The following is a 72089-nucleotide window of genomic DNA, read 5'->3' as shown; positions in this document are numbered from 1 at the left end:
CCACTTACAATTCTTATTCAGCGCTGCTCAAACTGTGCGCTGGGGTACGAAATACGTTGCACAGTACGGGCGGAGGCATCGTTGACACTCACACTTGGTGAAGTGGGCTCCTATCAAATCTTGTGTGTGGCAAATAATTGTGAGCGCAAGAGCACAATGAACTAGCATTGTTGAGAAATATCTGGTGGTTCCGAGGTTTTTGTGCATTTATTACTTGGTTCTGCACGGAGTTCCGTAAGTTGAACGTTTCTTCTTTTTTTTTTTTTGGAAGCAACAACTCTTCCTTGAGTGTGGCACTTGCTTATTCTAAGTTTTCACGTGAGAGGCGTTGCTTCAGCGCATTTAGAAAAAGTGAACTCAGCCGCTTTTTCCTTTTCACAACACGTCGTGGTCTTATCTCATTTCATTTTGTCCAAGAAATACATGTCATGCAACGTATTTTCAGAAGAAAATTATGCACTGCTGTTCCGGCTCAGGGGTTGACCTGTTTTCTGCTGTTGTAAAGCATGTTCCAAAACACGAACTGTTATTTTCAAGTGCATGACTCGGCATGGCAGCCACCTCAAAAGAGGGTTTGTTTGTTATTATCGTTATTTATGAGGACAGCAATACAATAACGTTTTGTCAACAGTGCCCCTGCTGCAGATAATCTGAAAGTACACTAACTAGCCTGCTAGATATGCGCGTGTCGCGAAGCGTGTCACAGGGGCAGGAGCGGCCATCGAGCGAAGATGGATAAAAACGCGACTGGCATACGCAAGTAGGCGTAGTGCAGTCCACTCTCAACGGCAAGGCGATCGCGAAGCCGTGGGACGAATGGCGATCGGGTCTCACGTTAAACTATCCACCGGCGCTCTCGGTTCTCGCTCGCTGCAGGAAAAAAAGAAAACGATAACGCAAACAGCGGCCCAACTCTTGTTTTGTTTTGCCCTGCCGGCATCGCGCTGACCGCGTGCCCTTCTTGTACCCTGTCGCTGGTTCATGGAAATCAGGAGAGAGGGCGTGGCGAACGCCCGAGGGAAGAGGATAAGGGGAAGTGGACACCACGGCGTGTCCGTTTCCCGAAAATCACGCCTCACGCAACACGCCCTCTCGCGTCCGTCGGGCCCATTAAATTTGCGAGCCGCTTCCAAAGCACGTATCGCGCCCCCCTAGACGACGCCGTAGCGGCGTGATTGATGTCGGCGCTAGATCCCGGCCGAGTGGTGCTGCCATCGCTGTGCGAAAGACAAATGGCGAACATAATCGTCTGCTGCGGCCCTTGTCCCAGAGAGACTCACCAACAAGCCTTCTCGCGACTGCTCCTTCTCCTGGACATAATACCACCACCCTTTTTCTCTTGCCCTTCGTTTTTTTACTGTATCTTCTCTCTTTCCGAGTCTCTTGCTGTTCGTCCTCCACACTTCTGCGCCGTCCGATTCTCATCACCCGGTACCTTTCGGCGGCTCCGCGAGTGCCGTGGAGCTCGTCTCTCCTTTTGCTTTTGTTTTTCCTCGGGTGTCAGCTTTTGTTGAGCAAGCAAGTTCGGAGAGCGGGAATGCGCGCCGCACTTTGCTGGCGGCGGCGGGAAGCGCGCAGCAGAAGTCGGCGACCAAGACATATGAGTCCCATAGATCTGAAACGTCGCTGTCTTGCAACAGTGCAGTAGTCACTTCATTGTTATTATCGCTTTCTGCGGGACTTGTGTTGGCCCCGTTACCTCGTCGGGGTGTGTTGTTCGATGGTCGAAACACGAGTGGCTCCTGTTCGGTGCTGATCGAACCGTGGCTCAGTGTCTCTTTATTTTTTTTTTCTCGTCGACGTTTTCTAAAATAAACAAACGTTGTACTGGTGGGTATTAACGCCACAGCATTAGAAGCCTCATCAGCCATAAAATTCGCCCATTGGCTGGAGAGAAGTGGCATGACGTCAGTTCAAGTAAAGGCTTCAACAGCTTCTAAGGCTACAGCATTCCCAACACATAATTTAATTAGGTGTCCCTGTGATTTTGTTTGTTGTTTCCGCGCCCAATGGGTTCTTTTTAATTGGAGGTCTGAGAACAACATAGAGCTGCTGTGCCCACGGCATGATGGGCTCCTGCACCAGGGACAAATAGCAAGAGACAACGCTAGTGACAACTCTTTCTTTTGTTTTTCATACGAGTGGACTAATAAAAAAAATCCAAAGCTTTTCTAGGAAGTAGCGTCTAGGTACAACGCTTCTCTACCCCTCTTTCATGAGAGTTTCCACCTCGAAGGCCATGTAGCCCGAGCTCGTTTGGAGCATCAGGTTAAAGCTGCAGTTTTTGTCTACGAAATACCAGACTGTGACAACATTTCGCCTGAGAGGGCCCCGTTTGCAGTAAGCATTGCAAACCATCCACAATGCACTAGATTTGGAAGCTGGATACATGACACAATGCCTAACGCTGTCTGCTCTACCCCTTCCCCGTTTATCACAGAGGAAGTTGCTGTCATCTCTATGTTTTCGTTTAGTTGAAAGCACTGATTAATGCTAGCAGAATAGTATATAGCTGGTGACACCACGAATTATGAGAGAATATATGCTTTCATATTCAAAGACACTAGAGAGTGCCGAGCTCAACAGCCCCATTGCAGGTGTTCAGAGAAAATCGGATCCTTGAGGATCCTCGAGCATAGTATTGCGAAGGGGAGGTAACCGATGGTCTTTAAGAGTAACACAGCGGATTCCAAGAGAAGGTAAACGTAGGAAGTGGTGGCAGAGAGTCAGGTGAACAGGCGAGATTAGAAAGTTTGCGGGAATAAGGTGGCCGCAGCTGGCAAAGAGCAGGGCTGAATGGAGATTCATGGAAGAGTCCTTGGTCCTCCGGAAGACGTAACAGAACTGTGCTGGTGACGACGATGATATCCATCGCTTTGTTCAGCATCCTAAGAGAAGATACATTGCTCGTTTATTTTCTTAGTTCGCTCGAATGAATGCTTGGTTGACTGTCATTCACCAGAGGTAAAAAAAAAATCACTGTTAGTGCTGACGTTGTTTACGACTGCCTCCAATTTATCCACCTCGTGTCCTTTCCCAGCGTTAAATAGAGATGACAGAAAACCAACTCTCCCTGACCTTTGAGTCATTCTCTTCGTCAGTCCCGGTTCAAGAAGCTTCAGCTCCGAGAAACCACTCCGGACACGACATCCAGAAAACGCTTCTCGTAGAGAGACAATCGAAATCATATTGCGCACCCTTTTCGATCTGACTCGAAGACCTGTTCAGTTTCCCTTTCAGTTCGCTTCGTAACAAACAGGGGCAAAGGGCGCTTCTTCTTTTTTATCTTTTTTTTGCAACCTGAAACCCATGGGAAGGACCTGAAGCGTGCTGAGGCTCTCAATTCGGAAACTTGAGTCTGAGGACATACAATACGCGTGAATTTTCGAAATATACGACCGAAGGCCACCCGATATGTTTTTCGCTAAAACATGGAGGGCGGTATGGCTTGGATTAAACGGTTGGGTGCAAAGCGAAAAGAAGAAGAAAGGAGAGTCAAGAGGGGGGGGGGGGGGTAATGCCGAAAGAACGGGGCTGAAACGAAAGCCGGTGTTTTTCAATTTTGCCGTTACGAACTCCGGTCGAGCCGAAGAGAACGCAGACTCGCATAAATAATGCGTTATCGGATCCAACGAACTGTGCGGGGTTCTCCTTGTCTTTTTTTTTGTTATCGCTTGGCGTTTGCGTCACACTCGCTCCTCACTTTTCACCACGGTGGAATGACCACGTGAGCTTTTGTCTAAAACAGCAGCAAGCTCATTCCTTGCAAAAGAGCAACGGCACTTGCACCAGCTTCCGTACGCCAGCTGTCTCATTTTTGATGTACCCGATGCGTACTGCTCGCTGTATCTGGACATCGTGAGCTCCCTTACAACGCTTTTTTTTTTAGTTAGCAGCGATTTCTCTCAATATATATTCAATATAAGAGAACCGTCGTATACTCAGCTATGCAGACGTGTTAATAATAATAATAATTGGTTTTTTGGGGAAAGGAAATGGCGCAGTATCTGTCTCATATATCTTTGGACACCTGAACCGCGCCGTAAGGGAAGGGATAAAGGAGGGAGTCAAAGAAGAAAGGAAGAATGAGGTGCTCTAGTGGAGGGCTCCGGAATAATTTCGACCACCTGGGGATCTTTAACGTGCACTGACATCGCACAGCACACGGGCGCCTTAGCGTTTTTCCTCCATAAAAACGCAGCCGCCGCGGTCGGGTTCCAGCTGTTGCTTCTGATGACATATATCAGGCAGCAGGCTGATTTGCACCGCTGTATTGATGCGACTACAAATTTTCAAAAACGCTTAATTTGGCACTCGTTCACAAGTGAAAAAAAAAAAGGGAGGCTTGAGAATTTTTTTAATTGCACAATTAAAAACATAAAACTGAAAAAAATTAATTCGAAGCGATTTTGTTTTATAACAGGCATGGCTGAGACGTGTAGCTTAAAGTGTGGCAGTGACGACGTTAACACCCGCAAGGAACAGTGGTACAGTACTAAATCCTCCACTGCCTGCCTCCAAGAAAAAAAAAAAGAAGCCCACACATTTCTTCGTTAAGACTTCTTTTCAATGACGTGATAGCCAGATAGACCCAATAATTGAGTCATGAGAACGTACTAACAGGGAAAAAAGTACCCAGGAAGCGTGGAAAGCGATATAAACGCAAAGGGGCCACGTCTGCCAACGCTCGATCGCCTCGTTTTGCTGCCGCTACCGCACATTAGAGCATGTGAGCGCGGCTATCAGCTTCAAAAGTGTCGCCCCCAACCACAGGCTAATAACAGAGCTGTCCGCTTCGGTTCTTCCTCATGTTCTCGAGGTCTTTGTCTCCTGTCGATGGTGATATAGCGCGAATATGCGCGTCAACTACTCGGGAAACAGAATCATTCCGATAGATTCAAAATAATTCCATGTCTCGAGAACACAGCTCCAGCCACAGCCCGATGCGATCCCTGCGGGTTTCTATAAGAAAAACAGCCTTCTTAGCGGGCAGTAAAATGCGCGCCGAAGTTCCTACGTTTTTTTTTTCTTGCAGTTCTAAAGCTGTGAGCACACATTCGTTGCTCTGCCACGTATCGTTCTCATAAACCACGTTGGATGGTTTTTTCTTCAGAAACCATTGGAACAATCCTTCCTTTCTTGTCTTGCACGAACTTGCTTTCTCTCAACCAAGGGCAGCCGATCGAAGGTGCATTTCGATGGAGGCGAAACGCAAAAGGCGCCCGTGTGCTGTGCGATGTCGGTGCACGTTAAAGATCCTCAGGCGGTAGAAATTATTCCGGAGCCCTTGACTGCGGCACCTCCTCCTTCTCTTTCCTTTTTCACCCCCACCTTCCTCTTTTTCCTTACGGTGAGTTTGAGGTGTCCTCCAGCCAGTTACCCAGAAGCACGGCGACGTACTGAAGCACTTTAGGGGACTAAAGAGTGTCTATCCTCCACTACATAGCCAACCCACCAAAGAGCAGACTGCAAGGTTGAGACAGCTCCAAAAAGCACGTATCCATGCTCATTTGTTCTAAACCAGATACATCCCACTACATACAAACACACATGTCTATGGCGTGTAGAGACAGCCACACCATACCACACCACATGGGGATACCAAAACAACCTTGCAGTCCAGGCCGTACACAATGCTACGCCGGAGCAGTGAGTAACGGTTTCCAGCTGGGAACCCAGAGATCAGCTTTCACTGGTCGAACGGGACCAAGCTGCCGCAGCCGCCGCAGGAGTCCTGGACTGGGGACTCCTCCTATGAAGACTTCCAATACCGTACGGGCAGTCAATAAACGTTGTCTCTCTTTATAATAACCAATCAATGTTTGCAAAACGAAAAAGCTACGAACTTGTTTGCGTTGCACACTAGGTGTGCTCGAGCAGGAAGGACGCCAACGGCACGATACCACTCGGGAATTCAAGGTGCCTATGAGTGGAGTGTGTGTTCTTGAGTGTTTATTCGCACTCAGCCGGAAGATTTGACAAATGACAAATGCGTATGGGAGAGAAGCATTGAAAATCCTCTTGGTGTCTAACATCGCTTGGACGTTAGACGTGCGACAGAGCAGTATCGTAGTTAGGTCGCCTTGAGGCCCAAACTATCTGTGAAACCAAGAACTTGAGGAATTAGCCCTAACGATAAACGGCGTATTAAGCTAATAGAGGGCTTGTGCAATAGCGGAAGTCGGCGGGTTTATGTCCGCTCATGCTGCATGCTTACAAGGACTTGTTTGTAGGCCAGTTGGTAGCCTCAGTCCCGTCCTCTTTTGCGGTTTTGCTCCTTAAGATGCTGTATGCGCGCGTACCCTTTTACGTTGCGCTCTGTATTTTCTGCTTTCTCTTCTATCTATTAGCTATGGTCTCTCTTTCACTTTTGTAGGTTAGTAACTGCATATTTCTTCAGAAACATTGCACGATAAAGCACAGACGATACCTGGAACAGGATTAGCTCAGTTCACTTCCTTACTGTGTTCATGCACAGCGTTTCTGAAAAGAAAAAGCTATGCTGCGCCAGCTTGCCCTCCACCCTAAGGTAAATATCTGTTTTTCCTATGTCTGCCGCTCCGCTGCGCCCTGCAAACAGGATGCCCCTCCCTATAACATACCACCTCCTATGGAGATGAGAGGCATGCGGAAATGCGCGAACGAGAGTATAACACGCTGGCGAAGAAGGAAAGAGAAATTTAGCATCGCGTACCACCGAAATAGAGAGATTTACTCTCCGGACGACGGAGATATAGGTCTGCAGAAGAGAGGCGCTCTTGAAACAAAAAGCGGCGGAAAGGTCATAGCCGCGAGGGTGCACAAGGGAGTCTCCTCGACGGAGCGCACGCAGCGCGCACGAGGTGAACGCACGATTTCCCGGTGCGCTGCTATTGGGGGGGGGGGGGGGGGGGGGGGGGGGGGGTTAAGACATAGGATGGGGAAGGGGGGGGAATAACCTTCTGTCGGGAGCGAGTCGAAATATCACGACGCGCGGGAATAACGCGCGCGCCGACTTCAAGCTGCATTCCCTCTGTTCTTTCCTGCTGCATCCGTTTCTATGGAGAGGGACTGTCTCCCTCGCCTCGGCAGTTGGTGCACCTCTCTCAGTAGCTCCCACTTTGATGCTACGACTTGGTCGTTCTCTTTTCGCTTTCTTTTTGTAAGGAGAATCGTGTTCTGAACTCAGTACATGTTTCTCTCTTTCTTGTTGCGTCTATCTCGTGTTGGTTCGAAGGAGGATTGCGTGGCGGCGATGTTCAGCGCAGTGCTCTACAGCCATTCTGGCGCTTTTCTTCGCAGGAGCCTTTGTTTTTCCATCTGCTCCTGAATCACGCGCGATTTATTCGAGCTTCGAATTCCTCTTTCTCATATAGAAGTACGGCATTGAGACAAGAAGCCCCTGCGTGGCGCGTTCCCGAATAACGCGTGCTTCGATAGCTGCAGCGTTCTTCCCACGGCGTTGCCGTATAGTTTTGCTTTCTTCCATTTAGATCGTTCAGTTCGCAGCTGTTCGGGTTTCGTTTGTTCGTTGCATCCTTCAGGTTCTGAACTGCAGCATTGCCTAGGACGAGAAACCTGCCGGAAAGCGTAGCATTTTTTTTATTCTCATTGTATGTCCGCTTTTATATTTCCGGAAATATATTGCCATCCCCATTTCGTTTGCTATCAGTCCGGATACCCTGGACGCGGATTTGTGCGACTTCTTTTTTCTAAGTATGTGCCTGTGTGCATTAAAATGCGCGGTGCTCCACGGCAACGACTTAAGCAAATGACAAGCGACATTGCTAGCGTACGGTTTACAGTCCTCGCGAAGCCTCCTATCCAGCTACAAAACGCTTCCGTATGACTGCAAAACGATGTTTACAAAAAAGTTTTTTTCCTTTAAGTCTGCACTTTACGCCAGCTTAGGTTTCAAAATTGAGCTGAACAGAAAGCTAGAAAAAGCATTTGAAAATGTTTTCGAGAAGAGTGCGAAGAATTTTCGTATTCTGCCTCTTTGGTGCGCTTATATTTCGAACCCTCCTCTACCAGCTCAAGTTTTATTCTTAATTTTTCTCGTTATACCCGGACCAATCGGCTTTCGTTTCGGTGCTTGGAATCAGTGCTTCTTTTTCTTTTTTCAGCTATGGATTTCAAAACTGATCACGCAAGCAAGTTTTACGACTCGAGCGTTTGCTTGTACGTGTGCGCGCAGCTGCTTCCAACTCCTCACGTTCCATTTCCAGCGCAGCTTGTATACTTTCTGTACCATCCTTTAGCTTCTCATCATTTTTTTTAAGCGCTGATGCTTCCGTCTGCGAAGAGCTCTTTCTCATCTTAAAGACGCGCTAGAGGATGCACCTACTTGAGTGCGCAAAAGATCGGCAGGGAGTGGCTTGGCTGTTTTATTCTCTGCTTTATCGGTGTTCAAACACGACCGAAAAGGCACTCGTGGAGACGCGGCCGCAGCTGAGGCAGGTGCCATGGAAAGCAGCTCCGCGAAGTAGAGAGCCGGGACTCCCGGGTTCCTCTTCGGGGAGGAAAGGCTCCGCGGGGTGGCGGGGAACGCAGTCCCGGGAGGCTTCGACGATCGCTCTCCGAAGGCCCCGGTGCGCGCGCCGTGTAACGATAACAGATGAACGCGACGAGGCCACGAGAATTCTGATGGATATCGTGATATGTCTGGCCGGTTCACTCTTTCGAGGCTTGATGTCACGGTTCCTGGCCGAGGATGAGTCGCACTGTTCGCCAAGAAGGAAACCAGAGTTTCAAGTGGAACAAAAAAATACAGCACAGGTTTTTCGTACGAAATAAGTATATTACATTTGCGTGACCCTTTCTCTTGCCCGTTGCTGTGAGACATAATCGGTTTATCTCTAAATCAGATGTTATTATACGGCGGCTTTACTGTCAATGCAAAATCGGAGGGTCAAAGAAAAGTAAATTGAAGGCCTTATAAATTTGTTTAGCCAAAAACTTTTTCTTCGTCTTTTGCTGTGGTGTTAGTCAGCTTAGAAATGCGCGTGCCGTTATATCCCGTCCATGACTTCAGATTAACGCTAGAAAGACAAAAAGTGATGATGACCCGCTGATGAGGACAGAGTCAGCTAAAATCGCACTAAACACATGAGTTGAACTATGGGCTTTTTGGTTTCAAGGGTGAAAAATGTCAGTGCTCGCCGCATTCTTCATGGTATGCACCGAAGTCTGTCTCGGTACTCATGCGTCTCAGGTAAGGCGTATGAGCAGCCACACTCATAAAGAAGGAGAGATGGCGACATAGAGAAACATAACAAACATTATTACGAGCACTGAATTCTTACAGGTATTTGAACTGGTTTCCAAAGCAAGCCCCAGTTTTGAAGCAAACTTCATGAGGGTTTTCATGCTCTCAGTGTCGCAGCCGGGGCAGCACGAACTTGGAATCTCTTCTGCCAGTGGCATGTTTCAGTAATGGGCGTAGGGTCGAGATGCTGTGCGTATTATCTGCTGTCTTGCATTACAAAAATGCGTATTAGGGAAGGAGGAAAGGCGGGATAAGTGTTAGTAAGAACATTTTCTTGGTAAACAGCGCAAGTAACCACATGGGCCAACCTGGTGTTTTTAGTAAATATCATGCACGTTATTGTGTTTGCTGAGAGGGAGGCAGAAATACAAGGCGCAGGCTGCGGAGGCTCAGTGGATAGGGCGCTCGGCGACTGAGCCGGAGTACCAGGTTCGGACTTGACCGCGGCGGCCGCGTTTCGATGGAGGCGAAACGCAAAAAGGAAGGGCGCCCATGTGCTGTGCATTGTCAGTGAACGTTAAAGGTCCCCAGGTGGTCGAAATTATTCCGGATCCCTCCATTACGGCACCTCTTTCGTCCTTTCTTCTTACCCTCCCTCCTTTATTCTTTCCCTTACGGCGCCGTTCCCGAGGCCACCGAGATATATGACACATTTACTGCGCCATTTCCTTTCATAAAAACCAATTTTCAACTTTATTTTTTAAGGCATTCTTTACAACATGGATAGCTCTGTTTCCGTCATTTGAGAGAATATTGTTCTATAGTAGAGCTGAAAATTCTTCCCTGGTTTTATGCGATTCACCTCCAGGAACATTCCTTAATACACGTGCGCGACTGCATATGCATGATTCATTCCTAAGAGGCAATTCCTATTTTGGAACAGCCGAACTTCTACAAGCAAAACACAGCTCACCATAAGAGACGGTGTCGACGATCGCACATACCTTATAGCTTTTCTTAGGTGCCGTGTAACAAAACGCTTTCATGCAACATGAGCAAGCAGCCTACTGACCCTGGCTGACAACCACTTGATATTTCACTGTGCGCACCTTGTGAGGCACAAGCAATAAGCCTGAAGTCAGATAGCTGTATCGGATCTGACAACATGGTCCTCAAGATTAGCCACCACGCTGTGCAAGCCGGCCAGCCCGGTTGCTGATATACGAGCGCAAGCGCCCAATAAACGCCACTGTTACTCTGCACCTCGAGCTCAGCGGCTGTCTGCGTCGCATGCTGTCTTGAATGACACAATAGCCTTTCGGCTTTGTCAAACTTCTAGATTAATCTTTTAGCTAGGTTACCTCGAAATCAAGCGCGTCCTCGTATACAAAACAGTACATCAATCTCTTGTTTTCCCTTCGCTACGGCTGTCTCGTCCAAGCTGCGTGAATCTAACCGCTATGTCCTGCGCAAATGTGAAAGCACGCAGCGATACTCCACAAACATTTACCTTCCCGCCAATGTCCCGATTTCAGTAACTCGTACAGAAGATTTCCAATGATACTTAAGCTACTTACTTTGCGACGAATTGCAATAGCAGAAGGCAAAGAAGGTCACGTTAGGCGGTGTAAATCAGTTATGTTCTGTCCGACGGAAAATACCAGGCTGCTGGAACAGACGAGTGGCGTGGGTGCCTATTACTGCGGGAAGGAGGTCGGTTGCGCACGTCAATTTACCCTCGTGGCTCTCCATCATCTGGCCTGGAATAAAGGTAAAAGCCAGGAAAATAAAAAAAAGAACAGTCAAACATGAAAAGAGAACAAAATAAGCAAGCACTCGTGCGAGTGCCACAGCTCTAACTACAGTAACCTCATTAGTGTTCGTCAGCAGTGAACGATGCCCTTGCGACACCAGGGCACAAAATAGAGAAAATAGCGCCTATACCGCTCGATACCAAACCGCAATGGAACTTTCAATGCAGCAGGTCGGGACTGTAGGCAGTAACAGCTTGAAACGGTATCGGTGCAGACGTGAGTTGACTGAGATCGAAACAACGACCATTTGCGAGTTCACCGACGGCTGCTGCTCCATCTGTTTTACAGCTTCGAGGAGAAAAAACTGAGTTTTGGTGATCTTGTTTGACCTTACTACCGTCAGGCGGCGTTTGACGTTGCGGTACATTACGCGAGAACTGTTACGCCGCACTTTGGCCAAGTATAGCGACCCCTACTGGAATATGCGGGGCTTTGGCGAATGAAGCTGATGTCCCTGCAGAGCAGGAAAAAAGAAATTGGCGGTGGTTTAGCTTTGGTTAAACCTGGAGTTACGCGATAGCTACAGCTGGCCGAGTGGAACTTGGTCACGTGACCAACACGTCACCAGCCACGTGATCAGTCATGGCGCCGCGCGCCGGCAGCTGCTCCGCACCACGTGACCAATCACGTGACAGCATGACGGCGCAGCCACCGCCACGGCGCCGCCACGCTGAAGGCTCGAAATACTACCGTTATGTAGCTATCGCTACAAAAAAAACTGGAACGGTGTGTGCAGCTTCAGATGCAAACAAACAACTTGTCGTGTGTATCATGTGCAGCACTGCGTGAAATGATCGAGTGGCAGATCCGCCATAAGACATGAGGTTTTCGACTGCTGCCTCTTATGCTAACTATGTTTTAAAGAGCGTATTGTTATGCTGTTAGGTTCAATATTTCCTATAGTTGATCCGCACCCCATTTCCCGCTCCTGAATGGAGCACCCCCTGATAAAAAGGTCTGTCTGGACCACATCGTCTTCCGTGTCGCACTCTCCGAAGCGCCAACCCCGTGTGCTTTGCGATGTCAGTGCACGTTACAGAGCTCCAGGTAGACGAAACTAATCCGGAGTCCTCTGCTACAGCTTCCCTCGAAGCCTATGTGGAGTTTCGGGACCTCAAATGCCATATGCCACCAGTGTATACTCCGGCGTCTTCTGTAAACTATTAACAAACAAAAAATGAAGCGTGAGCAATGTACAATCACTGCTGGGACGTCTTGAAGCGCAGGTTGATGGCCAACAGCAGTGGTCTGGAGAGAAAGACTTTGTTGAACCGATTACAATAACACGATAAGGTACAGCTCAAGTGTTGCTACAACTGAAATATTCACTATTTTAAAATTAGGTATGCTGAAATACTTTGTTCGTGACGGGTAAAAAAAGCTACAGGCATTGTTGAAATTTTCATCATTCCAAAATATTCGTAGAACTAAAAGTACATGAAGGGCACACATATGCTTCGCACTCCTTCTTTTGGATCTATTCTGAGCTTTTTCTCCATCAGCTAATGATCGTCGCTGGGAGAAAATCATCGCAACAGGCATTACCTGTCAGTCCCACCGCTCCTTCGTTTCTGAGATTGCCGCATCAGTTTGCGACTTGGCCAATCTAACCGCCGAAAATGCACCGAAATGTGGGAATTTAGGAATCTGATTTGATAGACTCAGTCTCACTCGTTTTCCTGGCAGCCGGAGCATGAAATGAAGAAACGCAGCAGACAAGCCAACCTCGATGATGGCATCATTCAGACGCAATACATCCTGCTTATTGTAATCTTTTCGCGAAAACCTATGCACAAGCCGGACTCATCAAAAAGCGCTCGAGGAGTTTTATATGCGCTGTTTACCTGTCTCAGTTCCAGCGGAATTTCTCTTTTCTCACCGCTAAGCGTGGCATCCTAATGTTCACTGCCTCAGGACGACCCACGCGACCTTTCCTTTCGGTGAAGACACCCAGGAACTTTTTGCCTTTTGTCGTGTGAAAGTAACAACACTCTGCGAAAAATAAAAAAGCGCATAGGAGTAAGAGCGTGTTCCTGAGGAACCTGCCACGGCAAACAACGTTGTTTGATGAGAGGACTGTGTACATAGAGCCTTTTGGCCAGTCAGACAAATAATGCTCTCGGCGTCAGGTGCTGTGAGTCCCGATTTTTAATTTTATATAAGCAGCTTGCTCTAGATGATTCGCTGAAAGGGAAGGCTGATGTTATTGGACGGTACTCAGTATATATGTCATTAGTTTTATCTCTCGTGCCGATGATGCGTAAAACGAAAACAAGCTAGGATCGAGGGCAACTACAACCATTAGGCGCATATTTGTTTGTGTTGAGCTGTTCCCATGTTCGCAGTTCAAAGAGTGCGTTATTTAGGAGTAAATAGAAGGAAAACCAGGACAGAGGTGGGCCCGCTGTTGTAAACGCATGAGCCTTTAAAGCTAATCTTGCTCCCGGGTGTGCTGCCGTGAACAATGAAATTTTGTCATCAAGCGGCCGCTAATAATCGGAACAAAATACGATGAAAACTAGATGCCAATAAATCCAAAGGGTTCGTGCCTGCCTAGTGCTCCACTGATGTCACTGCACCGCCCTCAGGCTATAGGGCGCCGACATGTTTGTGTAGCGTGGGCACATATCGTGGGCACATTCAAGGTGCATTAGGTATCACACTTCTTCCTCGGGGCGAATACTGATCACCGCTGGGCACTTTCGAGATATCAGCTCACAGCGTCTTTTTGTCTTAGTTTTTTAATCTGGTGCACTAGGTGTCAGAAAGCGCAGAATAAGCCGTGCCTTTTCTTATTAACCCCAGCTGCAGCTGTCTTCTCAAGAAACTGGAGCGGCGGTCGACAAGAATGAGTGCGCTGGCCAATAAACTTTGTTTTTGTTCTTTTTTCTCCTTGAGCTTTGCTTTTCTATCAGAAAATTAGCAGAGCCTTCAAGTTATTTCGCAACAGAACGGGTGCCCCGAGATTTATTTCAAACAAGAGGGTGAATAATAAAAAAAAAGGTGCGTTTATACATAACCAAGAACTACACAAGAAAAGTAGGCCTGAAGCTGTGGCACCGTCTACGTGCCACTAATTAACACTCGTTAGAGAATGGTAATCTTTGCGATATATTTTTTCGTCCTGCAAGGTTAAAGAATTGTATTTGTTTATTTATCTACCTTGCCCGGGTGCAGATACAGAACAAAAAACAAACCGCAATCCTTTGAATACATGGTTGCCTTTATATGGCAGGCTCAGACTTAATAATGTGTTGATAATTACCGAGCACTTAACGTCATCAGCATCACCAGCAACTGCGTCATGATCGGCACCTCAGCGGACACTCTATAGTGCTTGATAAAGTTGCATGCGCGTAGAAAACGTGCTTCATTTCAGGAAGGAATTTCGTTGGAATTGGTTTTCTCGTTTAAAGTATAATAGCAATAAACGCACACATCCGCTATTTTATTCACTGCTTGTTTTTTTTTTTTCTCCACCGTTTCTATACGACACGTTGTTATCGTCATTTACCCCAGTTTCTCTTTGTTTTTTATCGCGAAACAAATGCTTTGCGCTGCGCTTACCCTCCTGCCCTTCCTCCACGCCCCTCTCTGTTCCCTTCCTCCAGTCACGCTATAAAAACCCGCTTCATTCATTATATGTGAAATATAGACAGAAAGAAATAGGTGCGCAAAGACGGCTCAATGTCCACTTCATACAGTGCGTACATTGTAATGCCGGTTTGTCTTTTACGGGATTATTAAAATGCGTGCCAGTTCTGCAGACCAAGTACAGAGTTGAAGAGTAATCACTGTGCTCCAGCGCAATAGAATCTTCTAAGATTGTGCAGCAACAAAGGTGCTTTGAGCTGCCTTCAATGTAAGTTGTTTTTTTCTTAATCAGTTTCTGAACCGATCAGTGAAGAAAGTGAAAAGTTACTCCGAATTTTTTTTTTTTTGCTTCACTATGTCAACGTTCGTAATATTGATTTAAAAGTGTACTCTGGCGCGTATGCAGAGAAAAAAAAGACCTAGACCTGCGGCTGAATTTGTGACGCGTTGTAAGAAACTTGACGTTAGAGTCGATGTCTAATCTTTCCAGCCTGGCCACGCGCAATAGGTAGAGCATTTGCCTAGTGTCCTATACATTGTAGGGTGACTCAAAAGTTAGTGGTAAGAAAAATCTTTCTATCAAAAGAGCGATTGTGAATTCTTAAGTGAAATTTGTTTGAGTTTGCTTCATTTCTACCACACATGTACAGTCACAATATCTTGCGAAGTGCGAGGAACATTTTATATAAAAAATATTTTATTCTTTTTATTTCCTGAAGTTTATGGATATATGGGTTAACGGTGACAAACCGAACTTTTTCTCAGGACTGACGAAGATATACTACCTGCAGTCTTGCTGTTCTTCCCACGAACAATGCATAAACATCCTGGATTCCCTCAGGGGTGTTTTTTTTTCGGCTGTTCAAGACTCCTCTCGTCGAGTTGCAATGCCAGATCCACTAAAATACAAAAAAAACTCATTTTGTTTTTTTCTCGAACTGCATTATTTAAAAAAAAACAATATTAAGTAGTCAGCGCCAGTGCTTTCACGGGGCTGGGAACTCTCCGGGTAGTGGGGAAAAAAGCCAGGGCAGAGATTTTCACGGCCGCCGCACGATATCGAAGTGACAGCCATTCAATCAATATATAACTGCCCCCCTTCGGAAGAGCCAACTCTCTCCCGTCGTCAGGCGAACTGGACTAAGAGGACGAGGGTACACAAGGCTGGGAGAATTGGAGGAGAGAGAGAGAGTAGCACAGCGCAGTCTCACCCGCGACTGTTTCGCGCCGCGCATGTTTGGTGTCGCTGGGCTCGTCGTCGGCGCTCCCTCGGCGGGAGGTCGGCCGGAGTTCAAATTGGGCTCCGCGCGGCTCGTCGATCGCAGATGGCGCCTGGCCGACGGTCGCGACGGGCCCTGACAGCGACCGAGTGATCGACCACGCCGCATGGCCACGCCGCTTCGAATCGACCCCGTTTATTGGCGCGCCGCTGTCGACTCGACGCGCTCATCTGGCTAATTGCGCGCGCTGACTTAGCGCAGATCGCCTTCCGCTGGCGACGGTCCAGCTGAAGTCGTTTGCGTGAAATCGCTTCCGGCGGAAGAGGAGCACGCTGTCATTTCCTGCTTATACTTTTCTCGCCTTGACCTGGTCGGGGAACAACTCACTACGACACCGGTTCGTTTACATGCCGTTTACGGGGCGCCGCCTGCTACCAGGATGCAGACGACAGTGATGAAGACTGTGCTTCGTACCGGCGGCGGGGCGGCTTCGGTGAATGTGGTGTTACAGATTTTGCTCCTTACTTCGCTTGTGTCGTTCGGCGCCCAGAAAGGTAAGCTATATTGAAATTAGCCAGTCTTTATGAAAATTACCCGCATTCTAAAGCAGTGTCAGTTGCCTTCAATTGGCCAACTGGATTTAATATGTATGCAAACTATTCGATTATGTGGGGGCGTCCGTTTCATTTTGCTAAGCAGTAGCAGTGAGAAAGCTAAAAAAATGACGTGAATATCGCCAATTTGAAGGTTAAATAAAACGCGAGGAGGCGATACTATCAAATCTTTAAACGAAGTTCTCATGACGTTTTTGTGATAAACTGCTTGATAACCCGCGATTTGGTGATACATAAAAATAATAAAGAGTCCGTCCGGGACTATCTTTTCTAATTTGTTGTTTGTGATTGACAGCTGCCGCCTCTGACCTCAGGGTTGACAGGCAGCGAGCGTTATCGTTGGTCGCAATCGCGAAGAGGAAAAAAAGAATGTCACGAAAAAAGAATTGCCCAAGATGTTGTCCCCGCACTCGATTTTATTCTTTTTGAGCCTTTGCAATCAATTACTTGCATGTTTCACGGATGGCGACGGAGAAGCAATCCCAACCGAAGGCGCCTGACACTCACCGAGGTGTTCACGGGCTGCTGCCTTCTGAGCAGAGATCCCAAAACCTAAGAGAGAGAGAGAGAAAATGACAGCAAGGGAATCCTGTCCGATCTCGATCTTCATGTATTTTCATTTTTTTTTATTAAATCACAAGCTTCAGTTTGAGAAAAAAAAGTGCAGAAACAAAGTGGGCGTTCAAGGAAGGCGTCAGTTTATCCGCTCCGTCAGACCCTCCAAGGACCCCTCTCCCTGACCCGTCGCAGCATTGGAAACGCTCGCCCGTCCACTCTTCTACGAGTCCGCTTTATCGACTAACAAGGAAGCTTTCGAGCATCCCTTCCCCACTTCACATCCAAACTCCTCGGTGCCAGAAGAGCAGCCTGAACACTTGTCAGCTTGCCATGCTCCGACGGCAGAACAGAAACACGTATCTGGTCTTTGGGCTTGTGCGAAACCTGCGGTTGTTTTTGTTGCCGCAAAGTTCAACGAAGGCACATTTGAATCACTCTGACGAACTAGCGCAGCTTATAACTGAGAAGTTTTTTGTAGGTTGGTCAGGAACGGTCATGTGCCGTGAATTTCCATTGGTGAGTCCTTGTATACTTTGTAGGTAGCTAGTTCAGGTGTAGACGGCTTAGGGAAGATGATGATGGTGACAATGATAATATTAGCCACAATAATAAAAAGGAAAGACGCAGTGTCTGACTCACTCAGTAAGGACACTGGAATCGCGCCAGCGTACATAGATGCTTGCATGCATGGTATTTTCTCCAGGAGGTGTGTGTATATTAACTAGAGAGGCAGGGTGCAGCACCACTTTAAGAAGGAATGAATACGTGAGAAAAAGGACAGGTAAAGAGAAGATCGCGGCACAGGCCGTTTTATAGGTAACTTTTTCACAACGAGCCAAACAGAAAGTTCGCTCCTATTTTTTAACTTGCTTCATTTCAGTGAAAGCTGGGCAACTGAAGGGCAGACTGATGGACGAGCTGGTGCATGTTTTCGTTTGACAGATCACTATGACGAATTTTTTTAAATACGACAGAGAGGCGAACGCCACCAGCTGCTTATTATACCCAGTAGAGCGCATATTTATATACACATCAGAAATACTTCGCAAGACTCATCCCCACAAAGCCAGAAACACAACAAGCCATATGAGAACACGCACATCCATAGGCTGAAAAAACAAGACACTGACAGAGGATATGCGTGGATACAACTTTCGCTTTTAAAAAATTGTACAAAAGCAGCGTCGCACGTTAGGGGCAAACGCAATGTGAGAGCGTAAGAAGTAAAAACCAATAAACCAACAAAGCCGTCAAGAACAAAATTCAGCGGACAACAAGATAAAAGGCTTCTAGGAACAGCCCGAATTTAACAATTTACGAACAGGCCTTGAACAAGAAGGGGTCAAGAAAAGATTTCATTTGTACGGTGAGCTAAAGAAGCATCACTTGACCTCGTTAGCATTTTCTGTTGATTCTATCGCAGCTAATGCTGGTATATGCGGCAGTGGCCATTCTTTGCTTTGCATCCATAGATCGCTAAGAGTCCTCGTACCACTCTTGGTGCAGTGGTTACGGTTAAGTGATGCGCCACTGCCCAGGCAGGTGGCTGTTTCAAACATAGCCACCTACCACGGTGGTTCACCTACCACGGTGAGCAGGTTGTGATGACGTCACAAGGTTTGAAACGTGTCACTCGTCACGCATCACAAGGGTTCGCTTGCACAGACCTTTCTAAAACTAATACGTTAATAACTGTCATGTCTTACCTATTGCCACTGGTTTTCAGTCAGTGCACCACCTGATACACATTTATGGAGCACCCGCTGGTCGATTCAGTCTGATTTCGGGATTGGCTCTTGTTTTTACTTTGATCTCTTGAAGCAGGGTTTCGGCTACACCGAACTGTAAAAAAGCAGCGGATGCTTGCCAACTGAAATCTTTCAACCTTATTGTTAAAAGCGGCCTGAACAGCGTCAGTGCACGACTCAAATAGGGCAGTTTCTAGGCAAAGAGAAGCGATCGCCTTTTTCACAGTTTTGGTATGCGCGGAGCCAAAAGGAAGGCGGGCTTTTTTTTTTTTTTGTCCGGAGGAAAGAACACCAGCATGCTTGTCTTTCTAAAACCTTGATATGAATATCCAAAATTGCATGCTGATATTGTTTGGTAGCTCGTGGGTAAGGGCGAGACTTTTCCCACGTTTTCGGAAAACGGCATCAATGTGTGGTTAGTTTTTAGTGTTACTAAGAGGTCATATGCATATAGAAAAGTTCGCAGAACTGGCCCATTGTCAAAAATAGTTGTTTAGTTAAGGTCAACACATGATAAAAATATATTACAAAACGCTGGGGCGACACGGCAGCGATTAAAAATCATTTGTTTTTGAATGTAACGGCCAGTTTCACAGGAAGCAACAATAAAGTTGAGATAAAACAAAAGCACCTTCAAAAAGTTATCTACATTGAGGACGGCCGAGTTCTAAAAGGCAACAACCCTCTTGGTTTCAGTTCACATACGTACATGTTTAAACAGGTCTGCATGTGGCACAGAATAGAATAAGACCTCAACAACGTTGCTGACTCCAAAGTTGTCGTCTCGGCGCTCTTTCAATCGAGAAAGGCCAGACTTACTGGCACGTTTACAAGCGCAAACTAGATTTATAGGCCATTATTCCTTGCGAACACACGCCTGTGATTAGGCTAAGTCAAAACAATTCTAAGCCACAAATGCACACGCAAGCGGCGCATTAATATGCTGGTCTTGTGAGAGAGGCACATTCCTACATCTCGCCGCCCTTGGAAAGCAATTACACACGGCTCGCCCGGAGAGACGCCGTACGCAGCGCATTCGCGCGTCTGCATGGCGCACACGCTGCACAGATGCGTTTCTCTGCGTGAGCACATCCTTGGTATTGTGTAAGCAAGCGTCCAGAAAGGGGGGGAGTGCTCGCAAATCCTCGGCGCGAATTCCGCGTGCTCGCTTTGCTCACAGCAGACCCCCAGCCAACTCGTAAGATAGTAAGCACGCCGCGTGAATTTCTCCACGCTCAGCGCCGGTAGGCAGAAGGCAGCGCCTCCTTCGTGGGTCTGCTTCGCCCGTTCCTCGCTCATCAGCGGCTTTAATGCTCCCTTCCTGATGAGCAAGGCTGCACTGGCTTCGTGATGCCGTGTCCTCGAATGTCAGAAACTGCCTCCATCTCGCGCCTAAAGAGTTTCCGCGAACTTTACCCGAGCATCGGAGAGCCGGTATGAAGTCTGTTGGCTGTGTATCCAGATGCAGCCTCTCAATGGGGGAAAGCACCGGCGCTCAGGTGCTATTAGCTAAATTTAGCCTAGAACTTTATCCGGCTGGAATATCCTTGCACGAAGCTGTTGCAAGAAGGCGCAGGTTACGAGTGCACTGACTGCTTAACGAGCGCATCTGGCAAGCACTTGTTACCACTTGACATTCGAGTAAAACCCTTTATTTTATTTTTACTTGTTCGGCTAGGAAATGGGTCTGATATTGTGCGCAAGAGGCTTGGCAGCATGTTCACTCCAAGAAGTAATGTTCCCACGACGAATGAACCCCCGGTTCACCTTCGTGGAATAACTTTTTTATATCTATATAGATGTGATGTGAGCAGATGTAGGAATCCTTGGATCGAGCCGGCAAGTCTGTCAATCGTAATACAATGAGAATATGAATATGCGTGCAAGAAACGCTAGCACAGCTCTGAAAGCATTAAAGCGGGCTCTATCGAGTCCAGTTTATACAAGACTAATTTCACCGCGCTTTATTTCAGTCCGGAAAAACTGTGTGTTTCAAACAAGATTAACATAGTGTGGTGTTACGGGCCCCAGAACTCGTGAATAAAGTTTTCCTCTGCTGGACGATTAACCAAAACGTTTCCTTGCTAAAAAATTATATGCAATGGGAGATGGACATTTGTAACCGCGAATTTTTCAACTAAGCACAACTATAGAACTAAAATAATGTTGTATAATAAATCATATAATTTTATTATTCACAACAACGTTTTCGTCACGCCCACACACTCAATCTTAAGGCACTTAAACAAGAAGTGTGTGGACAAGAAATGGCGCCATTCTTCAAATAATCATTGGAAAACTGAGATTTCAACTGAAGGCGTCCTGCGCCTTTCCGCTGTTTGAATAAAATAATGCTAATAGCTTATGGTCAAAGCGCTAAAGCAGCCGAAAATTTTGGAGAGAAAAAAGAATTCTTTCTCTCGCTCCAAAAGTTTTCACTCCTAACGGTTAGCCAATTTTTGACCACGGGATAAAAAACGATAACAGCCCATTGTCGACGAAGTTCAGCTAAAAGGCTCTCTAGCCGCAATAAATGTAGAACAACAAAATTACGTTACATCCCTTTGGTGCAAGAGAAGTAAAAAATGGACGCATAAAGGAGCACAACGTTCGTTTCTAAACATGTCCAACATTCTCGGCCAAAAATTTTGAATACCGAAAAATTATAAAGCACTGTTATGAGAATATTTAAGCTAATGGTCTATTTTCTGATATAGAGCAAAATAATTATTATAAACTTTTTCCATTGCGCCACATGAAGCAGTTAAGACTGCCACTAAACACCTATGAAGAACGCTTTTGACGATAACAAAAAGGTTAATAGCAAAAAAAAAAATGCAAGCCTGTCGAATGGGGATCTGCGGATATACTGAGTGTTTAAAAAAAGCTTACAATATGTGAAAAAATTGCGTTCATAAACTTTTTCTCGTTCAAAAATAGTTTTGTCCAGAATTTTTGGATATGTCTTCACCAGAAACACGAAATATTTTATTTTATTTATTCATTCATATAACTACGTTGCGCCCCGAGGACATTTTTGTAAGTGGGTATATTACAGAAAGAGCAACGAATAAATCAAGCAAACTAAAGAATTCGTTAGGGAAACGCCACAGTTACTTTTAAGCCGCTTTTTGCCGTTTTGTTGGTATTGTGTAACAGCAGTATGTTTTACAATGAGCATTCAAGATTTCAGTTTATTTTTATTCCTCTATCAAACTCGATGTGGCATTAAACAAATGCATAAAAAAGAAAAGTTCCCTAAAAATATTTGTATACATTCTCGTCACCCATCCTTCACTCATCCGGGGCTATTTGGGGAGTAAGTGATGAAAGCATGCTAATAACAAGTCTGTTTCTTTTCCACATTGTTTTATATTTCATTAACCGCTGTAACATTTTTCGTTGTATCTAGGCGATGCTAGTAACCAATAAAACGCGTTTTTCAAAAACAAAATACCTTGTTTATATTTGCCAAGAAAAAAAATATCTCGGTTGCTTCAGAAGCGCGTCTTCAATGGTTTGGCACAGTTAATCTTCTAAGCTTCATCATCAGTAGAGAGAAGGTAAGTAGACGATTTTCTTTATAACACGAAGAGAACAAGGGATGTGGGAGCCACAGGGTGCTTGCCACCGTTTCGACAAGAGGATTTGAGTTTGTCTGGAGACTTATCTTTGCCCAGACGAAGGCAAGCCATCTTGTCGAAACGTTCGAAAAAATCCTCAGGCTCCCCTATCTCTCATTTACTTTCTGTTGTTAAACTTCATCCTCGTTATACTGAACCCTTTAGAAGTGTATGCACTCTCTGTAAAGTGCACGAAAATAATTAAAACAAGGATCCTGAGCTTTCACGTTGCGCTAGTAATGAATACTTCTCGCACAGTAAATCCGCAGAGCCTATATGTTTGGTTAATTTATGACAAAATAGTACGAATAACACACACTTGGGTCCTATTGCTTTGCAGTTTCTCCAAACTTCACAAAGAGTTGACGGCCTCGTTGCTGTGTCGATGTATGATGCATATCGAGTGTGATGTTAAAGCCGTTACTACTAATTTATTACCAACTCTTGTTTTATTTTTATCCCTTCCTATACAATGCTTTCTTGTGTGTCTTCTATTAAGCTGGGCGATAAGAATCACCATCTGAGTGCACTACAAGACAGTCTCCAACCAGTGATGTTGATACAGGTCAGTTTCGTTTGGAGAGACATTATGTACGTCATCAATAGCAAAAAAAGACGATTAATGATCAAATATAAATAATCAATCTTCTTATCTTTCTCTTTAGGGTATATTGTTTGGAATAAAGATCCATCCGTCCCTCCGTCCACCCACCCACCCGCATGCATGCGGATCGCTCTTCAGCTCATCAGAACCTCTTTCTTGCCGGCATCACGAAGTATTTTGACCTATCATAGATTCAGCAGTACTTTCTTTTTTCTTCTTCTCGGTAACAATGTGTCGAGAGAGCCTATACTCAAACCACGCCATCGACTTGATTCTCTTCGTGCCGTTTTAGCCTTTTCTGACCACTTTCTCTTTTGCAATGATGTTGGAGGCGAAAAACAAAACAGAACATTAGAGATGTGTTCGGGGGGGGGGGGGGGGGGAGGGGGGGGGGAAGCGGGCGATGATATGACACAAACGCAAAGCGCCGAGCACTTCCGGTGCGGTTAGAGCGCGGCCGCGCACAAATCGCTCTGAACCCGCGTGCACGACCGAGTCTCTCCGTTCGATGTGTTGAGTTGCAGTGCGATGAATAAGTCAGTGGAACCCGACCGTAATCTTCGTGGGCGCACTTTAAGGGCCACGAGTCGATGCTGCGTTGAGAGGACATCTACGCGGCAGTGCAGGTGTTCGCGTGACGAGGCAGCATTGACTGGACAGCCGCGATGACCTGCCCAGGACTGCGCGCGTGCGTGTGTGTATGTGTGCGGGCTCTGCCTATTGCTTGCTGTCTCCTCCTTTCACCTGCAGCCAACTTTGTTTCGTGTTCCTAGTTATGTCTTTCCGTTACCCTGCCTCGTGTTGTGGATGCTGTCCGAATGATCTGCGCTACGATCGTCGTCAGGGAATCAAGGAATGCCACGCGGAACATTTTTATTTCGAAGAGTTTTCCTTTGCGCCTTCGAGTTTCCTCGTAATTGTTTCACACATCACAACAGATGCATAAATGCCCCGCAACCCCCCCCCCCAAAAAAAAATATATATATATATAAAGTAGGTTCAGTGCCCTTGGAATTATAGTAAATATTCTGAGTCCAAACGCACAGGTGCTCACATGTGGTTTTGGATTCCGCTTTCTCGTTTCATAAAGATGCCCACAAGAATATTCGCAGCACCTAAGTCTTTTTTGCTTACTTGTACGTCTTCCGGTCTTGCAGGAGTTGTTTTCCTTCTTTTCTAAGTCACCGGCGTCACTGTGCCGACACTACGCCACCTCAAGCGAGCGTCACTCATAGCTCCGGCGTAGAGGTTATTCGAAAACAAAAGACTTCCAGTAAGGCTTCGTTTTATCTCCGCGTGCTTACTTGCGTTTGTTTGGAAGTATGCAAGGGGCGACGCGAAACTCCGGCCACCGTCGAAACAAAAACGCCAGGTGCCTGAGTGCGGGAAAAGTTTGGCGCGCCCTGTGAGTTGCCGCTCTCGCTCGGCTCCGGGGTGCGTGGCGTGCGACTGGAAGCACGCCAGAGCCAGTCGCGCGCATCGAACTTCTTCCATCAATGCTCGGCGCGACTCGTTGTTCTCTGCGTATGCGGGCGTCACGCTCTGCGTTCGGAGTTCGCAGCTAGGCAGGCGGTCACAGAACTGAGGATAGAGTGAACGTCTGCAGAATGCCGCTTGTTCTGCGACCAGTGGAAGAAGCTATATAGGGCGGCTCGAGTGGTAGGCGGAGCACATAACTGATGCGCGCCGCGACGCCGAACGGGATAAGCACGGTAAGCCAACGCTAAGTTGGCAGTTCGGCACCGCCGCTCAATCCTGTTATTTTCTGACCGTAATTAAACGACCCCTTCTAGCTGTGTGTGACTGGCGAAGAATCGAGCATGTTTTTAAAAGATAACATTTTCAAATAGCGAGAATAAAATCATCTATATCAAAAATTAAAAAATTGCGCTTCTGGAGATAAGTGAGTAATAAATCAGGAGAGAGGGCTTCGAGTATGGGAAATCAAAACGCTCGACAAAGAAAGTTTCGTGGACTTTCTGTACTCTTGCTGTCCTTAAAATTTATTTCGAGTCGATATACGCGAGCTCTGCTTCTTGTTGCTGTTTGCCTCTTCTTCCAGCCCCGCCAGCTTGCAACACGCGTCCATTGTCATCTCCGTCGTCGTCCACGGGTTCGCACACCGTCTAGCAAAATCCGCCGCGCTACAGCCTACAGTGAATAGGCGAGTTCTTGTGCCGATTTTTCGTTTTGTTTCGCCACAAAACACATGGTACTGACCCGCATGTAGCAATACGAAGGGCTAAATTGAGCTTTGTTATGAACGCGCAAACACATGCTGCGTGGATTTATGAATAGGTGGTGCTGGGGAATTCGGGCTGCTTGTTAACCTGCTCTGTAGCTGGCACAAGGAGCTGGGAACCTAGACTAAAAACTCAAATCCTTTTACGGAAACACTTCTTTGTATTGTCGTCTGAATAAACCGACCGACCGATCAGTCAGTCAGTCAGTCAGTCAGTCAGTCAGTCAGTCAGTCAGTCAGTCAGTCAGTCAGTCAGTCAGTCAGTCAGTCAGTCAGTCAGTCAGTCAGTCAGTCAGTCAGTCAGTCAGTCAGTCAGTCAGTCAGTCAGTCAGTCAGTCGGTCAGTCAGTCAGTCAGTCGGTTAGTCAGTCGGTTAGTCAGTCGGTGGTGGTGGTGGTGAAAACATTTATTACGGATGAATAGGAGGTAAGTTTTGATCAGCCCGTAAGGGAACGATCCGTACAAGCACTAGGTGGAGGTCCCTAGTATGGGACCCTAGTGGCGGTTGCCGCCGCCCGGGCGCGCCCGACTAAGGCTTGTTGGGGCCTGTAAGTCGTGGCAGCCGAGCAGGGTCGCCTCCCAATCCTCCAGGGTTGGGTTGAGTCAGTCGGTCGGTCGGTCGGTCGGTCGGTCGGTCGGTCGGTCGGTCGGTCGGTCGGTCGTTCGGTCGGTCGGTCGCTCGGTCGGTCGGTCGGTCGGTCGGTTGGTCGGTCGGTCAAGCAGTCATTCAGTGAGTCAGTGAATCAGTCAGTCAGTCAGTCAAATCAATTTCGCTGGTAACAGGCAGACGACGCCAGGAGAAAAAGCTCTGACGAGCTTGACCTCTTCGCTGAGTTAACCTTGTCTCGTGCCTCCGTCCCATCGCACTGGCTGCGACATAGCGCTGCAACCACTGATCTCAGTTCTTTCTATGGATAAAAAGGATGTAGTATGCCTCCTGTGCGAGCATAAAGACATAAATCAGAGCAGCAGGATGTCCCATAGCATCTCCCTGTGAAGGAATCGTCTATGTCTTCTCGGCCCCCTTTTGCGCGGACCGAATATTTGACAACTCCCCTCAGCTAAAATTGAAAATTTGTTTCGAGTAACACTAACTGTCTCACTTCTCCGCGTACACCTCAACTGCGCCGTGGGGGAAGGGATTCTGAATGAGGGAGTGAAAGAAGAATGGGGCAAAGAAGTGCCGTAGAGAAGGGCTGTCGGGATTAATTTCAACCTGCACACATACGCTCTTCTATTTACCGTCCATCAAAATGCGGCCACTAACCTTTCCCTTCCTTTTGAGTTTTATATTCATTTTTATTTCTGAATAAACACTACTACTACTACTACCTTGTGCTTAGAAACCAAACGCCATAACCACTGAGCTCCTGCAAATGTGCAAATGTGCACCTGTTACTAAACTAAGAACGAGGAAGAGGTTACGAGGAAGGTAGAGCAGTGATTACTGTCTCTGAGCGAGCACATGATGTGGAAGATGCGGAGAGATAAGTGAAAGTAAGGAGGAAAGATATCTTTTGCGTTGACGGGGTTATTTCTGGCCGCGTCATTGATCCTCCTGGGTGAGCGCACAGCGTGCCCAACTAACCGATTTTTTACAGCCTCTGCGCACACTACGGGCATTTACGGGTCGATTAGAGAGTATACGGAGAAAAAACCGCGCATCTCTGAGGCAACAAGATGAATAGTATTATCGCACAAGGACAGCGTACACAGAGACCGAATGTAGTGTAAAATTTGTTGACATACTGGTTGTGCTAGACAGTAAGTGTTTGGTCGAGATCTGGTTTAATGACGGCAGAAACAACAGCAGTAATAGTAAAGCGGTGGGCGTGGGTGATAGTATACATATCTGCACGATTACGGCATATAGCTGGCTGATTTGCACAGCAGGAGGAAAGGCCTCCGAACCTCCAGAATATGCGCAAATTTCTCATTTGCGCGTGGTTCTGTTCTCTCCGGGCAGCTCGTTATGAGTACGCATGACAGGTCTGTGATCTCATCAGATATCAGCGCTACTTCCGTTGCTGTCAATATATTTCCCTCATTTTACTATTCCATTTTTTGCACAATCATTGCAGAACCTCAAAAATAATTTTGTTCCGGACAAATGCAAATCAAGCGACGCTGGTCGATGCGTGTCGAGTACTCCGCACAGTACTCCATGCCCGCTTCGAGTTTAGCAGTAGCACCCAGAACAGTGGCAGAGAGGAACGCCACGGACCTGGCCTGCTGCTCAGAACGGTCCAAGGTATTTTCTTTATTTTTCTACTTTTCTCCGGTTTTTCTTACGAAATCAACGAAGGTGCAAGAAGCAGCGCGTGATCGCAAATCTCGAGCGGCTGCGCGCAGGGGTCCTTGCATAATTGAGCAGGGCCTACGGCTCCTCTAATTACCGCACCCGTACGCTTCCCTCCGCCCCGCTCTTAATCTTTCTCCCTCTCCGCTTTCCCACGCAAAGTGCCGCGTGAAGAGCCCGCAAGACTGCGCTGCCGCTGGCGGTGGCAAGGGGGTAAAACGAGGGGTGAGAGGGAATTGGGGAAGCTAGGAAGCAAAAAAAGAAAATCTCCAACCTGAAAAAAAAAGACAGAGAAGAAGAATGTGCTCCTTGCAAGGCTAATTTGAACGAGAGTAGACCCGCTGTTAATGCCACCACGTTAAAACGGCGCTCATGTATGGTCGTCACGCCACAGATCACAAGGATTCTGTTACTACACGCAGAGCACCGGCGGCGGAAAAGAAACAGTAACAACTGGAATAACCAGCTCCAGATGTTTCGTGATAGAATTTTTTTATTGCGGGCGTTGCCGTATACCGCTGTGTAATGCTATTCACGAGCGGAACTTTTCCACGCGTTGAAAGCATGCCCAGCATTCCTCTGATATTATTTTTCAGTATGAATGCTGCCGTGCCCACGCTATAGGAGGTAGCGACGACCTGACGAGATACCGAAAGAGCATTACACAAACGTTGTCCAGGGTATAGTGGGCCCTGACAGAATCTGTTGAACAAAACATCCGCACATCCGACCTGGACGTGGGTTGCTGTGGCAGGCTTGCGGAAGCGTGATACAAGTTGCGATCTACCAGAACACGTAGTTGTTTTAATACGCCAACACTAAGAACCTAACTCGACGATTTCGCCACTTTCTGTCGGGTGAAGCTGGCTGCTCGAGAAGAGAAACCTGGGGTCTCACAAGCCCCACTGGTGACCATCGCGGGGCAGCGGCGCATCGCGGAATCGCCGCACCACTGCGCCAGGAGTGGTATGAGGACTTCAAGGGATCTATAGATATAGAGTGGAGAGCGACCAATTCCGCATATATGGACATTAGCCCATTAACGATATCGCGTCATACCATTAAGCCGGAGCTTAAATGTCCTCTCCAGTTTTATTGCGCTAGCACTAAGGCCCCTTCTAACCGATTTCGGCGATCTTTGCGAATGCCTGCTTGAAATGAAAATCATAGTTCTGGCGCTCCTAATTTGCATTTGGCTTAACCATGCTTAATTGTCCGTCTTTTTTTTTCAATCCTGCAGACATAAGAAAATCGAGGGCTTTAACGAGTGGTACGCTTTGAGGGAATTTCTCTAGACCATCGACGACTGCTCTTAAATCTATCGTCAAAAGTAACACAATACGGTTAGAGCACGTGTGCAGGCTTCTGTGGGGCAGCATTATACTAACGCCCATCCTGAATTCGCGCACCACGACAGATTGAATGAAAAGCAGCGTCGCGTATTAAAACGCAACGTAATATAAATCCGATATTGTTCTTCTTCCTCGTCCAACAGCTGCTTGTTGTTATTCGTATGTCAACGTCATGTTTTACATGCTCAACTCGTTCAAGTAACGTTCCTTCGTCACGGATGCTTGTCGCAAAGCTCAGCCGACGGTGCCCGGTTTGATCCTTGCTCGTCCACTGCCCATGGCCCGCGCCTGTTGACTTGGAATTCGGATGTTTCTTGAGGTCCACCCCATAAGCGTGCTTACATAGCAATTTCCCTACGCGAACGCTCATTCAGAAATGTCCTGGTGACAGAGGGGCCAACTCACGTCTTTTTTTTGGAGACGTGGCTGCCACTGGCGCAAATTCGGTTCTGCTCCACTTCGTAAAGCACCCCCTGTGTTATGCGTTTTTTCTTAAGAACAACAAAGTGCAGTACAACGAAGTGCAGCCTGTGTTTTAATATATCAAATCAGAAATGGTGAGTGCAGCTTCAACAACGTCGCTTCTGGAACACTACTATGAGTAGTGTGGGCTGCTATGGGCGGCTGAACGTGCTCCTGTATTCGCCCGCTTCTGTTCTTCCATCTAGACAGCGCGCATGATCTCCCTGGCTGATTTCGTGGCTTGAAGAGCTTCCGCCGTAAGCCGCTTTTCTTATCTGGACAGTGCGCTTTTTTCTTTTGTTGTGCTGCTTTACGTGCCACCACTTTCAGCCACTTCTGCTGTTAGGGTCGGGCAGGGCGCTCAGCGCTCCGTGGTGCTCTCGCTGTTTAAATAGCCACGGCGCTCTCCGATTCTTCATCGGCCTTAGCGGCACGTTCGGCCCCCTTCCCACTTCTCGTGTGCATGTTCCTAAAACCGCCGCTGGCGACGTAGGCGACGCTTTCTACACCTCGACTCAAGTGGCCACGGCTCCAACATAGAAACGAGTATTCGGAAGTGCAGAACGAACGGATAATGATAAGGAAACGATAGATTTCAACGCGCAGCTCGCGAGGCTGCGAGTGCGACACATTGCGCCAGCATCTGCGGCACTGGCCGAGTCATTCTGCTTCCGGCCACGGTCGTGAAAGGACGCAGGATGGCTGGCTGTTCGCGAGCTGTGATAACGGCCTCTACTGGCCGCGGAACATCGTGTTTGGACCGTTTGTAAGACTACAGGATTGTTCTGCCGCCCTTGCCTACCGGAGCAGGACTGAAAACAATGGTTGTTCTTCACTGCGACTCCTCTGGAAGCCCTTACAGGATTGAAGATTTCCGCCAGCCGATGAAAGAAGTCGGCTTCATCGAATAGGTGGGTGGTATCGGAGCATACCAGATGTCGCACGTCTGGGTAGTAAACTTCCGCAGCGAAGAGGCCAAGAAAAACCAGCTCAACGTCGGACATATCACTGTTAAAGGGAATACTTGCGTAGTTTTTGACCCTGAAAAGCACGAAGTGTGGCTGAAGCGCCTTCAACGCCTTGGTGCGCATTGGTGCGCCTTCAACGTGAGCAACGAAACTCTGAGGCGGGCGTTCGCTGAGTACGGCAAAGTGAAAAAAGTCTCGAGCGATAGATGGAAGACCGGCGATTTTGAAAACGCTGACTCGACTGCTCGAGTTGTGCGGCTGGCTCTAAGAGAAGATGCAAGCCTCGAGCGCCTGCCCCATCAAATGCGTATCGGGAACGGGACAGTATCGTGCTTGGGCGTGCGCCGATGTGTCTCCGCTGCCGCAACACAGGCCACATTAGGCGTGGCTGCAAGGTGCCCAAGTGTAGCCAGTGCCACGCGTACGGGCACGAAGAGGCTGAATGCACGAAGTCGTACGCCCGCGCGGCTGGACGAGGAACCCTCGGCGAACACAGTGAGCTGCATATGGACGAGGGTGAAGCTGAGCAGGCCACCTCCAACCCAGTGATCGAGATCCTAACGGCCGCATTGAATCGCGACGACATGGCAGATGACATGCCACCGACTGCTGAATCAACGCTCAGCCCGTCCGAGTCGGCACTCATGAACACGTTTACCGAGCCACCGCAGGATATCCCACGTCCCGCTGAAAAAGGCAACGGGAAACCCATAGAGGTCGGCCCTGCTGCTGCTGAACGGCACCACGACGGCGTCGCTACAATGAGCCCGGAGCAAAGACAACGTCCGGTACAAAGCCAACGAGACGCCGGCGAGGTGAAAAAGCAGCGTGTCAGCAGCGGGCAACAATCGTCGTCGCTTCCTTGCGACAACTCAAAAGTCCTAATAACGGCGGGACGGCACTACACGGCGCGGCGTTGTGCGTACAAAGGTAAGCGCCGTATACTGGTGGCCTGGTCTTGCTAAGCAATGGCGGCTTTTGAAAGACACCTCCTCGTAGCCACGATCGATGGCAGAGGTCTTTCATCCAGGAGGAGGAAAAATCAGTGGTTACGACTCGTGACTGAGCAAGAATTGGATATTGAGAGGTACAAGAGACCAAAATCGAGAGTCAAGACCAGACCGACAGTAATTTTAGTCTGTTCAGCAGCCGGCACTACGTTGGCGTGTCTCATGCGGTGGTATACTACATCGGTAGTCTGCATGCTTTCGATCCGCCAGTCTCTGGGAGCGATTATGGAAAGAGTTCAGACTTGCATTTTCGGTCGTTGGATTCTCTGTTACATGACATTTGCTGGTCTGGAATGGCGCGTCATCTGTATATACGCGCACATTAAGAAGGAAGATAGGCGTAAAAGGAGACAGTTGGAAACTATTGTGATACAGACCGTCTGGTCGTCTTACTTGGCGATTTGAACTGCGTAAGCATGGCACGCGACAAGACAAGTTCGACTCCCTATAGAGATGCGAATACTGCCTGTTTGAGTGACGTAACTGATCGCTGTCATCTCGGCGATTGTCTCGGGTGCGGTTCTGGAGGTCGTTTTACCCATTTCCAGGGAACGAGTCACGCGCATATAGATCGGGCGTATGTACGTATCTGCCGAATTGATATCATTCTGTGGCGAATACTTTGTACAACGAGCGCCGTTTAAAGACCATTGTCTTGTTGTCTTCCATGTAGGGAAAAGAAAAGGAACGAAAAGCAGATTCGTGTAGGAAAACTGGAAAATTAATGAAAAGCTGCTGAAAGATATCATTACGGAACGTGAAGGGGCGTCGGCGATACGCGAACTGCAAATCAAGGACAATGAACTTCTTGGAATGAAGTGCGAAAGATTTAAGCAGACAATGAAAATGACAGCTATTGAACGATCAGGCGATATAAAGCAAAAACAAAGAGTAAAGAAAAATATGCTTAGAGATGACTTGAGGTTTTTGACAGCGCACGAGGGCAAGCAGCCAGGAGCATGCACCGAAGAAATTCGTTCCGTTCAGCGGAAACTAGAGGCAATAGATACGGAGCGGTCATGAGGGCGAGGGCACAGGGCCTGATAGCGGGCGAAATGCCCACGAAACGTGCTCTCGGCTTGGAAAAGGGGCACGCCCACAAGAATGACATACTGAATATAGAGCGGAACGGTGCAATTTACTCGGATAAAGCAAATATAAAAAGCGCCTTTTATGAATACTATAGCGGGCTTTCTGGATACACCAAATTAAGTACCGCATACTTTAAAACCTATTTCCTGTCTAATTCCTACGCTTAGTGATGAAACGAAAGAACTGTTAGAAATGCCTATTTCAACCGAAGAAGTGCGGAAAGCCATAACAGACCTCAACCCTGGACCAGATGGGCTAGGAGCATCGCTCTGTAAGGCATTCGAGAATGATTTTTCGCAAGTTTTGGCTACGCTGTTTTATGAGGCTTATGACAAGGATATGCTTCCCCCGTCATTTCTAACAGCCCGCACAATTTTAATACCGAAAAGCTACGGTGAAACTAGACTGTGACAAGTTACCGCTTACCGACCAGTATCTCTGACGAATGTAGATTATAAGATATTCATGAAAATCTGGCTAAACGACTCGAAACGTTGATACAAGAATTAGTACGCCCACGTAGGGCCTGTGGTATAAGGCCGCACCATATGTACCAACATCCACACAGCCCGGTCTGTGCTCGTGTTGCGACGCCATGCATGAAAGCATCGCAATGCTACAGCTTGCAGTCATTAGTCGGGACGTACAGGGGATGCACGACGTTGTTGATAGTGAATAAGGGGGTGGGTGCGCGCATCCGAGTGCAACGCTCTCTGCGTCAGGGTTGCCCCCTGTCAGTATTGCTATTTTGTTTGTATATTGAACCTTTTTGTTTGAGCATAATTCAAAGCAGCAGTATTCATGGTTTTCGTCTGCATGCGGCGGAGGTCCGCGTTTTCCCGTGTGCAGAAGGCATTGCCCTATTTTGTGCTGACGACGACAGCGTTCGTGTTGTGGTTGAAACTATGAAATACTTTTGTTCTGTGAGTGGGAGCGCTGTGAACTGGACTAAATGTTTGGGGTTCTGGCACGGTGGCTGGCCCACAACTCCAATAATTTTCGTCAATATGCCTTGGGCAGTAACCCCAGTAAAATACTTAGGAGTTCCGCTCGAGAATTTTCGTGACAGTGTGCCATATTGGAAACGCGAAGTTGATGAAGTGCATGAGAAGGCCGACAGGCTACAAAGATTCATTTGGTCTATTTTCGCGCGTGCCACAATATGTAACATATTTTCGTAACCAAGCTTTGGTATGTTATGCAAGCAATTCATTGTTCTCGAGACAATGTGCAGAGGTTGCGCCGGGTTTTTCCGGTTTTTGTATGGAGAAGCACTTGGGAGCGGACACGGGGAACCAATCTGTTCCATCGTGTCCGCTCTGGAGCAATAGTTTTGGCGCATTTGTATTTGCGCCAGTTGGCAAATCAATTTATGTTCTTTCGGGACGTGAATGACCCCTTTTTGCGAACTGTGCGTCAGGTTAGGTTGGGTAGGGTCTTGCCAAATTTAGTTGTTAGTTCGGCGACTATGCAAGGGGGCATTTTCGGCTTCCTTAGAGAGGTGTACATGGTATGTCGCGTCTTGCAAGCGCTATCTTCAATGAAATATTTGTCAGTTGTGTCGCGAAAGAAACTTTATAAGGACGAACACTCTTGAACTCAAAACGTATCTAGAAAAGAAGGGTTTTTGTACTTTGGGGAAATCGGTGTTTCATATGCCGTAAGCCGGAAACTATTCAACACGTTTTCTTAGATTGTTGTGAAGCTTTTTTTTTTGTGGGACATTCTACAACGCACGATTAAAAAACACTTACCGGTGGATACTTTCAGAATAAGATGTTTTCCTGTTGACAATGAAGACAGGGTTCCTTTTGACATGATCGTGATATTGGGCATGCACAGTATTTAACGATCCAGGATGGCAGTCAGACACTCGGACATTGACGCGAGGTCGATAAGAGAGTATTTTCGTGAATCTGTTGGAAGAGTTATTGAAGGCCACAAGATACAAGACCCAGTGCCTTAGTGGCTTCCGAGAATGGCAGCTTTGTTATACAAGCGCGAATTTTCATGTGTTCACGTAACTCCAAGTGCTGGTTACGTAGTTGTAACATCTGTGTTGTGTTCTTCGCGTGGATTGGTTTGTAAATGACGTGCTGAAGTCACTAATAAAAAAAAGGCACTGGCCGCTTTTTTAAAAGAGCAAGGTTCCGGGCTAGTTGGTAATGCATTTAAACTAATGGTGACTTCCAATCGCAGAGTTGGAGCACTTCTGGAGCAACGTTCCCTGCTCTTTTCGGAGCAACAGTATTTCAAACGCAGATCTGAGGCACGGATCGCGTCTTCCAATCATAGACAGGGAGCGGTTGCCGAGCCGTGATTGCTCCGTGGAGCAGTCGGGACTGCTCCGCCGAAATCGGCGGATCCGGCCGGAAGTTTGCGTGACGTTCTTTTTCAGCGGCGATAGCGCCGCCCTACATGCTCTGGCCTGCATGCTCTGGCCAGAGCAAGTGTACTCCAATCGCAATTTCAGGCCGCGCGCTCTGCGCCGGATTCAGGCGCTCTGTCTCAGAGCGTGCAGACCGCTCAGGGCCTGCGATTGGAAATCACCATAAGAAACAGCGCAATGAAACGCAGACACACGAAGAAACGACACGCACGAGACCTCGTGTGTGTTGTTTGTTTCTTCGAGTGTCCGTGTTTCATCGCGCTGTTTCGTAGTTTAAACGCTTTTTTAGGCATCGGAGAATGACGCTGATCGAATGATGGTTCGAATCCCACCCTGTGTTGAAAGTATGATAAGTATTTCTACTGTTGCTTTGCATTCTGACGGGATAGTTCGGACTATTTCGGGGAAGCACGGCTTCATGTTTTTCTTATTTTCGATGTTCGCCTGCGTTTGCTGAGAATGGGAGCTAAAAGTATTTCGCGCTTAAAAACTTTTCCTTCATTAACGCGACCGCATTGTCAGAAGGCTTTAGAGTCGAGAGAATTGAGACGCAAAACCTCTCAACAAGACCTTTCTGTGTGCCTCTTGGTTAGTGACACTTTCATCAAGCTTAATGAAACCAAAACCACAGGCGTGCGACAAGAGGTTCTATGCGCCTCAAGCGATAAAGACCTATCAAAGGAAGTTTACGGTGGACCAGGTTGTATGTGTCTTCGGGAGCGTCCTGCTGCGAGTATGCTTGAATGCAACTGCAAAAGGAGGAGAAAAAATATTTTCTGTGACACGCGCTTCGGCCTAGCAGGCTTCAGCTACCGTTGTTCCGATCTTCTGAGCAGGGCAATGTTCACTGGAAGTAGTTCGTTGTGAATCGATGTCGACTAAAAAGGAATCGTGAACGCCGATTTCTCCTCGAGCGATTGAAACGCGACGAAGGGAAAGGGTTGGCGTCGTTCCAAACATGTTTTTTGCGGTCCCCGAATGCATGCTTTTCGAGCGCTTCCTATCACTGCCCAAGTCCTTCAAGCGAGACTCTCTCTACTGGCTAGTGTTAAATTGCACTCTCCCAACATTTATCACTTTGAAGTTCTCACGCTTGAGGGAACTGGAAACGATGCTTCATGTGACTTGAGGAACCTGCAGCCTGTCGAGAAAATAATGGTTGAAATTTGCTGAGGCGGAATCAATCGGTATCCTGTGAATTTGACCAACGTTTTGTAAGGTGCAAGAAAATAAAACTGATGATAAGAGACGCGAGAACGTAATGTTTTTTTTAAGAGATCTACACCTAACCTCTTTTCAAGAGCATGTGACTGTGGAAGTAAGGAATGAAGTTTTTTTTTTTTTGGCGTTGATTTCAGTTGCATTTTAAAAACTCGTCACAGTTCCCTCAACTTCCTCTCTTGGATCGTATAGTATAAGCAAAAGACACTCGTAAACTAAAGCTCGTGCAAAGATCGGGGAAAAGAAATTGAAGTACAAAAGTTGACAGGCCTATTTCGTGGCAGCACGGGCATGAGTTTGTCGATCAGATCGCGCGTGATCGTGTGTGCATTGTAAGCCACTTGGTCGCGAAGGAAGGAGGAGGAGGAGGAGAAAAGGGATGCCGCCACATACCCGCGGTTTTCACTCGCTAACTGCAGCGCCGTACAGTGTGGAGGATATCTTTCCGAAACTCGAGATACTCGCACCGTTTTTCAATTACATGCAAAAAGGCTCCACTCAACGAGCAATGATTCCGGCGCGCCCGAACTTTCCTAACTGCCGCTTTCACTTCTGGCAGTCTCTCCCATTTCGCCAGAACCAGTACGCGCCGCAATAGCTGTACCCGTTCTCGTCCACCCCCCTCTCTTCCTTCCTAGTTCTCCTTCCCCTCTCTATCCCACTAAACCCTTTCACGGACAGGCTCTCACTTACAAAGTCTCTCTCTCTCTCTCTTTCTGCAAACTGTGGTGCAACAAAACCATGCAGCACAGCGGACGCTACGAACTAGTTTCAGCCAATCGCCCACCAATTTCCTCAAAACTGTCCACACATGACCACAAGACTTAACTGGCTCATCATTCACGTGCCGCTTCCCTAGCCAATCATGGCATCCAGTGATGTGGCGGCTCAAATGTCAGCCAATCGTGAGCTATATTCACGCGCGTACGCGGCCTTGATTGGCTGGCTACAGTTCCATCAGCTTTGACAACGCTGCACGCTTATAATGACACGGACCATTGCTGCGCGCGTGTGTATACAGAACACTTATCTGCCGCGGGCGAGAAGCGTGAGACGCAAAGGGAGGCTCGAAGAGCTTCTGTTTCCCCCACTCTTCTACCCGCGCGCCCTCTTTTGCGTGCGCATTCACCCGCGAAATTCATGAATATTTAGAGGAAGTCCAGGCTGGCCCGCTATGCGCCACCGGCTTACCTGCGCAGCAAGTGGGCGAATCGCCTGGTATCAGTGGCAACAAGGAGTGAACGTCGCAGTGTGGCGCTGCCTGCGCATCCATCCCACCCAACGCGCGCTCGAGGGGCGGATATGCTTAACGCAAGATAAAACTCACGGGCCACACTCCAAAGCCTCACTGCTTTGCTGATACGCATGCGTGCTTGCTCTCAATTGTTAAGGGGTAAAAATCTGAATCCCTGCGCATCGCGGAAAAAATTAGGATTGCGAAATTCTTAGTCACCCGCCGCGGTGGCTCAGTGGTTAGGGCGCTCGGCTACTGATCCGGAGCTCCCGGGTTCGAACCCGACCGCGCCGGCTGCGTTTTTATTGGGGCAAAACGCTAAGGCGCCCGTGTGCTGTGCGATGTCAGTGCACGTTAAACATCCCCATGTGGTCGAAATTCTTCCGGAGCCCTCCACTCTGGGCACCTCTTTCTTCCCTTGTTCTTTCACTCCCTCCTTTATCCCTTCTCTTACGGCGCGGTTCAGGTGTCGAACGATATATGAGACAGATACTGCGCAATTTCCTTTCCCCAAAAAACCAATTATTACTATTATTAATTCTTAGTCGCTTTTGGCCGTTTAATTCAGCCATTCATCCCAGCATGCAGGCCATTCCGTGGGGTGCAGAGAAAGATAGTTGTCCTTGCATATTTCGTTTAGAACATGGAAACAAGTATCAAAACAAAGTATCAGAACAATAAGAAAAAAGCACAAAACGTTTCGACAACCCACCCAGTAGCCCGTTTGTTCCTTTGCATAAATCCTAAAGAGCATTTCATCCTTCCGTTAATGTATTCTCGTATGCAGGAAATGAAGGAAGCCAACCGTCACCGATACCAAGAAAAGCATAGAGAAATGTTTCTTTTCTTCTATTTTTTTCTATTTTATAATCAGTTATCTTTCACCTATAAAGTAATGGCACCGTGATTTATTTCGTTGATTATTAACACAAATTAAAAAAAGAGAGAAACATTCCCCTGTGCTTTCGGTGAGTGTTGGCTTCCATCGCGTATTTATCATAACAATCCCCTCATTTCCCAACCGTTTTGCTCACACGCAGGAAAGGTGACAGGGGCATTATTTTGTGTTATATTCCCTGCGTTCAGTTTCTTCTCATTCTTTCTTCCGTCTGTGATGCACAAAATGCCGCCGTTAGAAAATTTAGAAGAGCTCATCGTACGTAAAACGCCTGTTAGGCGGGCAGGTGAAGCCATTGTGCGTTGGTATTAGGCAGTGCATGAACGCGCAGCATTGATGTTTCTCTACGACCGCACTTTAGGAGGCGGTCTAGAATCGCTTGGGGTCTCAAGTTTCATTGGTATCCCTGCCTTTCCAAACCACGTAAATGTGTGTGTCGCCGAGAATGCGCCCGGCAGATGGAGCTGCGGCAGCTCTTTCCCCGCCGCCCAAAGCGTGACGGATTGGTAATCGATGGCGCCTGATGCACCGCCACTACGTAGCATTGCGCTGGGGGAAAGACGCCCTATCTTATTGCGCCGGTTTTGCTTTTTTTTTTTGCGAAGCTCCAGAAAGAAGATTCCTCGCGCCGTGCATTAGCTCTCGCAGCCAGCTTAAACGGACACGCGCAAGAGGGAAGAAATAAAAACTAGAAGGCAGAAGTGCGCACGATGTGAGCATTGCGCTGCCACCGCCGCTAGGAACGTTGTACGCTTCGACATAAGCGGCGGGCTGCATTTCGGCCGCAACGCAGGCCCCTCCAAGACGACACAAATTCGCCCGCAAATTCGTCAGAAATGTGCATTTCCTTCACGATGGCTCGAGGGCAAAGCGCATCTTACGGCTACAGCTCTGTCGCTCGTCTTTGGCGGCGTCCTATAAATAGCGGCTGACTTATACCGACCGACATGCGCAGCCACGCGCGTCGCGAACGTTTCGCTATTTCGGGAAAGTCTACGCCGCGTGTTTACATTCCTTGGTCGAATATTCGTCCGAAGAAAAAAACAGGGCAGCTGATTCGTTCGACGTGCTGCGCTCGTAGCGTCGTGAGTCGTTTCATCTTAACCTAGTTCGTGAGAACGGCGGCACGCGCGAACGCTTTCAACCAAGTGGCTTCCGCGAGTTTCGTAAGGTAATCCGTTCTTTTTTTTTTTTTTGGTCCCAGACGCGCTTAGTGCTGGGCATTTCAGGTTTAGGTTGGTTTACATACGGGCAGAATCGCTCCAATATCGGGAGGATTTCCGCCGTGGAACTGCGCAGTCACCTCACTTTTTATTGGCTTTTATTTATTATATCTTAAGAGACCCACTAGGGCGTTGAATAGAGGTGTTATACGTGCTAATCATAAACATAAAAAGTCAATAGAAACTTGAAAAAATTGAAAAGATACCTAGACAGTCTCATGCTTTAAAGGCATCAAGCATCTGCTCTCATAGTCAAGGAGACTGTAGATATGAGGATAAAAAAAAAGTTTTTTTTTGTGCTGCCATGCAACGCAGCTCATTTAAAAACGTGGAAGCATGAGGTTACATGTGTGCTCCATACAGTAGAATGAATGCCAGCTGACAGAGTAGTGAGGCAATGCAAAAATAAGTCGCTCCACGAATGCGCATGGCAGAAAATTTGTCTGTAAATGTGCCAACTAAAAAGGAAAATTTCACGCTCTCAGCGCAGCTGTAGAGCTCTTACGTCGACGATGATCCCGACGCAGCTCAGTGCAGTATTTCCTGCGCGCTTAGAAGTGTACGCAGAATGAATTGTGAAGCGCGCACATTGCTACGCATGTCGGCTTTGCCTTTTCCGCTAAAGCATGCTCGCCTACGTTTCTCTAGTCATTCAAAGGAGAGCCCAAAGCGAAAAGGGTGTCGCGGAGAGCAAGCTTGGTTTCGTGATGCTGCGCTGTATAAAATCACGCAGCGTTTTCAACAAACTTCTGGTTCATAGATGGCGCTTCAGTTGTCTTCATTTTTTTCTCTTAACTTTTTTTCGCTGAAAACCAAAATGTTTGCACGTTCTTTAACCATAATAGCTAAGACACCCCAAGCAACAGGATTTTTTAAATCTTAACTTACCATTCTTGTTTAGTGCTTACACTGAGAGGTTGTGCGAAGCAGTGTGGTCTTATGATTATTAGACGCAAGCTTTAGCGATAAGTGTCGCCGACGAGACGTGAGCCGGCTGTTTTAGTCCGAGCAAAGAAAAAAGTTTTCGCCTTTGGGGGTAAAGTTTCGAAGTGGACGTCAAATCGTAAAATGATGGCAACTGCGTCCAAAGCCTTTTGCAAAGAACAGCATGCGAGTACAGCGGAGCACAATTGCAGGAAAATAAGCCCGAGACGCTTAGCATGGTAGTTTAGCATTAAACTTAGCTGGCAATCCTGCAACTCACGGCATCCGTCCCAGCCTCATCGCTTTTTTGAGAGTCACATTCGAGAATCCGCTTGAGTGCAAAGCAGTTTCGGCATTTTTATCTGCCAGAGTCTGAGAGCGCGGATATCTTTTTTTTTCTTCAGCTGTCATTCATAAGCCTGCACAAAGCGAAGCATTCAGTCATTAAGTCTGCCTGTCATTCTGTGACAGCCTTAGCTACTTCTGCGTACGCTTTTCAACCAAATAATGACCGAGAAAGGTATACACGGTCGAGGACAAATGCTACACAACGCGTTTATTAGAACTAATGCGGAGTAAATATGCGAAAAGAGGATGGGGTGTTGCGTGGGAGAGAAGCACCTGCGAAACTCTCGTGACCTTTAAATTGCACGTTCAAGAATTTTCGGCCTGCCCGGGAACTGCGTTCGTTACTGCGAACTTATGACGCGAACAAAAGCTTCACGGAAGCTTATCAGCTCAGCAAGGAGCGTGGTTAATACTAGCAGCAAAGCATACGAGGCACTCTGGAACTTGCTGCGGCTAATTTCTACCTCATGAAGTTGCTCTATTTAAGCCATTTTTTTTCTGAGGGATCATAGTGTGCGCATAATCAATATTTTTTTGGTTTGGTAACATTCCTGCACGCCACTACAAAAAAAAAATCTGGACCGTAATTATCAAAAAGATGCAACCGACTATGAGCTCAAACCTAGTACACTCTCAAAATTTTCCTGGAACCCATCACTTTAAAAAGCCGCCGCGGTGGCTGAGTGGTTATGGCGCTCGGCTGCTGGCCCGAAAGACGCGGGTTCGATCCCGGCCACGGCGGTTGAATTTTGATGGAGGCGAAATTCTAGAGGCCCGTGTACTGTGCGATGTCAGTGCACGTTAAAGAACCCCAGGGGGTCGAAATTTATCCGGAGCCCTCCACTACGGTGTCCCTCATAGACTGAGTCGCTTTGAGACGTTAAACCCAAATAAATCAAGCCAAACCATAACTTTAAGCTTGGCCAGGTTACCTTTAATGAACCGAACATGAAACGATTTTTTAAGACTGCAACAATTCACAGACTTCCTGTCAGCCTCATGATCGCTCAACGAAATGGCGATAAAGCATGCGGCAGCGACCAACCGAAATCTCTCCCACTATCAACCTGCCATTGTAGTGCACTATCCCCAGCATATGGGCAAAATTTTGTCGAAAACAATCCCGACGAAGTGATGTGACGTCCCTGCCGAAACTTGGCGACCGCCGCCTCATCGTCTGGGATTGCCAGGCCAATTAGCAGCTACGCACAAGTAAGCTCACAAAACTCCATATTGCGATCCGCCGGTCCACGTAAGGCGAGGCTGGGTTCTTCCAGGAGCACGAGAAGATAGTCTTCGCTGCGCTCAGGACAAAGCTCGCGGAATTTGTTGCAGAAAGCCCGAACAACATGTTTTAGGGCAGACAGCGGTGACCATGTGAACATCAGCTTCGACCGCCGCGACAATGGTGGGGCCACATGCCCGCCCGGACGCTTTTAATGAAGTGTATTTAATAAATGGAATGAGTATAAACTGAATTCATTCAATCGAGTACTCGAGTACACTGGCCTGCTGTTGCAGAAATGCTTGATAAGTGGCGAAAAATGCACCCGTAACAGCTTTGACCGTTACGCGATGGCGGAAAATCAACGAAATCCCGAAAGCACGGGGTATGTCAAGTATGACTGTTTTGAGGAGGAAAAAAATGGGGGGGGGGGGGGGGGGGGCTTTTTTTGTCGCATAAAATCTGCCGCGGATTAATAGACGCTGAGGAGTAAGTAATTCCTCTCGGTGTTGTGTTCGTAAAAATCGAGAGATTAAAAACAGCGGCCATGAAGGCAGACATTGATGATGAACTACGACCTTTGCCGCACGGTTGCCCTGAGAACAAGGCACGGGGCCCGCGTGTAACACAGAATTATCCCCGCATGAAAATTAAAACCCGTCACGACCGCTGTAGGATGGTATGGTCTTTCGTATCCAGCCCTGGAGCAAATATTCACAACGACGCAAATGTCGGACGCACTTCCCTGCTCCCTTAGCTGATAAGATAAATTTTGAATGCGCTCCTCGCTGTCGTCTTCTCTGGCGTCAGGGAATATATGAACGCGAGAACTTCAACGTATGAACTCCATTTTCCACAAATTCAAGCTTACGATCGTCTAAAATTTTGTAAATACGAAAAGAGCATTGGAGACGATCTTTTCCTTGACTGAAGGCGGAAGCCGAAGCTGCGGTGTTCGGTTGCGCCGCGCACTTAGTCGGAAACGAGCCTAATGACCGGAGCCGGCACTGCTGCTAAAACAAAGTGAAAATGCGTCGGAGATGGCGTTTCCGCTTCCTGTAGCTTGTCAGCATGTTCATGAGCTGGCATTGCGGTGCTTGTACAGCAGCAAAAAAATAAAAAATAAAACAACAAACGTTTTCTTCTTTCTTACTTGTCCTGCGGCAGTTGCCGTTCTCCGCCCATCCTCCGTAGTGGCTCAATAGCCATGGCATTCATATGCTGAGCACAAGATGGGAGGTTCAGCTTCGAGGTTGCGGCTGCATTTTAATTGAGGCGAGGATGAAAAACGCTCGTGTACTGAGACTGTGGTGCACGGTGAAGAACACCAGGTAGACTACATTACTCCGGAGCTCTACACAACGGCGTGTGTAGTCTGTAGCTTTGCTGTAGATATCCGCCACTCGTCAACCAATCAATCAGTCGTTCTACATCAGCTTTGCAGAAACTAGGAAGGAAAGGTACCCTTCTGAGACGAAACATTTTTCTCCGCTGTGGCACCGGTGCAGCAAGCCTACGAAATCTGGACGAACGCTCTTAGTTTGCATGGCTGCCACCATGTTCTGCATGGCGCTGAACAAGGTTACAAATTCAAGAATAAAAACATCACGAATATATACGTATTACCAGTAAGTTTGACGGATTGCTTGAAGAAAGTAGAGTTGGGGAAAAGCCAACTCCAACCTCCGCGTTTCATAGAGGATACTCCTAACTTCAATCTATTCATTAATTCCACCCCGGGAATTCTGAGCTTTTGGTACTGGCCATTGATTTTCTACGTCCACCGGAAGTAGTTGGTGTGAGCGCAAGAGACACTTTATAGGTCCGGTTTTGCCGCGAAGAGGAAGAGTAGGCCATGATAATCACCATGCTTGCGCAAAATCTATCGAACCTCTCTAATTTTCTCAGAACTACAAGTTAAAAATAAATTATTAGGGCTAAGCTTAGCGACTTAGCGCATAAATCAGTGAAGCCTGTTTGCAATAAGCTGCGTTTCGGGCAGGTAAGGTCCGCGACGAGCCAACTTGACACACCAACAGCTATTTGGCTTTGTTTTTCTATTTCGCGCATATTTAACTACTTGGATTTGGCCTGTTTGTATCGAGCGCATTTAGGTATTCGGCTTAGCCTCTCTGTTTCGAACTCGCATCGCCACAGGGCTTCGCTGCTTTATGTGCCAGAGCCACCGCTAGCGATGAACATACCGCCACATGCAGACACGCACTGTATATTCCTATCGGAATGAAGAATATCAACTTCCTCCACCACGGCAAATCTACGAGCATTCCACGGCGCAGAGTTTATGCGAACATCCGTAGCAGACTCTTCTTCGCAGTTATGCGCTAGCAGCCGCGGTGGCCCACTAGTTATGGTGCTCTGCTGCTGACCCGAAATAAGCGGGTTCGATCTCGCGGGAAGGCAGGTAGGTTGGAGAAAAAGAATAAACTGAGAAAGAGGCGCCGCGGCTTGCCGATGCTCCTGCGGAACCCTCCACCTCGGCACCTCTTTCTCTCTTCCTTCGTTCACTCTATCCTTTAGTCTTTTCCTCACGGCACTGTTCTGCATTTTTTGAAAGCTTCCTGGCCAAGTCCAGCTTACGTTCTCAGCACTGCAATCGCATAAGTTGGTCTCCATGCATCCGCTTTCGCAATGTCACTATTGAAAGTGACATTAAAATTTTGCGCGGTTGACAAAGCTAACTTCGGAGACAACGTGAATGAACACTATGAATAAACGGCAAACAATATTTTTCGACACTCAGTTAAGAAACAGGTAGCGCATGTAGCGGTTCATAGAGGAAAAAGCCGAAGTTTTAGAAGCCCGCCGCTTTATGGAAGGCGCGTCCAAATGATGGTGCTTACAACTTTGGCAACATAGCACCACTGAGCTCCGCCCGGCGCGGTGGCTCAGTGGTTAGGGCGCTCAACTGCTGAGCTGGAGCACCCAGGTTCGAATCTGACCGCGGCGGCCGCGTTTCGAGTGAGGCGAAAGGAGCCCGTGTGCTTTCACTACTTCCATTCGACGGGAGAGCGTGAACGGCGGGAGAGATCTGCCGGTTGTTGTGTGGAAAGGAACGGCGCAGTAACTAATGCTTCGTGACGCATTAACCGTAATGCTCGATGACTTCAAATAGTTCCGGAGCAATTCACTACATGTCCTTGTTTTTTTCACTCCCTCCTTTATTGTTTCCTTCATAATGCAATTGAAGTGTCCGCCTAGAAGTGAGACACTTATTTTTTTTTTAACATTTTTTTCCTCAGATGACATGGTCAAGCGTAGCAACATGCGGTGAAAAAAATGGAAAACGCAATCCAGTTTTGCGACGATCAAAGACGCCAGTGGGGCTTTGTGTCTTTACGTAGGGAATTATACACGAAGAACTAAAGGGGGCGAAGGAGAGAGTGAAAGAAAAAAAGAGGTCTCGAAGTGGAGAGCTCGAAATAGTTTCGGAACCCTGCGCTACGACACGTCTGTATTGGTAGGGTGCTTGAGCCGAAAATGTGAAAATTTTCGCCTCATTACTTCCTTCAGCTGATTCAAATTTGGTGTGCATTCCAAAACTACGCCTAGTCGTACGTCGTACTTCGTAATCGCCTTTGCAAATCGTGTATGGTCTGTCGAGATAGAGAGAGACGCACACAGCTTTATTTGCCACAGGTGTCGAAAATTGGCTGCGCCGCGCGAGCGCACAACTTCAATTAGTTGTGGCGACAAACCCTGTGTGGAATGAAGCAGATGTGGTTTTTGGTAGGAGGAAGGATTAAGGGGGCTTTGGTAGCCTATGAAGTGTTACGAAGCATATTATACATAAGAATTTCCTTCTGCTGATGTCGATGTGGAACCAAGTGGAAAACCGAAATGCGTTTCCAACTCTCGATTATCCGAAAACTGCTGGTAGAGTTTACTGCGCACAATTCACAAAATCTCATTGTACTCGATGACCATTTTTATCATTGCACTTTGAAAAGGAGACGCAAAAATGTATGTTTTGCATAGTGCTCAGCATTATTTCTCAAGCACACCCCAAAATTTTCACTCCACATTTTTCTATACTTTCCAGTCGAGTTCATAATTTGGCACTAACTCCCTCGCGCTTATTTCTATTTTGTTTTCCTACTTCAGGGTAGTCAGACAGAAGTCGAACCACGCTAAAGCGAGCAGAGTCGACGCCAGCGTACCACCACCACCACACTGTGGAGGCAAACGCTTTATAAGCGGGCCCGCAGGCCATCCGAAGAAGGTGGCACTCGCATGGGTGTACCACGCCCAGTTATTTCCCTCGCGTCTGCTGTATAAAAGACGCGGCTCCTCCTCACGGCGTTAAGGATCCGATAGTGCGTAAACCCGGGCGACAGCCGGTTCGGCAATAAGCCCCCTCGGCCTCGGAAGCAACGGCTGCCGCAAGCTCAGCCAAACTGCGCTCGGCCGCCGGAGTGTAGCGCGTCAGCCATCAAAAAGGCAGTTTTCTCTGTCGCGCAAACTTTTGTCCGTCGCTTGCTCAGTCGAAGAATATACGGGAAGAAAGCCGTGGCACCTAGAAGCGATTTCCAGTTTACAAGAAGATCTCTCTCTCTCTCTCTTTCTCTCTCTCTCCTTCCTACTCCTTCTCTTCTCTGTTACTCGTCTCGATGCGGTCTCTGCGCGCACCGCATCACGTTTCCCTTTTTTTCCTTCTTTGTCCTTGGCGGCCTTCTCCACCACATTTGTAAGACCTCGGTGAGCACGGTTTCGCAGCGTCGCCTGAGGATCGCTGTGCAATCCTCTACATTTTGAGGTTTGGTTCCTTATACTGCGTGTTTCATGCTCTTCTCCCCCCCCCCCCTACTTCCCCTTTCCACACACGCACACACACTTTTCTTTTGTGCGAAAGTTCACACGCCTTCATTTGCTCACGGTTAAGACAAAAGCAACCCGTTGCCAGATTTTAGGAAATGGTGGTCTCTGTTCTTTCTTTTTTTTGTTTTTGCAGGGATGTTACTACCTGCTCTAGTGCGAAGCAGCCTTAGCTGCGGAAATACATTCGGTTATTCACTTTTTCAATGTGCTATTTGTTGTCAACACTCGATGAGCATATATTTACGTTCGCCTCAGAACTTCATACGTGATGGCAGGGCATGCGGGCTGGACCAAGTCTTGCGCTGACTATTTTTCTTGATATACGCAATTAAGTTACGGGGGAGGGGGAAAGCACTGCAAGGAATATCATGCGACTGAGCGAGCAATTATGCTGCATTTTTTATGAATGCTAGATGACATATGAGGTTGAATGAACTACTGCCGAAGAGTATGTGCGAGCTAATGAGGAACTGTGTAGGTAACTGAGCATGTTAAGTGAACACTTAGGAGCGCTGGTGGCAGAGAAGGCTCCTTTGGCGCACACGAGGGCTTGAACCTAACTGTTCTTTAACACTCTGGTTTGGTAGAGAATATCAACAAGACAAATTTGGCAGACAACATCAGCAAGAGAAGTTTGCTAGAGAGGATCAGTTTTGTAGAGAACGTCAGCAACCAGGCATCCCAAGCACCGGGAACTTTTTTACAGCAACGAGCAGAGAGGATGATGGGTATAAACCTACGCAAAAGAAAGAACAGTGCCGAACCGAAGAGATGGAAACCGTCGAGGGACCGGTACGAATTTCATTGAAGCCGTGTTCCTGAACTGCTGACCACGCGAAGCGCCCTCTCGAAAGTTTCCTTTTCATCTCAGTAGGGTGGCGTACACCTTTTTTTTCTCGGCTCACCACCTGCTGACTTCACAGTTTCTTTCAAACGAGATCACCGCAAAAGCTTTTCTGCGCCTTTGTATCTCGCCGCGGCTCCAAAAATGTAAAGTACAGAGGAAACTTATTTGCCTCTTTCGTGGTATTAACGATGTTCGAGTAGATTCTTTCGCTTTGCACAGCTACCTATGTTTTTGTTTCGTACGACTTAACAAGTGAAACTTGTATCTGCTTTCTTGGCGACAGTCGATGTTGACATCGAATCGAACATGGCTTGAAAGTTATCTTTTCTTGACAGGAAACAAAAATAGAAATCTTATTCATAGAATTTCCGTTTGGAACACGCGCTGTGTGATGCTGACGTTTGGAACTCAAAAGACTCAAGCCAAGCTCGCTGCTGGCTTGAATACGGAGGGTTGCAGCGCAGCTGACGGAGCGCTTCTTGAAATCACCGTCTTTGCAGCTTTGTACGAAAGAGCCCGAAAAAGGGGGCAGTGACCTACCTTAATGAGTTTCCGCGCATGCTTAAAACACCTGCTGAGCTTACCTTTAACGCTGCCCCCGCCCCTTCCATTCGCTCTCCTGTTAAGTCTAAAAGTGAAAATTTTTGCGACATTCTGTAGTAGACAGTTTTGCTGCAAAGCGCATACGTATGACTGCATTCATGTCTTCTTATTGATAAAAAACTTCTTCCAAATCAAATCTCAAATAAAGAACACGACAGTTCTGCTTGTACAAAGCACTGTTCTCTGTTCATCATGTGAACACGATGCTTATTTCCGCATTTCCTTAAATACATCAACTTACGCTCTCTTGCCAAGTCCAAAATGAAAGGAAACACATTGTGGGCGTTCGTTTGGTAATTATTCCTCGAGCACAAGTGACAAGTAGTTTTCAAGTTTTCTATGTAGTTTTCCTATTAGTGCACAATAAACAGAGGTTATTTCCAACTTTCATGCAGGAATAAGCATAGAAGTAAAGGTCATGTCTGGACTGGTTGTTCCCTTTCCTGTTGGAGCTCTCAGTGAGCTGTGCGCATCTGTGGATCAGTGCACACTATGCGTGTGCTTTGCTCGCGTACAACGTGCGAATAATGAAAACGCTGGACTGCTGATGAGTTTGCGCTCAATCAACTCACGTTTTCATCTGAAAGACCATGCGAGTTCCGACCTGTCTCGTATCCAGCGCGGCTGCAAAAAAAGTACAAAAAAACATTAATCAGGTCTTCGCTCCACTCAAGCTGACTGATGCAGAAATACTATGAGGAAACATTTTACGCCAGACTCTCGACAAGAGCAAATAAATGATCATCCAGTACGCTCGCGCATGCCTTGCTGCATAAGTCGCGGAACTCGGCGTGAGCAAGCGTTAACGTCGCCCGTCTTTTATAGCGATAAGCTGTTGCAGGGAGCCTTGTAAGACTATCTGACATTCACGGGCGCACTAGTTTCTTACTGCGCATGCACAAATGGAAAGGAAGTGCGCATTTCCATTACGCCAATGGTACAGCGCACCAACTTCCTGTTTCTGCTGCCGGCTAGTCTTAAAGATTTTTAAACGGTGATTTTTGGCTCCAGAAGACCTCGGAATGAAACCAACAAAGTAACGCGTATTCAGCAGGGAATGGTAGATTATTTGCGTGCTGGTTATGTTAAAAAAAAGATCGAAGGTATGAACGAGTCGATTTCGAGTGAAAGCGTTGATTTTTGCTCGAAAGCATCTCAATGCAACCTAAGAGGACACGCATTCCCAAGAAAAAATCTTTTTTGTTTTTATTGCCCCCCAAAGGACGCAAATCATTGAAAGTTTTCCCCTTAGGGGAAAACTTTAATGGATTTGCATGCTGGTGGTTACTATGAGAAGAAGAAAGACTATGAGAAGAAAGCGGCTGCGAACCGCTGTCTTACTCATCCAAGAACGCAACGCTAATCCATAGCGGCAAGAGAGCTTTTTTTGTCCCGAAGCATGGTATTTATTGCAGTGAAACAATTTTCTATGTACATGAGCTATTTACAGTCTTTGGGAAGCGGTAGGAAATGAAGCTCCAAACAAAACACGCCCAGGCAACAAAGCTCTAGAACTGTTAGCCACTGAATCACGAGCAAAGTCTTTAAAAAGCAGAATAAAATCATCTCAAAACAAGACGCACCGCAGAAGCAACGGGAATGTCTGCTTTTAATCGTGCTCTCTTTGTCATAAGACAAATAAAAGTTCGTTAATCCACCTCCTTCCCAATTAAAAAAAAGTCTATTATCGCGCATGCGTAGTACACAAGATGACACGTCGGCGAATGGCAGTTAGTCCGAGCAAGGCTACAGTGTAGGCCATGGAAAAGCCGCAGCTACAACGCAGCAGGAGCGCTGCTCACGCGTCCTCGGTCACTCCGTCTTCTTTGAGGCTAAGAGAGGAGGTGTCACGCGGGCCCAGATGCGTTCGTTCGCCGGGCGAGCGTCGGTGCACAATTCAGCAACACGAAAATATATTTGCGGAAAGCAGCACTTTCGCATCTTGAAGAGAGAAAACTGTCCAATACCACTGTTATGCATTGAATTCTTATTCCAGATCAAAATTTAAAAGCGACTCTGGCGTTTATTTATTTATTTATTTACTTATTTATTTATTTTGCTGCAGATTCGCTTTGACTCCAAGTAAGAGTGAGCCCAAAATATCACAATGAAACATCATAAAAAAGTACAAAAACACTTGCATACAAAGATACATGATACGATCATGCTCATATTACAGTACACAAATAAAATATTAAACGAACACATCACAAAGTTCACACACTGAAGGCTCTCAAGGTATCAAGAAAGATTTCCACATTCGAGCCATCCACTACGCACTTCGGCAGTTTGTTCCAGTTGGCGGTTGTGTTCACAAAAAATGACTAAATGTATTACTATGAACTGGATATTCTTGAATCATTTTTCCATTGTTATGACGTGTGCTTGCGCGGGAAGCATGGGTAATGTACTGTTGACAATTGTTTTCAAAATTAATAAATTATTATATATAAAATACAACTTCCGTCTGGCCTCTGTGCGTCTCGCCAGGAGTGATTCTAAGCCAAGAAAGTTGATCATTTTTTGACGCTGTTGGTTCTTCTGCATCGATTTCAAATAAATCAGGCTGCGATCCCTTGTACTCCTTCTAGTTTAGCTATGATTTTGCTGTTTATGGATCCCATAAACAAGAAGCGTACTTGAGGCGAGGCTGCACCAAAGCCTTATACGCCGCCAATTTCACCTGTAATGAAGCTTTGGGCAGCTTGCGTCGCAAACACCAGAGGGAGTTCAGGGCACTCACGCAGATAGTGTCAATATCGGTATCTCAGTTCAAAGTGTTAGTGATTTGAACTCCAATGTAATTTAAAACGTCGGCACCCTCGCAGCAACCGAGGCATCCTCGCAGCAATGATCTCGTGGAGGTCCCAAATCTGGAAGCAAACGCGAATAATGAGAGGTGGAAGCCCAGAATAATTTTGTGATTAAAAGACAACCATCGCCGTAATTATCCTTTTTGTTGAGCTTTCGCATATATCATTTAACCAATATTTACCCCCCTCCCGATCAAACCACTTACTTTCTTGTACGGACGAAAAGAAACTAAGTGGCTTTGTTAGACGCAAGGTTTTTATTCGCGAGAGCATAATTTTGTTGGCAGACGTGGTGCTCTCCGCCTGAAGCATGGCTACATGGGGTCACGAACTTACGTAGTCAAAATAGCTATGTCTTTATTTAGAAACAAACCAAGATTCTTATAATTTTTTATGCTTATTTACGAGTTTGCGTGGCCGTTTGGCTACCGCGCATCGGACTTTCACTAAAGGAAGAGTGGTTATGCACAAGCATATTCATGCTTAAATGCCCTTTATTATATTGGCCAGCTCCTTTGACGCCGTTGGCCAGCATTGGTCTGTAGCCTCGTTGCTTCCTACGGTAAACGGCCATTTTTCTAATCTAGAAGATCCAGCTCATAATGAAATGCGCTGTGAATGTGACCTCGGAATAAATGATGAAACTTTACAGAACCATGACCAGAAGCGCTTGCGAGCACGATTTTGTCCTCATCTTAAAATTTTTTGTCGTATAAACTACGTTTGCAGTTTTTTTTTACCCTCATATTTCTCGTTCAGGCAAATGGGTTTTCGTAAAAAATAACTTCTTGAAAAAACAATTAGTATTTTAACAAGAGTAGAACAGAATTCACGAATAAATGACTTATTGATAGTGTTTTAAAAACCACATGGCACTACATCTGAGACCAAAAAGAATGAGTTTTTGGATTGCAAGTTTTTCAACCGTTGCAATGCAAGCCGCACTCTGTCGGCTCGATCGTTAATCTGGGGCAACAACGTGCAATGCATAAGTGATGTTGCTGTGTAGGATAAGTGCAAAAACGAAAGGACTCCCCAGCACAACTCTGAATTTTACTCTTCTATTTTCTGTCGAATCAGGCGAACGACAAACTCTGCCGAAGTTCAGCGCAAATTCAATGCAAATTTGAGGATGAGCACGAACGAGCGCTGCGATAGCATTTTCTCTTGCAAAGCATCGTGTACACTATGGCGCAGCCTTCGAACGACAACGAGCCGGTGGCAATCTGGCTGATGTCACAAACAATAGACTCGTGTTTACACCAGAACCCTCTCTCTTTAATCTTCTTCTTCAACCAGATAGTTCACAAAACTTTTCTTTTCAAACATTCTTTTCTGTTTTGCTTCAAGGATGCCAACGTTGGGCGGCCGTGCTATTAGAGTGTTACCAGGCTATCGGGACACATTGTGTTTTCCCAAGCAACTTCTCAAGGACCAAGCAACACACTTTCTTGTTACACAAGAACAATATTGCCAACAAGCACGTAATCAAGAATGCCTCTGCAACAACAGCGAGAGAAAAGTTTTTTTTTCTGAAACAAATTGTCCTCAGAACAGAAGCTTGAAGCCCGACTTCTCTTTTATTTTGTACTTATGTTTATTAAACTTTCAGGCACCGGTTTTAAAGGCGAATTCTTCCCACCAATGGCTTTTTTCAAGGAAAACAAAAGCCGTTGTCTTCATGATTTATGGTGCGATGCGCGTCCTGTCCCCAAGACTCGTTTATCATCCTGAAATTTTTCATTGCTTTGTATTGGTTTTATTTCGGGACGAACCTAATGCCAGCAGCACTGCGTGCCGTGGAAAGCTCGGAAAGCAGAAGCCCATCGCTATTGGAGATCAAGAGTCGCTGCCGCCGCAATAGGCAGACTTATCTGAGAACTTGAGCCCTTCTTATATCTGCTAATTTTCTCCAGATTACGGTCGTCTGGAACGGCTCGGAGGCGCAAGATTGGCTCAGGCAGGACGATCACGTTAACTATGAAAAAATGGGATGAGCCCGTGGTGAAAGTTGGAGGGACTCTTGTGATAATAAACGCACCCAGACAGAGCCTCGTTGCTAAACATTACTAAACGAGCGTTCAGGAGAGTTCATCAGCCACTTTTAATTGCGTCGTGCCTGCAATAATGTGTCCTTTGTCTCGCTCTCGTTATAACGGTTTGCTCTCGTAGCATGTTCTGTGCTTTTCTACGAATAATCTAGCGTAGCTGTCAATGCCCCGTTCCTGGGTTGAGTGACAGTGATGGCATTGCAACCGGAACACCACTCAAGTGCGCTGTCCATTCGTATTCAAGAGTCCTTCAATACTGTGGTATCACCGTGTATCGTAATAGTTCTTTTTTTCTCCAGGTGCTTTCTTTCTGCAGAATTGTTCGCAGAGGAAGCGTATAGAGGTTCTATCATTGTCCACTTCTTTACCCAACGTTTAGCTAATTCGAAATGAAAAGTCCCATTAGCTGTGAGTGGACAATTACTTTTTCCTTCTTTTGGTCCAGTGTACCGTAGGTGGTGCGTTCAACTTTCCTTTGTGAGCGAATCTTTTGTGGTAGCACTCGCTGGCCAGTGTCTGACGCTTAACGGCGGAAAAAATTGCGTGTAAATAGCACCGGAAACTGGAGGTTCACTGGGGTTCTGGTTAATGGCGTACATCATTCCACACTTGCGTAATATCTAAAAAAAACATCACAGGAGGTTACGAGTTCTTAACGCGAGTGACCCTGCTCAGACTAAAATGATCACGAAGAAATGCAGGTATACTAAAGTTGATGTTGTTCATTTAAAGGTAGCTATAACGTCTTCGTTATCACTGAAATTCACTTTTATGTGTTGCATATGTTTTGCATATCATTAATTAGATCTCTGCTTCGAAAGACGTGGTCTATGCATGTTTTCCTGGATGCGGTGACCGTTCCTGCGTTGGTAGCGAGTTAGTCGGGTTGAAGGACATTTATGTAATTGGCGTTGGCTGCCTGAATGTTGCCAGTATTGGGCACAGCAGTCCGGGTGGCGTTGTGGTTAGATTATCCGCCTTTTATACCGAAGGTGCTGGGCTCGTTGGTGGGACTTCAGCTTATCGACGCCGATGCCAACGGCAACGACAAAAAACACAAAAAAACGCTGTGAAATCAGACTTTACGTGTATGTTTGCGTGATATATTTCAAATTACTAACTCTGCCTACTGTGTGTCCCTGCAAACTGGACTCCTTCCAACTCAAAAACGCTGCGATTATAAGGGGCCCATAAAAACTAGTAAGTGGAAGCACATACTGTTTATAATTCGCACCATTTTGTTCTCATTCACTTACATGATCAATAACGAGGCAATAGAACCTGCAGACGCACCTAAAAATCTGGGCGTCTCTTTTTCTCGTAACATGTACTCAGGGTGTTTCAAAATGCTGTCCACGCATTCATTGTTTACTTGGCGCACTTGTTTGCTTTCGAAGTTTACCCCGAGCATTGTTCCAACACACAGTTGTGTTTTGAATTTGATCCAGGGGCATAGAGTGCGTGTGTATCATTATAAGGGCTCACAGTCCAGCAACTGTACTTGCTGTGCCTTCTCTCACACTGATACAATATGCCTCGTGGCTGTAGCTGCCAAGTTGCCCACCTTTCGGTGTTTAAATGAACTTGAGGGCCGTTCGTGACGGGCACTGCAAATTCGTTCAACATGGTTTGGGTCGCCTCGCCCACCCCTGCCTCGCGCTCGTCTGAGTCCCAGCTAGCACGTCTTAGCTATATTCTGATGTAGTTCACAGCCGACAATGCAACGCCGGAAAAAGCGCTCTTCTAATTCAAAAAGCGTATTTTAGAAAATTGTGTAAATTCCAAGGTGAAGCAACTCGTCTAGGGAGGTTTTAGCAAATAAAGCCTTTAGTTGCGAGTCAGCGGTTGTCCTGTGTCTTTCTTTCTCTGGTTCCTCGTCTTTTGCGCCGTTTTACGATTAACCTGTACCAACTAGTCCAACTCAACGATTTGCTAAATCATATTGCGAGTTCTGCTAGGGCCGCGATAGATATTATGATCCTTCATTCAGGGAGACGCTCCGAGTCTCCTCTTGGAGTTAGGGCATCAAAGTATCCTGTTTTTGCAGCCTCAGTTGCCGTGACGTCGACGCCAGCGCCCCCAGTGGTTACTCTCTCCCGCCGAAGCGGCCGTTCCTCGTCCAACGCCAGCTGCAGCATGGACGAGTTCGACGCGTGCATGCGCAAGCTCAGCAGCATCACCGAGTCGGACGAGCTTGCCCTGGCGTCGACCAGGCACGAGCTGGACATACTCTGCAGGTATGGCGTCCACTGCGCACGCATATGTATCTCCAAATGTCGATGTAACGCAATCCAGCAGTCGAGCGCTGATTAATTATATTCTGTAAAGGGACCAGAGGACTTTTGTAGCATTTCGTTTTCGATTGATTTGTTCATTGGACGCTACTTCTGGTGACGCTGACCGCGAGGATGACGTCACGCTGGTCGTAGCAGAAACGTCATGCCCATTACTTGCATAAACGAGTCCCACGTTTATGCCGCAGCGTCGTACCGGCACTTTGGCCGATGATTGACAGAGCATGTCGACGCGTTCGACACACCCGAGAGCTTCGTTGATGCGAAAGCATTATATGGCTCATGCAGCGAAAAAGGTGTCCGCTGGAAGTGTCCGCTGGAAGTGTCCGCTGGAAGTGTCCGCTGGAAGTGTCCGCTGGAAGTGTCCGCAGTACGTGTCCGCAGTACGTGTCCGCAGTACGTGTCCGCAGTACGTGTCCGCAGTACGTGTCCGCAGTACGTGTCCGCAGTACGTGTCCGCAGTACGTGCCCGCAGTACGTGCCCACAGAACGTATCCACAAATCGCGGTACCAAGTCACGTGATGTAGGTAATGGGGTATTTATTTATTTATTTGCGAATACTGTTGACCGTGGGGCCGTTATAGTGGTGGAGCGTGACACTTGGAGTAACATGTTTCCTTTTGATTATACAAAAACACAAAGTTCATCTTCATTTACACAACCATAGTTCTTCCAGCGTAATGCTTTTATTTTTCTACAGAAGCAGTGTTAATAAATATTCACTTTTAAAACAGTTATTTCACGCAGAAAAGGAAAAAAAATTCTACATTTCCGGCCTTCACCTTAGGAGAGATGTAATTACCAAGCGGTTAGCCGTATGACATTAAAAAAAACTTTTTAGTGCGAAATGCAGATAGCTTTTTCGAACGTTTTTAATGTACTGGACTTTAAGAGAGATGCTGGCAAATCATTCCATTCTGCTATCGTCCTCGCAAAGTAAGAATTAGCGTACACATTAATGCGTGGGTTCGGGGTTTGGTAACAGTATTCATTACTTGCTCTCAGATGTGTACTGCTAAGAAAGGATGTAGTATGCCGTAACAGGACCTAATAAAAGACCAGATATAACGAAGTGTCTTAGCAGCATGTCGTAACTAAAAATCGAATATAACGAACAAGATCGCATATAACGAAGTGTCGTAGTATGTCGTAATTAGAACCCTAAATAACGAACAAGACCGGATATAACAAAATGTCGTAGTATGTCGCAACAAAAAAAATCGAACAGGTTACCCGCCGGGGTGGCTCAGTACTTAGGGTGCCCGGCTACTGATCCGGAGTACATGGGTTCCAACTAGGCCCTGACGTTCAGACACTGGTCACTGGAATCGGCCAGATTCGACATATGTTGTGGACATTTAAAGTATACCTGAATGATGTTTAGCTCTCATACGACTCACGCGGCCTACACAAAAAGTCTGCCATGGGTACCATTATATGCGGTTACACCTTCAAGATATTCAAGTCGGTTGCCTGCCGCGCGGCAATGGAAACTTGTGCAGGAGTGTCAGTCCTCGACATAAAAGTTGAAAACGGTGTGTCTGTCCGCTGCTTACAGCTTTCATGTCAGTACTGCGCGATGCGGCTGGAAAGTTTTCACCTCTTGCGACAATGTCTTTTTCTTTTCTTTTCGAAACCATGTGCGGACGTCGAACCAAGTGTTAGACCGTACTTCGATATCCACAAAATCGAGAATCAAACAAACAAAAAAGAAAGGAAGCGCATAGTAAGGCCCTTTTTCATTCCATCGTTCTTGTTTGAGCCTATATAAGACCCGTTCAGAGAGCGAAGACTTGTTTCCTTCTTACCAGCTTAAATGCAATCCTTACGCAAATATGCTTCATCAGACGGGAGCTGGTTAGGCTCCAGCGAAGGCATTCGTAAGCAAATTATTAGTAGGCCAGGAATTCCAGACTTTTAGGCGTGGAATGCACATCTCGTGTCCGCAATGTGCTGGGTTGCCGTCGCATGCTCGCGGTAAAACACATCTTGAAAGAGCAAGTTCCTTGTGCGTTACTGCCTTCAATCGAAACTGCGTGAAAGTTTCTTATGTTGATACTTTTTGTTTTTGCTTATGTTAGACGGCTCGCTTTGACTTTGTCTGGAATCATTTCTTCAAATTAAGCGGCGCAACAGTGAGGCTCCTCTTATGTTTTTACACAAATTTTATTCAGGCGTTAGCAATGAACTCGCTCGTCGCGGAAGTTGTTTCATTCCGATAAATCGCAAGTCAGAAGGAACAAGCTACAGATAATAAGCGCTGACTGTCGACAGAAATTTATCACAAATAACATCATCACAGATTAGGCAGTGCATGAGCATCAGTAGGGCGGTTATATGTCTATAGTAAATTACTAATGTCGCCGTTCTCCTTTCGACATTCTAGTCGTCGACCGCTGTCAGCTTACATGTCGGTAGTCTATCGGTAGCCTATCCAAACAGACCAATTTCGATCCGTCCTCATGTCCCTTTAGTGCAAAGTCGTCGTCGCTGGCGCTGTAACGCAATAAGTCATGACAACGAACCGCGCTGATTGGTCCGAACACATTGATGACACGTGTGACGTCAAGGGAACTCTCCCTCCTTCCACCCTTCTCGGCGGCGATGCGGCCATCCCGCCGGACGCCCACCTTCATGGATGAATATGAATGGATGTATAAGCGACCGTGTGTGACCATGCGTGAGGCATGGTCGCAGGCATGAAACACAGTAGGGAGTGATTCGTGCGCACCCTACACCTCTACCCCTACATTGAGCACAACCAACAATAAGCACCCTTGCCCAGAGTTAATCAACTGGCGTCTACATTACAACCCCACTCATCTGTCTCTGAAATTTGCTGTAGGACAAGCGTAAACGTCCAGTCAACGTTTTTATTATTAGTGTCCTTCTATAGTCGCTGTACCTCTTTAATGCATTTTCAGGTTTTACGCAGAGGTTGAGAAATTGTTCTTGAACGCAAAATTGTTGCTTCCTTTTGAATTACTCGCACATGTATGCACGCATGTTGGGCGCAGCAAGTGGAAGATGGGACACAGGTGCGTGGACGAGCACATGTCCCGCTGCTCGGACCGGCTCAAGCAGATCCTCTACAACGACGTCGTGCACGGCACGAGGCAGGTCATGAACGAGCTCTGCAGCCCCGGACGCATGCAGAATGGTGAGTGTCCGAAGCTCAAAAACACGATCGAGGCTAAGGTGAAGTCTTTTTTTCGAGCGTGCATTTTAAGATACACTGGCTTTAGCGTCTCGCAAATTCGGACGAAATAAAAAAAAAGAAGCTCTTGGTTTACTTAGGGCAGGGGACAGTCGGATGGTGTGAAACAGTTTTAATTAGATGTTTTTCCACTTGCCGGGTATCGACAAGTTACAGCCGTATAAAAGTGAGGATAAGCAATGTCCACAAGATGTAAAATATAGTGGTCTAAAATCACCTCCAGTGAACACATTTTTGTCTCATTCCACCCTCTCAGCTGTGAAGAGTGGGTCTCTGAAAATGAGGAATGGGGGCACCGGTAAAAACGCTCAGAAATATGTTTTCTGAAGTAAGATGCACTGAAATCAGTGAGTAATGTGAAGCACGGTTCCATTCGTTTTGTTCTTCCATATATATTTTTTTCTGGTTGTGGCATTTAGAGCACGATGTTTCTGTTCTTTGGCGAACGAAAGAACGTGTTTCTCTTTTCCTCCTTTTTTTTTCACCGACTCCGTATTTGTTCCAGATCGTCCGCACTTTTTAATGCGGCCACAAATAAGTTAAGTGGTATTTTGTTTCTATGCTTCACTTATATTTTGGTTACAAATTAATTGGCACAGCCCACAGTATCAGGCCATTCGAGGCTTTGCGTTTTTCAGGTGTTTTTTCTACCAAATTATAGACAATTTATTTTCAGTTATTTCCAAATTCTTTCTGAAAAAAAGAGCTCTCAGCAATACTGGCTCGTATCAACTTATTGTGAACAATCTTGATCACGAAACTAAAATCTTTGCCGTGTAATGCGCGAAGAAAACGTCACAATACGGGACACACCACTGGTGCGCTCCTGGTGCCTCCTGTATTGGAGCAATTTTATAGCCTCTCTCACCACAATAGAATGCATTACCTCACTCAGCAAGCTGTCATTTCAAAATAATTATGCTACCCCTAACTAAACCGAAGTGAAGACGTCCATTTAACTTCCTTTATTGCGAAACGACATAACGCGACACGTCTACTATCTGAAGAGACATTTTTTCCGGAACACTCAGTGGAAGGAGTTAATCTAATCGAAAATCACAAGAAGATAAATAGTTAGACCTAAGCAGCGAACAGTAGCTATACATCATCGGTGATTCTCTCAACTGCTTTCCTGCAAGACAGATTACTTATACACAGACACTCACGTCGGAACAATACTGTGTAACGTAAAAAAAGATCACACGTCATTAGGCCTCTAACACATACGTGATCTCTTCACTGCTGCTTCCGGACAAGACAGAGGACGGGGTGGGACAACGTACCATCCTTTCCTCACCTCATTCGTGTCAGTCCTCCCAAATGCGTCGTGCAGAAAACAACGGCGTTTCTAGCAGACACATCTGCAGCTACGCATGTCGATAAATCCTTAAAGCCTATGTCAATAAAAGTAACAAAAGTAAAAACAGCGCTAAATTTTGCACAAACACACAGAAAGGACAGACAGGACAGCGCCCGCCCTGTCTGGTCTTTCTGTGTGTTTGTGCAAGAAATAGCACTGTTTTTACTTTTGTTACACGATGTTACACCAACTAGTCCAGCAAGAGGTACTGTTAAGCGAACTATGTCGATAAAGCCTACGTCGATAAAGCCTATGTCGATAAAGCCTATGTCGATAAAGCCTATGTCGATAAAGCCTATGTCGATAAAGCCTATGTCGATAAAGCCTATGTCGATAAAGCCTATGTCGATAAAGCCTATGTCGATAAAGCCTATGTCGATAAAGCCTAATTCAGATGATAGTCGTCGGCTGATTTTTACTTGAGCATAAAGCAAAATGGATGATGGCTAGTTACTTTTGCGAGAACTAAGTCAGAAATCACAAATTTTTGCTACAAAAAATTTCGCACACCATTCATTAGTCGATGATTTAAAACAAAGATGCTAGTATCTTAGTACCGTCTATTTGACTATTTGTAAACTTACTGAGGCTACTCATTCACGAAATAATCGGACTGTCCCACTCCACACACTAATACCTTCCTGCTATGCCCGGCGTTTGGCTCGGCCGGAACCTTCCATTGCGTAGACTGCATAGTAGACATCACTCTTTATTCTTTTTAAATATATTCATTTAAACTTCCTTTTCATCGTGTTTAGATTGGCCGTCGGGTTTGTTTTTTTATGCCTGCTAAATACTGGTGTCTTTCGCTGCATGTTCTCTCTTTTTTTTTTATTGACGGTGATTCACCACTCGAGGGACACGGTGCAACTGCCCGGAAGACTCCTTTTTTCGAACACACGTTCATTATTTAACTTTCATTATTATGGCTTTCAATAAACAACCTAGTTACGGGTCAGCGTGTGTTGTGTGTGTATGTTTCTTTGTTTGTCGTGTGTTCTTGCTGCGTTGTTTTGGTTACGAATTTAACTTTCATACTGGTTTACACCTTCCTCTTCCGCTCACATTTATCTTCTCGCTCCCACCGTTACCCACTGCACTTGTACCTATGAAAGACTCAAAGTTCGTGTTATCTTGAATTCCACCAAAAAGGCTTGATAACTAATATTCCTAACAGCTTTCCTTTATTTTCCAGCTCAGTCAAGCACAGGTCCTCACTTTTCTTTCAGCGACAGGCAATGCGACTACGCACATTGTAAAATACCCCAAAAAACCTCACTATGCCTTTTTTCTGTTTCAAAAGAAAATGTTCTTAAGTATCATATATTTAAAGCTCACTCGATCTGTTGACGCATGGGCGTTTTTGATTTTGACGCTCCACACCCTTTATTCGACAGTATCTTTTCTCCCATTGTGCCACATCGCCCGAGTTCACTCCTGGGTGGCTCTCGCTTCTGTACAAATCGACGCAGTGCGAAGTCGAGTGAAATCAAAGAATCGCATCAAGCGGGTTTTCCGGGTGGCCCGCGCTGGCGCCTATCTCACTGCACCGGCGGCTTCACCGCAGCACGACCTGCAGTCATCGACGAAGCCATCAGCGCCGCTCGGCGCAGGCGGCATCTTTGTGCGCCATAGCCTGTAGCGGCATGCGAGAGCGAGTTCATCTCTTCAACGCCGTGGGGCAGGCCGTGGCGGGCTCGCACGAACAGGAAGCGAGCAGAAAAAGGAAAGAAAATAGAGATAGCATTAACCCCACGCGGAAGCAAATAAAAAAGGTAAAAATAACCAAAGTTGAAAACAGATACCCTCCCCCACTCCCCCGCCTTTTCAAAAAAAAAAAAAGTAGCACTCAGTGGCCGAATGTCGCGAACGGCAACATGAGGAAAAGTTGAGCGCAGCGCCACGGTGGTGTTATATCACGTTCCTTTTTCTACATTTAGGATGCGACGCCCCTCATCCATTCCTTTCTTTCTTTTATTTGAAGCCGTTTTCATCATTAGCGGAAGACTTTCGCGACGATCGAAGTAGCAAAGAAACATAGAAAAATGAAAGAAGACAGTAACAATTGGCCAGATGAGATGTGGGAAAGAAAGAGCATAATACCGGGGGTGGCCTTCCTCCTGTTCTTGGAGCAGAGGGACTATCGGATACTGCTAGAGAGAAAGATAAAAAGCTGGACGTTGATCAAATTAGAAAAGAAAATACTGACACCAAACTTGCTTCAATAGAAAACAAACGCTTCTATACAAGGCAAAAGCTTCAGGCGCAAACGTTTAAACACTAAAAGCAAGAAATGCTCCTCAGCCTTGGCCTTCTCGCCGGAAAACAACAGAGCGAAAGAGAGATAGAAAGGAATGGATGAGGTTGTCGGTAAACTTTCATTCCGGCGTTCTCAAACTGCTTCGCGTGTGAAAGGCTTCTTTCCTTTTTGTTCGCTGGCGCGCCGCGGTGGAGGCTGCACCGTTTCGGCCCCAGACACGCGTTCGCCCTCGTGGCGTGATGAACGATGACGCGCGAAATTGGCTGCGCGATATCGCTCAGCGGCATCCACCCCTGTTCCCTCTATCTCTCTCTCCCCCCCCCCCCCTTCCCTTTCGGATGGCATGCGTGAAGTTGTGCATCGGTCATTCTGCCTCGTGCTCAGAGCGCCGCTCTTTGTTCGTTCTATGTAGGCAGTGCTCCGCTCATCAGAAGAGAGCAAGCTAAACAATGTAACACACTTTTACATTAAAAGAACGAACCAAGGGTCCTCTGCATTTTAAATGCGTTATCACCCTCTTATTCGGGAATCAGGACTTACGCTTTCGATGCTGCCGAAAAGAAACATGCAGAATCTTGTTCGCATTTCGATAAGCGGCGTTAAAATTGTGGCACCAAGAAGAAGAATGCAGCCACCAGAAAGAAAGTAAGCAATACCAAAAGCAAAATATCTAGGCTGCCATATTCGAAAACCACTTCACCGCAGTCTTGTCGTGTGATTTTGACAGAGAAAATTTCTCTCGCTGCGCTCGCCTGAGACAAGTTCCGACTTAAAGAAAAGTTACCGCTTTGCAGCGCAGTACACGACATTCGGAGGCCGTGGGTTTAGATCCCACCGGCGGCGTGGCCTTCTTTTTTCTACTCTCGACAAGATTATCATGTATTTCAACGACTGCACAACTTAGTCCAAACCATCATCAGCACCAAGCTTAAAAAAAGATTAGCTCCATTCCCCTAGACTCTACTTGATTTCAATGACTGTTGGCGTATTTGGTGTGGGCCCGTAATACAATGAGCCCCTCATCGTCCTACGTCAGTCGACTCCGTATGAAGTTACCCACCGAGGCTTACATGGAGTCACTTGTTCTCAGCTTTTATAAACGAGTGAGATTGATGATGTCAACGTACAGCCGTTTAATGAAGAGAATACCTGACACCTCGCTTGTCTACCCATCTCGTCCACAAGCCCAGCTCCAACTGCTATGCTTTGCGAGACGTTGTGAACACACACTGCAGTGTTGTGCTGACTGCCTCGCTGCTGTGCAGACTACCTCCGCCTGGCGCCGTGCTTCAAGAGCCTGTTCGTGGAAGGCGGAAAGTGTTCGCAGAAATACAAGAACATGATCCAGTGGTCCAAGGCGTCCACTGACATGACTGAGGCTGCCAACGTCGAGGAAGGGCTCCGCAGGACCTGCTGGTATGCCGGTTTCCGATCACTTCCATCGCGTACAAATCACTGCTGGGATAGTGCGCGTGGAAACAAAATGGGTATATGGGTTAGGCTTAAGTCGTTGAAACAAAATGTGCTAAAAATGTTGTTTTCGATTGAGATCTTAACAAAAATTTTTGAGAAAAAAAAGTAGCCTTTCTATCACAATATGGAGCGACAAAAGCTGGCTCAAATCACTAGTTAAGATTTATTTCGCATCAAGTACAGCCTTGTTATCTATCTGCTTGTAAGACCGAAATTACACTTGCTTATTATTAAGAAGTCTTTACTTCTCTTTTAGCAAGAAAAATTGAATGGCTCTAAAATCTAAGTCCAAGTGAAATCTATTCTTGCTTATGTGAATCAATTTATACAATTTTTTTCTTTTACTACTTGTATTCCTTGTCGCTTCGGAACTTCTCACCAGCTAATGCTTTCAAGGTTTCGAATCGGTACATTTTAATGGTAGCCAGGTACTTTCTTTTTAATGGGGACCATTTGGAAGTTTCGGTTCCCTTGTTCGTCGCAATGTGGCGCCCCGGCGATCGCCCGCTCCCGAAAATACAGCCTGTACTATCATCATCGTCATCATAAACATAATAATCATCATCAGACGCTTACGTCATAACGCGAGCTGCTGTCGTGTCTGCCGAATGATCGTGTCTGGGCATTTTTCTCAACTTAGAGAGGGCGCGTCAATCGAGCCATAATGGCGTCTTTAAAGAGGACTGGTTATGTGGTGGAGGAAAGAGAACACAGGAGAGGCCCAGTCTAACCCATTTGCGTTGAGAAAAGCGTGTCGGAAGTCATGAAGCATTGCTGAACCTTCTTTATGGTGCAAATAGCAAAGGCCTAGTTAAGGGACAGCGTGGCGGGCGGACGGGCGGAGCGCGTGGGCTGTTCCCCCGCGGGCAACAGAGAGGCAGGGGAGACGAAGGGCAGCCTCAGGCAGATGGCATGACCGCTTCTTTCGTGCGCAGGGCGTAGAGTGGCGCTTTTGCTTCCTTCGTGGCTTCTGTGGTTAGCCTAGCTATAATCGCGCTTTCTTTTAAATTGCATGATTTATTCGTGCTTGTTTGTGGATAGTGCAAACCGCCTATGAGACAAAAGTATTTTTGTCCTAGAGTGTAGAACAATAAACGAGAGACGAGGAAAAGTTGTTCTCTAGTGTTTGAAAACGGACGGCGCGAAAGCGAAGCGGCAGACTGGTGACGCATACATTTGAGGGAACTTAGAATCGACGACATCGACGATGAGCAGTGTTGTGAAGCGATTGAATGACAAAACTAGAAGCGCATTTTTGTGCGATTAGCTTTTCAGATAAGCTGCGCTCTGCGGTTGTCACCTTGCTTGCGCTGTGAACAAGCAAGCTAAAAAGGCTCGCCAGTCTTCCTACTTCAGCCTTCGCTCATAAATTTTTGCCCTTTCGTGTTTATTCGGGCTATAAGATTCCTTAATCGCGTTCGACTTGTAATATACATATATGTTTTAAATTGTGTTCACAGGTTGAAGGCGAGAAGAACGACGTCACCTTTTTCCGCGCAATGTTTTCTTGGCTAAACTGCTCCTTTTGCACTTACTTGTGGACGGTTGAAATAAGGCCCTTATTGAAGTTAAGGCCATTGTGATATAATTCATTCCTTCCGGTTCTATTCGATTCTTACCATCCGCCTGTGGAGGAGTAGGAGGAAGAGGAACCACTTTAATGAAAAAGGAGATATGGTGTCTACAGGAGAGGTCTGCCTGGTTGTCGGCCTGGCATGCTACTCCAGGTGAATGTGAAAGAAGAGAATATGAAAGAAGAGGATAATGAAAAAAAGATGAGAAGAAAAAATGAAGGGTGAATGGTGAAATCAAGCACACTCACGCACTCACAAACACACAAAAACATAATATTGCCAAAGAATGTCCGCCAAACCCGTGCCTCTTAGAAACACTAGAAATGCCTTTGTCCGGCACACTCCCGAAGTCGCGTTCCTCCAGGGTCCAAGGACATGCTCCAGGCGCACGGGGCCGTCTTGTCGGAGTCCTAAAGCACTTAACAGTGCCTTGCAATGATTGCTGAAGAGTTGGCAGTGGGATATCAAATGTGGAAGATCTTCGGGCCCATCCGCCTGTCTGAGTGACTGATCTCAATGACATCAAGAGCATGGTACAGGGCCGAAAGTAGAGAGTAATCAGAAAGAAATTAAATTACAACGAAACAGTTTGACCATACCTGCTATAGGAAAAAAAATCCGGACTCTACACGTATGTTGCAATAAGGTGTTTCGTTATTAGGACCGTCATGCACAAAAATACTCGTTCTTCAAGATGTTTTCTTCCGTCGTCTGCGCTCGGCGATGTTTGCTAAAAGCATCTTATATTTACATAGCCCCTTCTATTCCAGACAGATTATATTTTTTAATTAAATAAACTTGGTGCTTGACAAGAACTACGCGGTCATGGTGAGTCTCGGTACAAAATCAATGTTTGCATATCTAGTACGCCGTGGTGGAAAGCTTCATATTAATCTCGAGCACCCAGGATTTTATAACGAGAACGAAAATATCAGCATACGGCTGTGTTTTCATTTCGCATACGCATAGTTTCGGCCTCCAACGCCGAAATTGAACCCGTGCCCTCACACTGAGTGTCAGAACTTGATACTTACCAAGCTGACGTAGCGTGCATCACTGTTAAAAATGGTGAGGGTTTAACGTAGTTAAATCGAGTAGACGTGCAGAAACAGGTATTCAATCTTCTATTGGAGGGGCACTTAAGCTCCGCCTTAAAGGTATGGCATGACATCCTTAATGGAATGCTCATATAAGCAGAATTGACCGTTCTCTGCTTAACAGTCGCAGATGGTGGCGAGTCCTCGACCGGCACAGTGGCAGGTGGCTGTTTCTATCACAGCCACCGGTAGGCATTGTGCGAGCCGTGTTCCTCTGCCCGAGCAACTTCTCGCGCAGCTGGCGGGACGACCCTCCGAATTTACCCGCGCTTACCTGAGTGACTAGGATAAGCTCGGTAGTAACTCTAGTTGCTAGGCAAAAGTAAAAGATCGTACGTGCGTTCGTACGTGCGTATGTATGGTGACAACAGACGTTTTTAGCTTACCGTAGACGTACTAGCAGTGACGTATACCGGTATACCGGGAGCCGGCGGCGCAAGCCCAGTGACACCGGCTGCACCCCCCCCCCCCCCCCCATGTCACAGCGCGTGCGCAGGAGTCGTCTGGTAAACAGGCGTACGTCACCGCTAGTACGTCTCCGGTAGGCTAAAAACGTCTAATAGGGAGATTTCACATAGCGGAGACGTATGCCCGCTTTACGTAAGCCTGTTACGCACGCGTAGTGGTCCTACGCGGCCATGCCCCTGCCACTGTACGTGTCTGGTACGCTAGATCACTCTGGTATTCTTGATCGATGCGGGTGAGAGTATGAGGGCTTCCTCATAGAACAGGTGGGCAAGATAGCTGTTTAGCCGTTCAGCTGACGAGTGATCTGCCACTACATCAAGTGTACTGTATTTCACCTCTATTCTAGGTGTAGCGCACATAACTGTAGACGAACAAGGTGCGGACATTAAACGTTCATCGCAAATACGCCAATCTGCAGAAGTCATGAAGAAAGGTCATTGGTCTCGGAACAGGACATGAGTTGCTACGACTCATCTCATTTCATTATTGTTGATGATGATGATGCCCAATCTATCTGTGTCGTCGTACTGCTGTCCGTGCTTGTCTGTTAGCTATGGTGGCAATGAGGAAAGGAAAAGCACCGCGCAGTGGGACACTGGTGGTAACGCTGATTATTAGACTGTTTTTTTATTTTGAACACTATCTAAGGCCGCGCTTCCCTTTCTTCAACATGCATGACCAACTAGCCTAAATTTATAGTCTCGATGAAACATCCTTTAAGTGTTCCACTACTGCGCAGAAAATCACCTTTTCGAAAGCTCCGTCTACATCGATTACACCAGTTAACTCAAGCAATAACGCTGAGTAGCATTTTTATCTCGTTACCAGGAAGATATTTATGTAACAATACGTCTAATACTTTTTTTTTACCCCAAAACTCCGACAAATATATCTGATTGAGCCTCTGAACCACTCACGCAGTGCACCAAACGGCTCGGTTTTCCTGGTGCCGATACCGCGTAGACAAGTTCACAATGCTGCCGTACTGTGGCGTCAACTTAGTAAAAATCCTTAGTAAAAAAGAGAACAACGTTTTGCTCATCCATTGTCAGGTTGATGTCGCTTTTAAGGGGCGCTCCCTCTTTTTCACTGCGCGGGTAAAGCAGACACAAAGGTAAGCAAATGAGATTGTGGAAGAAAGGATAGTAAGAGAGGGCTTGGTTGCCCAATGTCAACTTATCTGGCTGGCACTTAAACCAATGAGGCCTTACTAGAGTATACGCACTCAACTGGGCGTCTTTTGTAAAGCAGCTTTTTTCTCAATAACGCTGTGCTTGCAACAGAGCACGCTTTACTAACAAAATACTACAAAGCTCGTGCTGAAGAAATAAAGGAATGCAGTTCATCTACAACTTTTCATTGATAGAACGCAAGGATAAAAAAACACCTACTAATATTTTACAAGGATGCCTAGTGCCGGATTATATAGGCATAAATTCAAACTTCAACAAGCTGCACAAAACTAAACGCACGCTTTTCGTGTCTTTACGCTCATTCCGCTTTAGAAAATTAACGTATGAAGTATCTGTGCTCTATTTTATTCGTTTGCTTTTTTCGCCTATGCTGCTAGTGCTTCTACTACTTCGATTTAGCGTTACTTTAAGTAGCTTATATTACACATAATATCTTGGTAGTTTTAAAGCTCCTGAAGATGAGTAAGACATTTGGTCCACGTGATGAATTTACTGCATAGAATCTCGCTGCGTTTGTTTCTGCTTCATTGGCTGTATTCACTTTTTTAGGTATGGCTTTCAAAAAAAGCGCAAATATCGCCACAATTTTATATGACACAAAACTTTCGATCTTTCGATTTGGGTCCAATGCACATAACCTGTATGCAGATATGCCATGAAAAACATGCCGAGTCTCGAATCTTACCTTAAGCTTGCCCTTACACCAACCGTACATTCAATGAACGGCTAATGTCGCAGTTTTACTTCACCCTTGTAATAAATAAAATAGATATCTTTTTTTTAATAAATGGTAGGTACCTGCCGCGATGGATAAGTGGCTATTCGGGGCTATTCGGGAGCCCAAGGCGGACGTTTGGAAGCCATCTGCGGTGATCGCATTACGATGAAACTGAAATGTATGAAAAACCTTGTAATTAGATTTCGCCAGCGATCAAAGAAACACATTTTTCACTCCAAGCCACTACACCTTTCCACTATCTTGCACCTCATAACCCACAGCGCCGCTTTGGCACGTGAACAGCCAGGAATTTTGAAATAATGAAGCTGCAGGAAAGTTCTCATTGTGTAAATACTTGTGCAAATATTCGGGGAAATGACTTTTGTGTTATCTCTTATTACTAGATTGTTACTTCATTCTCCTTCAGGCACATTTTTCTTGGACCAAATTCTCATTTCATTCTGAAGATTTTGAAGACCGTGTTAGAAACACAATGCTATGAAGAATCACGCGGAAATTTCGCTGAGTCTGAACTGAAGATAAATTTCTGCGAATTTGGTTCCTCTGTGCGCATGCTTTGCATTCGAGCTAAATCATGGCACGACTGAGAAAAATAGCACTGGTGATGAGAATAATTATACCAGCGAAGATGCCATATAGTAAACAATCAAAATATCTAAGCGAGAGCCGTCTGATAACCGATTTTAGCGCGCTAAGGTATTTGGTCTGTGTGCAGTGGTGGTGCTGTCGTAGTGCCGAACCCCACATCTTCCCATTTATTTCTTAACCTTACTATTCGCTCTTTATGAAGTCAGACTTTCTGTGCATTTTTATTTATCATGTTCACTTATCAGCTCGAAACACATTGTGAACATCTGCAGCACCAGTAGCCAATGTTTTTCCTCCTTTCCCATTTTTTTCCTTTCGTTTGCAGCACATTCAACGAGTATGTGCACTGCTACTACGTGCACATGCCGGAGCTCTGTGGAGAGGAGGGACGCGACTTCTTCCGCACCTACACGGAGAAGATGTCGGGGCCGCTGATACACGAGCACTGCGCCTCCTACACGTACGACTCGACGTGCAGCCAGGGCGCCTCGACCGCCGCGCCGGGGGCCACCCTGACGGCCGCAAGGGGCCTATTCGGCGCCACTGTCGCTGCCTGCATGGTCGCCACCGCTCTGCTCTGACGGGAGCCCGCCGCATTCAGAGCGACTTGTGACTTAAGTAACGCGGGGAGCATAACTACGGTGTGTGATTTTAAAAAAAAGGTAAAGGCATTTCGTATCTTTCTGAGACCACGAAGAAACCTCGACTCAAATCATAGGAAAGAGATCGCAAAGCTTCTGCGCAAATAAATAAATAAATAAATAAATAAATAAATAAATAAATAAATAAATAAATAAATAAATAAATAAATAAATAAATAAATAAATGGCCATAAGGGAAGGCACTCGCCCCCACATCGTACACTTGGCGTTACTGAATGTGCTAAAAGCGCAGATACGTCCACCGACAATCTCTGGCAAATACAGAGCAGGTAACTATTTAAAAAAAGCAACTGTTTAAAGTTTAAACACACGAGAGGCAGTTTTCATTCATTTTCGAAATTTTATGACTACTCAGGCAAGGCAAAGTGCGCGAAACTGGGCATGACTGCAACAACTTTGGTCATGCAGGGTCAGTTACTATCCTTGTTGATATAGCAGGTAATTTATAAGGACCCTTCTTTATGAGGACCGCGGAGCAAACAGGCCGCTTCAGAGTTTAAATTAACTCTACATCACTGCGTTGTTTTTGTTGTTGCTGTCAGAGCGAGAGTTTAGCAGTGTTTGTCGTTTGAGACTAAATTGTACAGAACGGTGTGAGTCGATTGCAACGTCGTTGTCTAGGCGCATACAAACTACTCTTAAAAAATGCATCTGCAAAATACTTGAAATGAGGTAATTTTAACGGAGTTCAGCCAAATGGTACGTCGGCAACAGTTTCGATACATTTGTTCAAACCACTGCCCGCTCATTTCCACGCTAGCGTTCCCAGGGCGGAGAGCTGAGATGGCAGGACGAGCGCTGCGTCATTATCTTCGAACCTGTCTGTTCATGTCGTGTTAACGCTGTGCCATTTATAAAAATAATAGGAGCGAGGAGCACGATCAAGCAAACTTAGTCTCGTTCAAATGTTTGCGTGCCGCGTAGCGCAGAACTTGGTACAAGGAACTGAGCTTGCTCCTTTCTGTCTTTCTTTCTGGAGAACAGAAATGTAAACTTCTAACTCAAAAGATAAGAGTGCGCAATTCTATTCCGACACGTTTAAATCATGTTCGCCGTCTTTTATGGGCGTCCCGCTCTGACATAGTTGTGAAACACTTGTATCCATGTCAACAGTCCAGTACGAGTTTCCTAGATCAGAAGTGGTGTCTTTCACGTGATGTTGTTCATCCTGTTTTAATTCTCCCCACAAGCGGCAGTGTGGGTCCTGGAAAATTTTCTCGCTTGCCGTTTTCCACTACCACGATTTTTCATTTCCCGCGATTGTGAGATGTCTCGAGGACCAAATCTCAGACCTAAACTGCAAAGCTTTACTTAAGCCAGATTTATTGCAGAATATATTATACATTTGCAGGCTCCCTATTCCAGCCCTGTGAAACGGTTAGACGAAGAAGCATTTGCGAGAGTCAGCGGTGCTGCAAGGTACTGGATTCCAGTGTGACGCCGCGGACTGTGGCGCTACGTCGCCACGGTTCTTGCCTGCGTTGATACGCGCAGTTAATTTCATCACTTTCGCCGCAGCGTCGTTTATTATCGTTAAGGAAGATCCATGTTTAAGCAAAGGGGAATTTATTGTCCATTGCTGCAAGAATGAATACCCTATCCCGAAGCGGTTCCTTGAATATTAAAATCTTAGCTAACGTACAAAGAGCAGATCTTTTGTCCTATTTGTCCACCGAGAAGTTTTATTTATTGGAAATCAGAGATATTAATCATTCACTGCGGAAGGAAAACTGTCGTCATGTGCTTCTGCGATTGTTTTTTTTTTTCTGACATTTGTAATTCACAGCTGATCCGAAACTTCGTACCGTTAGGGGAAGCTCAGAAACAGAGTCGAGACTGTAATTTTTGCTCAAGGCCACACTTGGCCGTCATTTCGGCGCATAAACCTTAATCAAGAAAGTAGCTGTGGAAGATAGAACGCTGCAATTTTGCACTTGACCAATGAGTCTGCTATCGCTGACTGGTGTGATAAGACCCGTGAGGTTTCTCCTGGCAAGAGTATGAGAAGTGTTCACAAAGAGCGAGTATTTAAGTGCCATTTATGAGCTCATGCATTGCTGCTCACGTCATGTGTCTCCCCGATCCCAATGACTGGCGCTGTCTCATGGGTCAATGTCTGTGTACATATTCGTTGAATAAAGTCAATTTGGCTGCAAAGTCGTTCG

At 46.5% G+C, this 72089-nt stretch overlaps 1 protein-coding gene across 1 annotated transcript; it reads left to right on the top strand.

Annotated features, from left to right (window-relative positions):
• Positions 1-15916: 15916 nt before the first annotated feature.
• On the top strand, positions 15917-70089 carry LOC144120522 (uncharacterized). Its single transcript, XM_077652992.1, has 5 exons — positions 15917-16369; positions 55046-55235; positions 58311-58453; positions 63396-63546; positions 69588-70089. The coding sequence occupies exons 1-5, from the start codon at positions 16255-16257 to the stop codon at positions 69841-69843; spliced, it is 855 nt and encodes a 284-aa protein (XP_077509118.1). The 5' UTR covers positions 15917-16254; the 3' UTR covers positions 69844-70089.
• Positions 70090-72089: the final 2000 nt, after the last annotated feature.

Source organism: Amblyomma americanum, chromosome 2 (genome assembly GCF_052857255.1).
Source record: "Amblyomma americanum isolate KBUSLIRL-KWMA chromosome 2, ASM5285725v1, whole genome shotgun sequence".
Lineage (NCBI taxonomy): Eukaryota > Metazoa > Arthropoda > Arachnida > Ixodida > Ixodidae > Amblyomma > Amblyomma americanum.
The sequence above is the reverse complement of the archived record's forward strand: the minus strand, read 5'-3'. Positions and strand labels throughout refer to the sequence as shown.

Bases quoted from the DNA above. Each gene is read 5' to 3' on its own strand.
- LOC144120522 (XM_077652992.1), top strand. From the start codon at position 16,255: ATGCAGACGACAGTGATGAAGACTGTGCTTCGTACCGGCGGCGGGGCG. The intron at 58,454-63,395 runs GTGAGTGTCCGA...GCTGCTGTGCAG, and splicing joins CCCCGGACGCATGCAGAATG to ACTACCTCCGCCTGGCGCCG. The intron at 63,547-69,587 runs GTATGCCGGTTT...TTTCGTTTGCAG, and splicing joins GGGCTCCGCAGGACCTGCTG to CACATTCAACGAGTATGTGC.